This window comes from Chenopodium album, chromosome 16 (assembly GCF_948465745.1).
Source record: "Chenopodium album chromosome 16, dcCheAlbu1.1, whole genome shotgun sequence".
Classification (NCBI taxonomy): Eukaryota; Viridiplantae; Streptophyta; class Magnoliopsida; order Caryophyllales; family Amaranthaceae; genus Chenopodium; species Chenopodium album.
Window position 1 is genome coordinate 40386363 of NC_137849.1, and position 55319 is coordinate 40441681.

General features: G+C 32.7%; 5 protein-coding genes, 1 long non-coding RNA gene and 1 other non-coding gene across 10 annotated transcripts; 6 read left to right on the top strand and 1 right to left on the bottom strand.

The window, feature by feature from the left end:
* Positions 1-432: 432 nt before the first annotated feature.
* LOC145585310 (uncharacterized) lies at positions 433-5344 on the bottom strand. Its single transcript, XM_081642020.1, has 2 exons — positions 5207-5344; positions 433-1188 (listed from the first exon to the last, which is right to left on the bottom strand). The coding sequence occupies exons 1-2, from the start codon at positions 5234-5236 to the stop codon at positions 601-603; spliced, it is 618 nt and encodes a 205-aa protein (XP_081498146.1). The 5' UTR covers positions 5237-5344; the 3' UTR covers positions 433-600.
* A 139-nt stretch (positions 5345-5483) lies between these two features.
* On the top strand, positions 5484-7067 carry LOC145585311 (F-box/FBD/LRR-repeat protein At4g26340-like). The gene is made up of 3 exons (XM_081642021.1): positions 5484-6033; positions 6261-6434; positions 6530-7067. Exons 1-3 carry the CDS (start codon positions 5665-5667, stop codon positions 6827-6829), a joined length of 843 nt encoding a protein of 280 aa, XP_081498147.1. The 5' UTR covers positions 5484-5664; the 3' UTR covers positions 6830-7067.
* Positions 7068-9028: 1961 nt separating this feature from the next.
* Positions 9029-12386, top strand: LOC145585312 (uncharacterized). The gene is made up of 3 exons (XR_014100631.1): positions 9029-10554; positions 11433-11609; positions 11706-12386. It is a non-coding gene; the product is annotated as an uncharacterized LOC145585312 (long non-coding RNA).
* A 12307-nt stretch (positions 12387-24693) lies between these two features.
* LOC145585313 (F-box/FBD/LRR-repeat protein At4g26340-like) lies at positions 24694-28282 on the top strand. Of its 2 annotated transcripts, XM_081642022.1 has the most exons (4): positions 24694-24817; positions 25171-26087; positions 27361-27534; positions 27621-28282. In XM_081642022.1, the coding sequence occupies exons 2-4, from the start codon at positions 25719-25721 to the stop codon at positions 27885-27887; spliced, it is 810 nt and encodes a 269-aa protein (XP_081498148.1). In that variant the 5' UTR covers positions 24694-24817; positions 25171-25718; the 3' UTR covers positions 27888-28282. The 2 variants fall into 2 exon arrangements, with proteins under 2 accessions (XP_081498148.1, XP_081498149.1); XM_081642023.1 differs by lacking the exon at positions 24694-24817 and having other exon boundaries at positions 25140-26087.
* Positions 28283-35865: 7583 nt separating this feature from the next.
* Positions 35866-40852, top strand: LOC145586507 (cryptochrome-1-like). 3 transcript variants are annotated; one of them, XM_081643349.1, is made up of 6 exons: positions 35866-36599; positions 37606-37824; positions 37913-38619; positions 39006-39832; positions 40304-40369; positions 40449-40852. In XM_081643349.1, the coding sequence occupies exons 1-5, from the start codon at positions 36293-36295 to the stop codon at positions 40335-40337; spliced, it is 2094 nt and encodes a 697-aa protein (XP_081499475.1). In that variant the 5' UTR covers positions 35866-36292; the 3' UTR covers positions 40338-40369; positions 40449-40852. The 3 variants fall into 3 exon arrangements, with proteins under 3 accessions (XP_081499475.1, XP_081499476.1, XP_081499478.1); XM_081643350.1 differs by having other exon boundaries at positions 40304-40360; XM_081643352.1 differs by lacking the exon at positions 40304-40369 and having other exon boundaries at positions 35867-36599.
* A 3912-nt stretch (positions 40853-44764) lies between these two features.
* On the top strand, positions 44765-49401 carry LOC145585314 (putative protein phosphatase 2C 10). The gene is made up of 6 exons (XM_081642025.1): positions 44765-45189; positions 45303-45353; positions 46367-46606; positions 47024-47300; positions 48284-48438; positions 48718-49401. The coding sequence occupies exons 2-6, from the start codon at positions 45321-45323 to the stop codon at positions 48853-48855; spliced, it is 843 nt and encodes a 280-aa protein (XP_081498151.1). The 5' UTR covers positions 44765-45189; positions 45303-45320; the 3' UTR covers positions 48856-49401.
* A 3868-nt stretch (positions 49402-53269) lies between these two features.
* LOC145587158 (small nucleolar RNA Z107/R87) lies at positions 53270-53359 on the top strand. Its single transcript, XR_014101184.1, has one exon. It is a non-coding gene; the product is annotated as a small nucleolar RNA Z107/R87 (small nucleolar RNA).
* Positions 53360-55319: the final 1960 nt, after the last annotated feature.

Genomic DNA, 55319 nt, shown 5'->3' on the forward strand with positions numbered 1-55319 from the left:
TTATTTCCCTTGTTTGGATAGAAGAGAAAGGGAAGGGAACTTTGAATCATAGAACTATAAGGAAATATACGATCAACCAACATTTATCGAATTTGAAAAAGAGTCAGAAGAAATGGTTCGATCCTCTTATTTTGAGGGAGGGAAGAATACCTGGTAATAGCGGCTGTAGCAGCAGGAAGAAGATGACATAGCTTCTTTTTTTTTTTTTTCCATTTCCTTTTTTAAATATTTATGAGTATTATTCATATTTTTCATTTTGGAGTACACTTCATTTTTTTTAGAGTAATTTTTTGGAGTATTGTATATAAAAAATTTATTTATTTATTTATTATTTATTTTTTTCATCCTTTATAACATTATACTTGAGTAGTTGAGTTTATATATTATTTTTTTGGAATGCTTTTAAATAATCAATTAAATTTAATAAAATTTGCAATCAAAAGCATAATATTTTATAGTGAAAAAACTAACAATAATCTTGAAAAGTATAGACATTACAATTTATATCACCTAAAATATTCTCATTGATTGGCTATTTCAAAAAAAAAAAATTCTCATTGGAAAATTCTTTGTTATGATCAAGGACTCAAAAGCACACTTCTAATTTTCTTCATCGAGCATCATCTCTAACAAATAGTCCTTTCTTTCCTCCGGTGGACAACCAAAAAGTTCTCGTATCCTTGACTGTTTTGCATTTAAGAACCTATAAGCTTTGCGACGAGTTAATGAGTCAATCTCTATTTTTGACAACTCTTCAAAAACCTCTTGTGGTGAATACACTTGAGCACGACCTCTCTCAACAATTACATTTCCCTCTCGAAGAGCTTGAGCCACATTGTCCAACCCTTCTTTTATGAATAGGAGCTCATTTTGAAACACTTCCTCTGATTTTCTTTTCTTGCCTTTTCGGTTGAATGAATCGGCAGAATCACTTGGTTGGGCTTCTCCAAGGCTTTCATCCTTCATCTCAAAGCTTGATTTATCCATAGCCTTCATTTTCTTTTCCTTTGCAGTTCCAGAAATTTCACCTATTGCTCTATCCTTGGAAAAAAGCTTCAAAAGTACATCATAATGACGAAATGGAGTTGTTTTCCACTTAGGTAATATGACTTGATAAGACATGTTTCGGGGTTTTTTGTGAACTCCTCGGATACTGGTCGCGTTCTTCTGACAATGAGACTTGGACACCTGCAAAACAACGAATATTCCGTTTATCGGAATATTCGCCTCCGACGATCAAGTTAGAGATTGGAAATCGGAAAAGCTAGAGAGAGAAAGTAGAGAGAAGTTGGAGCTTTTTAATGCTCTATATTTATGTTATGTCGTAATCCACCCCTCCCATCATAAATGATTGGGGTATTTATAGGGGTGGGAACATGTGCCCCTCTAGGGTTTATACCCTAGAATTTCGTGACGTGATTGGCTGCGCAATCAGGGGTCGCCACGTGTCATGGGGGGCGCCGTTTTACGACATTCAAGGTTTTTCTCGGGATTTGGGCCTGATGTAATCAAGGCCTTTTTCTCTTTCTGATGTTGTATTGTGTATTTAAAGGTAGCTGACATGTGTCACCCTGTCAGGAGGACACGTGTCACCCTCTCATAATGCCACGTGTCGCCTTCTTATTGGGTCACGTGTCACTATGAGATTGGGCCACGTACTTGGGGTATTTTTACCCTAAACAAGACACATTGCATACACAACATAACCAACAACCTGAATTACAGCTCCACGTCTTGTTCTTTCCCATGTCACTTCCCCATTTTCGACATCCAATTCCTCAAAATCTCCCTCCATATTAAAGGCAATGTGAACGACTATAAAAATATTATTGAACATATCAACAACAAAAGCATAATAATTATAAATATACAAACAGTTTAAATCAAACAGAGTGTTCGCTCAAATTGATCAACAGAGTTCATAAACCATATACTGTTCAATAGAAATTTTACAGCAAATTAACCCAATTAAACCCAATTGCATAAATCAACAGAACTTAACAACAAACACAGATTGAAATTCTCAAAAATAAACAAAGATTGGTTTCAATTTCATAATAAGTTTTTAATTCTGTTCTTGATTTGCACAAGTATTTTGCTTGCCAAATCAATATGCCTCGAGTTACAACAACATTAGAACAGGTTAATTTGATTGTTGTTGCTTTAATTGCCGACATAAACATATATTATAATATGGTTAGCTTATCAATTGGTCAATTTATTAGGGGGGTGGGATCGATTGAATCCAAAAAAATGAAACAGAATTATTATAATACTACTATTCGCATTTATATTTATTGAAAAATTGCGAGTTTGATTACAGAGTAAGTCCTAGCTTGAGTAATTCTTAGCAAAACGCTTAACATTCTCATGAACACGCATCCTAGCTTGAGTAGAAGAACCTATATTACTACAAAATCAAGCTACAATCGATAAACCTAGAGTGATTTCAAGAATGCTAGTCAAAAAAGCGTGATTAAAACAAGATGAATCAACAAAATCGCACTCCACAAAATCGCATTAAAATATTCAATCAACAAAATCAAACTAAAATTTGACACTTACCTTGAAAAAATCAGATAAATCGTGAGAGAGATGACAAGTATGAGTAGATTAGTAGTGAAATCGCACTCCACAAACCCTAGAAATTGGGGGAAAAAAATTGCATTTTTGAACCCTAGAAATTTGGGGATACCGTGAGGAGAGAGAAAAAATTACATGAAAAACTGATGTTCAGATTTTTGTTAGAAAGTAAAGGGTATATTTGTCTTTTTACAATACATCAGTTTTTACAGAATTTTCCTTCCAAATCTTTTCAAAATTGGAATGATTTTACTCCTAAGTAATTAATGAATTATTTTCCACCCATTTCCTTTCCCTTCCTAATTTGCTATCCAAACAAAGGAAATTGTATCCCTCCCTTTCTCTTCTCTTCCTTTCCCCCCAAATCCTTCTATCCAAGCACACCCTAAGGTTCAGGAAAATTACCGTGTTAATTGGTTTTGTGTTCACTTATACTGCCTGAATAAGTTGTCAGTTTGTCACTTGTCATGCTTGTTAAACCCAAGTATGATTCCATTTGATAGATATTGATTATTTTCTTTCTCAAGAAATTTTGTAAAAGGGTCGTCTTTGAGTGTTTTTTTATTCAATGTGTGTTCGTTCACTGATGATTATAAGGACTCAAAACTAGCTGCTTTTAAGGTAAGTAAAATTATATTTTTGCTGAACTGAAATTATTTTTACTGAAACAAAATTATATTTGCTGAACTGAAATTATTTTTACTGAACTTAAATTAATTTTGCTGAACTGAAATTATTTTTGCTGAACTGAAATTATTTTTACTGATTTTCTATTATAATTCTTCTTTAAGAAAACTGAATTTTACTGAACTAAACTTATTTTTACTGAATTGAAATTATTTTTACTGAACTGAAATTAATTTTACTGAACTGAACTTATTTTTACTGAAGTGAAATTATTTTTACTTAATATTATTTTTTTTAAGGTGAAGAGAATAGGGCCTTATTCATTTAACAAATATTGTTATCTGCGTTGAAATTCAGAAGTGCTTTGCAGCTGACACATGTGCCAAAGCTAACTACCAACATGCAAGAAATAGATAAAATATTGAGGATAAATAAATAAATAAACAACTCAAAAAAATTTATTGTAAATTACTGAATTTTACATATTATATCGATTTTTAACAAATTGAGTTTTACAAAATTTGTGTAAGTAATATTTTTTTTTTCGAATCTAGTTCATAATTAATTTTAATCCTTTTGTAAAAAAAAAAAAAATTCAATCAAAAATTTATATTATAGCTAAATTGATTTCAATCTAAAAATAGTATACAAAAATCTATACTACAACCAAATAGTAAGTAAAATTCCATTTGGTGTCAAAAAAAAAATAAAATAAAATAAAATAAAAATCATTTTACAAGCTGAAAGTACTATAAATAACATATTACTCCGTACAAACATATGGTACCATTAGAAGAAAAAAAATAAGTAAAATTTTTAAAACGGAGATAACTAACAATTAAATACAACACCGATTATTATAATAACTTATCTCTTTGGTATTGCTTAGTAACAATATCAAAGAGAGAATGGTTATATATAATAACCAATTTTATTTTTTTTTTTTGGCTGGAGATTCAGGTACACTAGTGTACACATGGATCAAGTTCAGGTTTGATTTTAGGTTGTGCTAAATAATTATCTTGATAAGTTAATATTAATTATAATTAAAAAACAATAAAAGGGACAAATCGGGTTGAATTTGAATTAGGTTAGATTTGAGTTCCCTTTCAGTAATTTCTTGAGAAATTGACAGCTCTACCATCTCTGATCGCTTAAACGGGCCACTGTGGGCATTATAGAACAAAGTCAAAGGACAGACTAAAACGGAGAAAACTATAAATGATCGCGCCGCTCCTTTCTCTCCTGCTCTACTAGTCTGCTTCAACCAATTCGCTTGTAATTCCTTCACTTGGTTTATGCGACATATCCAAATTTCATGCCTTTCTGAATAATTTCTACTGCTAAATCTTGCCCTCAAATCCCTTCTCTTTTAAATTAGGTATATTTTTTTTCTTTATTCCATTCTCAATTTTGATATTATTCCTTACAAATTCTTCCCCAATTTTGACCTAATTCTTTTTCGATGTAAAAAATCTCTGTATTATGCTTTTCAATTATCTTATTCTGTTCAGTTGTACCGCTAAATCCTTATTTTGTTCGAAGATTGTAACTTATTTCAGACAATATAATTTCAAATTAGGTACTACGTATGATTAGTTCATACAAATTCAGTTATAAAATTTTGTTATACGAAATACTATCAATTATACCACTGACTTTGAATTAATTTATTGTTTGATGTAAAACCTCTATTAATTAAGCGTTATAATTTTTTTTATTCTATTCAATCATACCACTAATTTGACCTAATTGTATGTTTAATGCTTTCGAATCAAGCTTTTCATGTTCTTGTTACATTCAATTATACCACTAATTTTAACTTATTAGTTTATTGTTTGATGTAAATACTTTCTTAATTAAGCTTTTCAATTTTGTTATTCTGTTCAATCATACAACTAATTTTGACAGGCTAAACAAAACATGGGATCAACTTCAAATAATAATAAAGCTTCTATGATGAAAAACAATGCAGGAGACAGGTTAAGTGAATTACCTGATGATATTTTGGTGTACATTCTTTCATTTCTGCCAATTTTAGATGATGTTAGAACCGTATCAATTCGAAGATTTGGTAATCTTTGGACTTTGGTTTCCTCTCTTAATTTTAGAGACTCTGAATTTTTAAAACCCGAAAATTGGCCTAGTGGTGCAATAGATTCTGATGAGCAAGTTCCTCGCTTTACTAGATTTGTTCGCAATGTGCTAAAGCTTCACAAAAGGTTCCCTGTTAATAAATTCCTGCTTTATTTCTACGATATAGATGTGGGCGATGATGATAAGGGAATCGTATCATGGATAAGGTTTGCAATCAAAAGACAAGTCAAGGAATTGAATGTTCGATTTGATTATGATTCTTATGATTACATTTTGCCTCGCTGTGTCTTCAAAAGTCCTTTTCTTGTTAAGCTTAAACTTGTTCGCTGTGAAATTGAAGGGCTAAATAAAATCGAAATGGGATCACTAAGAAAATTATCACTGAACTATGTTAAGGTGAGTAATGAGATGTTAAAGAAAGTCATATTTGGATGCCCTTGTTTACAAGAGTTGGTTCTGAGGTATGTAGATGAATTGGAGGAGCTGCAATTTACTGCTCCAAACATTGAAAAGTTAGATCTTGGTTTCTGTGATGTAAGAGTGCTTGATTGCCCCAACCTGAAAATTTTAAATATTTATCTCAGTTATAGCACAGAGCCAAGTCTTCAAGTTGTAAACATTTCATCTGTTCGCGAGGTTCATGTCCAATTTAGTTGGCACTTTGATAAAATTGTGGAGAAGATTTGTAAAGCTGAGGTGGTTAAAGTTTCAGCTGGAGCTTTTTCGGTGAGTTTTCCCTAGAACATCACACTTTGGTTGATTTTTGATACCGTTTTTGGTTCCTGTTTCGGTGATTCCTCTTTTCTTTTTCTTTTTGATAATTAATATGATTGTGGTGCTTGTTGAATGTTGATCATATATTGGTGCTTATTACTTAAATTACCATACAATCATTGGAGAATTTGTACCAGAAATAGAAAGTTGAATTTTCTTATGACATACTTATTATACAGCAATCAATTTTCAAGGAGTTAGATATTCCACAAACTAGATGGAAGCGTTTACATCTCAAGTTACGGCTTAATGAAGATCAGCTCATAGGTATTTGTAGACTCTTGAGAAGTTCACCTCACTTAGAAGAACTCATAGTATGCTCATATTCATGGCAGAATTTGTGGCGAGATTTGGTAGGTGTATTTTGTGCTCCATGTTTACCTGAAATCTATTATTGGCCTGACTTTCATAGTTTCATGTAATAATCTTTTCATCCAATGATGCACAGGATGAAGCACATGACCACCATATGCTCTCCGAAGAGCTCTCTTCCCCTTGTGTGGTGCCACAACTCAAAACTGTCAGTGTCACCAACCGTGGCCACAGGGTACCTTGTCAGGGTCTGCTTCGACTAGCAGAATTTTTGCTTAAAAATTGTGTCAACTTGGAAAGGATGGTAATATCACCCAGTACATATGAATTGGTCGCAGTTGAGGAGCTTAAGTTTGTGAAACAATTATTAACCTTTCCAAGGGCCTCAGCCAATGCTAGGATAATCTGTCAGTCGGAATACTCAGAAATATACTAGTAGCAGACTAGCAGCTGTACCTTTGCACCTCAGTCTTTATTTTGGCATTCATATCAATGATGGCGGCTGGCACAATGCGGCTGTACGGCAGTGTTTGGTGTGGCTAGATAATGGTGTTTGGATTTTAGACATCTGAATTCTGTGTAAGATTGTATTACACACTATATTTGTACAGCTGATACTTTCAATGAGGCGAATTACCAAAATGTGTTCAAGTACGTCTAAAAATCAATTTACATACTTTCAATGAGATGAATTACAAAGTCTTTTGATAGATCTTCTCTGCTTTATGCATATCTATTACATTTGTGTGTGAGTTTCTATATGTTGTGCCTTAGTAATACTCATAACACATTGATGGTACATACATTCAGGGATCATAAAAGTGATCCTATGCTGTACTTAACAGCTTTGGGTTGTACAAAATGGTGGACTTATGTAAGGCAATAAACTTAATTAAGATGATTTATTGCACTACATACTACATCAAATTCAATGGCGGATCCACTAATCCGAAAATAATTTAATCAGATTTTTGTTTATTAAAACTAGTGATCCAATATTCATTTTCTCTCCTGTTGTAGTGTTCTACTTCAACCAACTCCAACTCGCTTGTAATCCCTTCACTTGGTTATTATTGCAACAAATCCAAATATCATGCATTTCTGAAGAATTTCTACTGTTACAGCTTTGTCCTCAAATCCCTTCTCTTTTGTTAATTTTCTTTTCTCCATTCTCAATTATGGTATTATTCGTTACAAGTTCTTCTCTATAATGGGAAAATTCTTTATATTATGCTTTTCAATTTGTTACCCTTGTTTTGTTCAAATTGTATCTGGTCACGAGATTGCCCCATATTATCAGACAAAATTGTAAATAAATCAAATACTTAAGGTCTGTTCACTACAGCTTAATTTTAGTTCAGTTCACCTCCTAATTATCTTCCCTCATAAAATATTCAATTCAATTCAGTTCAGTTCAGCTAGGAATGGCAATGGATCGGATGTGGGTCGGGTGATGCTTCATCCGCCTCCATCCTCCAAAAATCAATCCATCACCCGACCCATCCATTACCTAATTTTCCTTCATCCACATCCGATCCATCCGTCATCCATGAATGAATCGGGTGGATCGGGTGACAATTCGGGTGAAATATATATATAAATACAACTTTGCACATTAATAATTAAAATTGAGATTTGAAAAAAAATGATCAATTAATTAAAACTTTTATACATCCTTCTAATACTCGTTCCTTTTTACTAAATTAAAAACAAATGTCAATTCCTAACACTACAATAGACATTAATTTATTAAAAAAAATATTTATTTTTATTCTTTTATATATAAATTTAACGGGTGGATGGATGGGTCGGGTGATGGATCGGGTGATGGGTTGGATGTATCATCATCCGTATCCGACCCGATCCGTCACCCAACCCATCCATCATCCATCCGTCATCCGCTTAAGTTCGGGTTTTCATCCATATATTTGGATCGGGTGGATGGTTATCCATCGGGTTTGGATGATATTGCCACCCCTAAGTTCAGCTCAATTCAGTAAATACAAACATGCGTTTAGTTAGACTACATTCTAAGACTAAGATCAACAAGTGCATGACTCTTTATTTTTATTATATCCACTTGATTTGTAATTTGACTATTTCATTTATAAAGGTGATAATTGTAATCATGTATCTTATCAAACGAGTAAACAACCTATTAAAGAAAGTGACTAAGTAAAAATTAAAAAGGAAAATAAAGCAAAAGTGGGCGGATAATCTATATACTCTTCTTTCTTTTTTTCTTTTTTTTTTTTTTTTTGCCCTATTGCAAATAACTGTGTCTAATTTTAAAAATTTTGACCATAAATTCTAATTAATCAACCATAGATTATATACTCATGTAAGGTCTTATTAAATTCGTCTCATATGTCAAGTTTTTATAATTTTTAAACGAAGTTATATACTACCTCCGGTTCTTATTAGTGTTATTACTCGCAACAAAAAATATTACTCGCAACAAAGGTGAGACATAAAATATTTTTTGTTGCGAGTAATAAGAACCAGACGTAGAATAAGTACAAGTACATTTTAAAATGTGTATTGAAATTGTGAAAAGTCAAATGGGGTAAATCTAATTAAATAATTGATCCAACTTCATTTGTCACTTCTTTCTCCTGCTCTACTTCAAGTCTTCAACGAACTCTCCTGAAATCCCTTCACTTGTTTTTGCAAAAGTCCATTTTTTTTTAAAGAAGAATTTCAAGTTATAAAGTTTGCCCTCGAATCCTCCTCTATTAATCTGGTATATTTTCTTTTCACCATTCTCAAATTAGATATTCTTTTCATTTTGTTCCCTAATTTTGACCTAATTATAGTTTTCATGTAAATTTGTCTGAATTTAGCTTTTCAAATTTCAATTATGTTATCCTATACAATTCTGCCGCTAAGCCTTTGCTGTGTTCGAATTATTTTGATTTCTTGCAGACATTATAAATTCAAATTAATGAAGATAAGTTCTTAAAAAAAGGTTTTTAATTTTGTTATACTCGTGCTATTCAATAATACCGCTAATTTTAACATAATTCTAGGTTTGATTTAAATACCCTCATAATTAAGCTTTTCAATTTTGTAATTCTATTCAATTATACCAATTATTTTGGCCTAATTTTATGTTTGATATATGTACTATCTGAATTAAGCTTGTAATTAAATTCTTATTTTGTTGTTCCTCAAAAAAAAAAAAAAAAATTCTTATATTGTTGTTCTATTCAATAATATCACTAATTTTATGTTTGATTATGACTACAATAGACATGGGATCTACTTCAAAGAAAAGTAAGGGTTTTATGAGAAACGATGCAAGAGATAGGTTGAGTGAATTGCCTGATGACATTTTGGTGCACATCCTTTCATTTCTGCCCATTTTAGATGCTGTTAGAACCGTATCGATTCGCAGATTTGGTAATCTTTGGACTATGTTACCCTCCCTTCATTTTAAAGTGACTGAAGTTTTCGAAGCAGAAAATTGGCCTAGTGGTGCAATGGATTATGATGAGCAAATTCTTTGTTTTACTAGTTTTGTGCACAATGTGCTAATGCTTCACAAAAGGATCCCCATCAAAAGTTTCGCTTCATTTCCACAACATATATGTGTGTGATGAAACATTAGTCACAGATATAAAATTATGGATAAGATTTGCCATAGGTAGAGAAGTCAAGGAATTAAAAGTTCAGTTTGGAATTGAAGCTTATGAAGTTTATGTTTTGCCTCGCTGTGTTTTCACAAGTCAGTTTCTTGTTGAGCTGAACCTTGATAACTGTAGAATAGAGTTTCTAAGTAGAGTCGAAATGGTATCGCTAAGAAAATTATCACTTATCGAAATTATGGTGTGTAATGAGATGTTCGAGAAAATCATATCTGGATGCCCTTCTTTACAAGAGTTGGTTATGAGGTATGTATATGATGTGAACGAGGTGCGATTTACTGCTCCAAACATTGAGAAGTTAGATATTAGCTCCTTTGACTTATATGAGCTTGATTGCCCCAACGTGAAAGTTCTAAATATTCATCTCAGTTGTAGATAAGGATCACCATATCTCGAAGAGGTTAATATTCCATCTGTTCATGAAGTTCATGTCCGATCTATTGAGCAGTATGATGAAATTGTGAACAAGATTTGTAAAGTTGAGGTTGTCAAATTTTCAGAGGAAGCTTTTCTGGTGAGTTTCTCTGTTTCCATCAGAGCATTACAGTTTTGGCTGATTTTTTATATTGTTTAATCTCTTGTTGGCAAACAAATTTCAATATTGTAGTCATGTAGGGTGTTGTCTTGATGTTAGTGATTAAAATTGAATTATGTTTATTACCTCTTATATAATTGAATTTTGTACTAAGTCAATCTTTACTCTTTAGTGGCATATTACAAAACTTGCCTTCAACTATGTATTAACCATTACAGATTTACAGCATGTAATCTTGTATATCTCAAATGGATGCAAAGCACGGAGCAATATTCATGGGCTTAGATAATTAGTTAAATTGCGATGGTTGGTTCTAAAATCCTATATTGAGTTTAGAGATCAAGTTTCTAGGAACTGACATGGCTTACAACACTAACAATGGCAGAAATTAAGAAGAAAATGATGATTATATTAATAAGATGAGAATTACAGTAAATCAATTGATAATTCCACTTTCGAGAGGTGGATGCTCTCCTAAGTATGAGCTTTTGAGAGGCTCACTCTCTTTCAATGACAAACCACACAATTTTCAACATGTCCTCTTTCCTTATAATGAATCTTATTTATAGGAAATCCCTCCTAACAAACCTCTAGCTTATTCCCCAAGTTACCACTAATAAACTATGATTAACATACCGTTTCCCTAAATACTGATTCCTTGCACAAGTCAAGGTTTTTCCATTTTTTTATTTATTTTCCTTTTTGTAAGTAACATGATTATGGTGTTTTATTGTTGATCACATATTGGCGCTTAGTACTTAATTTATCTTACTTAATTTATCATACAATTATTGGAGAAACTATAGGAGAAAGTAGAAAATTAGATTATTGATGACCAACCTGTCATTCTCATTCAGCATTCAAACTTTGGAGAGTTGGATATTCCACAGATCAGATGGAAGTGTTTACACGTCGAGTTGTCACAGCTTAATGAATATCAGCTCATAGGTATTTGTAGTGTCTTGAGAAGTTCACCTCACTTGGAAGAACTCATAGTGTTCTCAAATTCACAGGGAAACATGCGGCGAGATTTAGTAGGTTTATTTTGAGCATCATACATGTTTACATGAAATCTATTATTGGCCTGACTTTCATGAAATAGTTAAGTCTTTTCATCCAATGATGTACAGGGTATGCTCTCTGAAAAGCTCTCTTCTCCTTTCGTGGTTCCACTGCTCAAAACTATCACCATGCGTGGCTACAAGGTACCTTGTAAGGGTCAGCTTCGACTAGCTGAATGTTTGCTTAAAAGCTGTGTCAACTTGGAAAAGTTGATAATTTTACCCAGTACGTATAAACTGGTAGCAGTTGAGGAGCTTAAGTTTGTGAAGCGACTATGTAGCTTTCCAAGAGCATCAGCCAATGCAAGGGTAATCTGTGGGTCAGAAATATACTAGTAGCCGCTGCACGCCTGCATTTTTGCACCTCAGTCCTTATTTTGGCATTCATACGATTATTAAAGACGGTGGTTATTTAGCTTATTGCAGAAGAAGCGGCCCTAACGAGGTTGTTTGGCGAGACTAGCAGTGATGATAATGGTGGTGGGATTTAACACTTGCTCATTTGAGAAAATGGTCACCTATCTTTTGGTACTTGTTCGTATAGCTGGTGTACTTTTGCTTTGACAGAGAAATCCTCAAGTAAACTCAACCTGTTAGTGTTGATGGTATTAACCGCTCTGATGTTTTTAAGGCTGGATTCCCAAGGTTAATATATATAAGTAATTCTATCGTATTTTCTTTGCTTTTGGTTTTTAATTTGTTCTCGGTTCAAAATTAGTTGTTGCATTATTGGTTCAAATTACATTGTTAACCGGCTTTTTTTTGAAGGAAATAATAATGTACATATACGTAGGATACTATAAAATGTTGCATCATTTTCCACTGGAACTGTAAATTAGTTCCTATATATATGGGAGCGAGCTTACATTTCCTAAGATAATGATGTACTCAATCATATTTTGTTTTTATTTTACAAGGTTTTCATTATACACTAGTATAGAACCTGTGTAATTACACGATTTTAAAAGTTCAAATGCTAAATCTTACAAAAATTAAACTATAGTTCACTTAGTGCACAATAGTGAAGGACTATACAACAATTGATCATCTTGTAACAATATTAATTGCAATTATGTGAACTCATTTATCACGATACTCTTATCACCAACTATCCCAATTCTTGTATTATATTAGAGCAAGTTTAGCCCCAAGTATTAAGACATGGATGTGACATCATTTTTTGTGATCCCTATTGAAAATGATGTCATCAAATTCTTGTTAAGACTCACTAAGTGTAATACCCTGTATTTTTTAAACGTATTTTCTAATTAGTATTTCCTAAAAAGAGTTTTTTAAGTAATTTATTTTACAATTTGAATTTTGGAGCCAAAATGATATTGGAATTTTGGCGCCAAAAGTATTTTGAAACCTAATTAATATTTTTAGATTTTGGATAAGATTTATTATCCATTTATTCTATTTTAAAAACCGGATTATTTATATATGTTTCGGATATTTTAATTAAATAAAATTATATTTTATTATTTATTTAAGATGGCCGAAAATTCCTAATTTAATGACTATGATTTTCGGATTTTCAATGTATAGAAAATCTAATTATTATTAGTTATTTTATTTAGTGAATAATTGGTATTTTATTAATTAATTATTTTGTATAATAAATATTATTTACACAATTATTTTTAAGCCTAAAATCTAGCAAAATAATTTCCTAAACACTACTAATATGGTCCGAAAATTTAGAACTATGGAAGCTCAAAATTTTCGGCCACTTTGGTTGGATTTTGGGTGATTTATTTTGGTAAATTGTATTTTTAATTATCTCCTTAAATCTCTTATTTTCCTTAATTTTATTTTTTCCATCTTCTAAATATTTGATTATCTTATTTTCCTACCTTATATCTTCCTTGATTATTCTCCAATTAATCTCTTTTTTCCATATTATATTTCATAACAACACACCTTCCTTAAATTAATTATTTTTAGTCACCTTAATATTAAACTTTCCATAATTCTTTAACTCTTTTCTACAAGTAATTTCCTTAATTCTTTTTACCATAATTCAATCTACATTCTCCTACCATAATTATTTCATTCATGAGCCTATAAATACCCTCTTCATACCTCTCATATTATTCATACCAAAACTCAATTCTCTTCTTCTTCTTTTCTTTAAAGCTTTTCATACTTTTCTCCTCTTTTTTTACAAATATTATCACATATACCTTTGAAGCCAGTTTCGGGCACTTCTGGTCAGTTTTCGGGGTATTGATATTTCACGTAAGATTGTTTCTCTTGAAAAATACTTGAGGTTAGGCTCAAGAATCACCCAATTCGGAGTTATATTGAAGGAGTTATAGTCTCTGCAAGTTCTGCCTATTCTTTCCAATGAAAATTCAATTCTCTTTAATCCTATTCCTTTATCTTCTTCATGGTTAGTTTTCTAAAATACAAATACCTATTTTAAAGTTATAAATTTATATTAAAGTATTATTTTAAAAGAGTTTTATAGTCCATGCGCATTAGATTTGAGTTTATGTTGTGATAACCTTATGGTTATGTTATTTGCAAGGTATATTCGTGATTAAACTTTGAAAGTGCGAAGTATTGATTGAGATTCGGAATCAAGGTACGTTTAGGTGGCTAGATACTGTAGGAGTTTATAGGTACTACGCAGCGGAAATAACATGAATCATATTCATACAGTACCTAATCCAAGGATCTAATGCATAACACATAAAGCACAAATAATCGTACCTTTGAAGCGTGATTCCACGTGCGATCGAGCAAGAACAAAGGGAGATAAAGAACCCCAAGCGTGATTCCTCTACTTGGTCCACGGGCACAGATTAAGACCTCCACTAATGCTAGTTAGTCGCAATTGAAACCTTCAATTGACCTTCTATGGAGAAGAGCGACATGCTAACCAAGAACCACCACGATAACGACCACGAACCACCAAGGGGTGGCCGGCCGTACGGACGTGAGGGGAGGATGAGGGCCGTGAGTTGGAGAGAGGATTAGGGTTTTGGGATTGGTTGCATTGATGTCAAAATTCACAGTGTGTGAATTATGACTACTTCTTACAAACCCTAGGCATGAATCTTATTTATAGATCTCATCTCTAAATAAGAGCCCATGTCATAAGCCCAAAACCTAATTCCAATCTAACTATGTTAGCCCAATCCAATTCATGATTAGTTAATTGCTCATGAGGTCCATTAATGGGCCTCTTACTTGCTTAACCCAATACCCTTGTGTGTGACCAATATAGGATCCATTCTAAAAGGCTTTGTGCTATTTGACTAGCCCAAAGATCATCTCTCATAGTCTAGCAACAGAGGATGACGCCCCAATAGAATGAACTTATTATCTCCATAATAGTGATCCTTGATATATCTAGTAATTGCACTTATCGAAGACACAATTCCTTCAATCTCCCACTTGTCTGAGACAAGTGCGCAATATTCAAATTCCTTAAGTCATTTTGTGTCAATTTGATAATATGATTGCATCTTATGCGATCTATATTAATCTACAAATCGTTTCTTGAAATCCGAGTTAGAATTACAAAACAAATGGTTACTATATAACACATTTGAGCACGGCCATGCATTTTCTGAATTCTCCCTCTTCAAGAGGCCAAAACATGACACATTCCTAATTTAATAGGAAGACTCTATCCAATCTTGTGGCAACCAAAGCTCCCACTCAACTTCTGAAATAACCAGGAAACACCCTTTATAATCTCCAGTTACGGGAAGACGTTTGAATGTACCACAGTTATATCATCCGTTGAATGAAACCAATGTTCCACTCATGTCAAAGGAATCCACTAATATATCCGGAAGTTCTATACTTGAACTTCAAAGTTGGTCTATAGTTCGATCCTGCATCATTCATGCATATCCATGTGATTGACCGAGCCTTATCACTATGCTCCTATAGCCCATGAAACCGAGCTATCCAATCAATCTTACATGCTAGTCCATTCATTGAAATCATTTATGTCCACTTTAATGATTTCGAACTAGGAACTTAAATAATATGTGGATTTTGTTCACCTGTGGGGTTTCATACACCAGGTCTCTATCTAATAGATAACCTGATGAGCCCATCAATCCATAATTATTTTGGACATTTTATTTAATCTTGAAACCACGATTAAATAAGATTGAAACTTTGTTTCAATTGATAAACATAATTCTGCAAGCTAATGTATTTACTTTTGTAATATGCTTTCTCAAAACATACACAACTAAAATTACATAACTTGCTTCAATCCAAAAACCTTAGTATGACTCTCATACCTTGGTCGTGGAAGGGGTTTAGTAAGTAGAGTTCATGAGACATTCTCATAAACATGAACTTTGCAATTTCTAAATCTTATAATCATTTTCATCTCCATACACTAAGAATTTTCCTTCGCCCTTTCGCAAAGAACTTAGGAATTTATAATTTGTATTCCAACGTCACATTATTGGATTTCGATTGAAATCTATCATTATTTGTTCTTTAAAACACGTGAATCAAAATAGACGAGTATAGTCCATGGCATGCATGATGCATCCTTTGCGAATTGCATAAGGATCACCACTCAAAGTCTTAATTTCATCAACCTTTCTCAAGGTATTGAATCATTAAGCAACGTGCCATGTTACATGGGATTGAAACTCCTTTCAATATAATGTTGAACCCTATAAGAATCTTATCAATATAAGCTTCTTAACCAAAACTCAAACATCCTTCGAGACCTATATATATAGATCTTGAATCCCAAATGTACTCATCTTCTTCTTCAAGATTTTCATACAAAATGCATTAACCATTACTTGACTATTCAAGCAACAAATAATCACTCTTTGTACTAGACCAAGAAGACTTCATAGCTCCCACTAAAACGTCTTGTACACTCAAGACCTTTTCCTTCATTTTACGAGAACATCAAACGATTTGACTAACTCGCAAAATTAAGAACATTAACTCCCTGATGCTAACTTCAATCCATTATGGATCTTCTATGCATCCCTAGGATTATTGGATCTCTAAACTTTTGATTGTATCATATACAAATCTTATTTCATGAACAATTTCAAGAATCAAGAAAGCGTTTTGATATCCATCTACCAAATCTCATAAGGTAGAAATCACTAAAATATCTTTAATAGATCTTTGCAACATGTAAAGGTTTCATCGTAATCATAGTCATACTATGAATTAGTTGAATCCTTTAACAAGTCTTTGCTTTAGTTAGAAAACATTTTTCTTTCTTGTCTGATTTGCTTACAATGGGTTTCACCCAATTTAGGCAAATTATTCAAGTGTCATACACTTGCTTACAGACTTAGAATCTATTTCAGATTTCATGGTTTTAAACCACTTGGAGTTATAACTCGTCAAATCATCTTTATTACTTGCATAATCATCATGTTCCAAAATAAATATTTTAGAACTCTTAGTCAATATGAAATCATATTTCTTTGACTAAGTTTTACATATGCTAGTCATCCTTGTGGGTTTTACGCAACAATTGAAACTCATACAACAATTTTGTTTAGTTTTCGATGAGAAACGACAATAGAGGATGTGCACTTGGAATGTACTACCTTCGACACATGGTTATTAATCCCATTACACATAATGAGACCACGCGTTGTCATTTGTAACATGAGGTGAATCATGCTCATATTGTTGTTTTCATTCGATAACTTCTCGAATTTCTTCAAGATTTTCGAAATCACTTTTCTTGAACTCTTTCAAGGCTCTCGAACTTTTCGAGATTCTTATACTCCCACTTGCCTTTTGAGGAGGCATATTTAGCATAGGGTGAACCAATCATGGTTTGAGCCACGTTTGTTTGTTGCTTTTCTCAAACTCTTTTGAGATTTACACTACTCCCACTTGACCTTTTGGAACAATTTCCATAAGGGCACCTACTTGAGCAACAAACATTTTGTGCTAAGTATGGTTTGTGTAGTAGTACCCCGTGCTCTATATAGGAATCGAACGTGCATCAAACGTTTTAATACATGTTCTTGTTTTGTAGAAAGACTTAATAAGAACTTTTCTTATCCATATCACATATGAAGTCTTTGCTACTTTTGACTTGACGTATGTAGTTTGTTCAGTTTTGTAGTTTTCTTAAAAGTATATCCCTTGAACAATGGTTGGAAGATAGGTAATTTACATCCATTATCGAATTATATCTCATATAGATTGATAACTTCCTGCGTAAACACTTCACAAGGTTTTCTTTCGTAGTTTGTTGTAAAACGATTTCACAACTATTGAATGTTTATCAATGTCTTGGCTTAAATTCTCATTATTACGATCATATCGCAATATTTCGAATGTGTTGCCAAGTACATGTCTTGATTTAAATTTTCACAATTACAATCATATTGTAGTGTAATCATTATCTTGTCAAGTTGATACTGAACTTCATACTGAAAATTTTGAACTTTTCAAAATATTCATTTCCATGGTTCAACTAAGCGTAAATAGTGATCGTATCACAAATGAAGTTTCATTGTATGTCTCTAACCTTAGAACCTTTGGTTTTCTTACATCGATATGTATTCGACCTCGAGTTCACATCGTCATTTCTCTAAATGGTGACTTAGTCAAAATTTCAAATTAGAATGATAATTACATATATCAATGGATTCATAATTCAATGATATTGAAAGTCCATCCCTTTGGATCTTCCGCATGCAATTTTCATTTTTATTTGAATTAATTGACATATTAGAGACAATTTATATATATAGAAATTGTTTAATTATTTCTATCATATAGAATTTTAAACCTATTTAGCAATTCAAAACACATTATGACTCAAAGAAGCATAGAATAACATTTATTCCACGTTTTGAATCTTCGATGTTTAGTCATTACTAATCATTGAATGGTGTTTTGATAATGGCAAGAATGAATAACATTTATTTAATTCTAGCCAATTATTAGTGGTGAAATACTAGTTTCTACTTGTAAAGTTGCAACTTTTGCTTCCAAACTTGTAGATTCTACTTGTGAAGTAGCAACATTTGCTTCTAAAGTTGTAGATTTATTCCTCCTTTAGCTATGACTTCTTCCTTTAGTTCAATCACATTGTGCAATGAATGATTTAAACAAGACATCATATGTCCAAGAATTAGCAATATGCTAAATCAATTTCTATAATATGATTCTTAAATTGGAACATTTCCATTCTTTTACCTTCCAACTATATGAGGTAGTATCTAATCAATTGGAATTGATCCATTTAATTAGAAACATTGTAGTTCTAGGTTTGAGAAGTAGCAACTTGTTTGCAATTCTTGGCCTATAACTTCTTAATGCAATCCTCATATATTCCTAAACCCTTCCATTTGAGCCACTTAGAACATTTCTCTTAGGTTCAAAATGATACCTTGCTCAACTACTTTAAGCACTTTTCATGATTTTGCTAAGTCTATTCTATCATTATTTATATTTGAGTTTAATCAAGTATTAAACTCTATATAAAACAGATGAAGAATATTGTTATTTGATCAACTTTTGATCATAGATATTTCCAATCACTTTCTCATATTCAATCATATTGAAGATAAGAGATTTTATTGGATTTCTATACTTGTCTTTTGGAGGATTTGTACCTCCCATCTCATTATATCCCTTGAAACATTTTTCAAAATGAAGATGTGTTGGTATTTTACTCAAACATTTTGAATAAAACCAACCTTAGACATGTGACATGAATTTCTAAAACTTGCCTTTTAGAACAATCTTAGCAAAATTGGAATATAGGTTTATGGATTATCTTTTAAACTCTTTTGAGAACGTTTCTCAACTTTATTTTCAATCGAGGAGATTATATATAATAATAAAATTAGAACGACATGTTACTAATAAGTAAACGCAAAATTCAATTATGTTTATTAAATTTAAAGTACCATAAGCGAATTAAATTGGTAACTTTAAAACACTCTATTCAATTTAATTGATCCCAATTGAATTAAATGATTCCAAGATCCTTTATTCGTGCAATAATTAACCGGACTGAGGCCCTGCCATCAACCATTACATTTTCAAGGTGAGTAAACTCTTTACTGATTACAACTCTTGTAACTCTTGGTTGAATAATTAACCATCACATGTTTAATTATTACCCTTAGCTTCAAGGTTCTAAACTGATCTTTAGGTAACCTTGTTGAATATAACCAATTAAAAGTGTAGAACGTGATCTACCCCCACTTCCCCAAGATATATTATGATGCTCTGCTAAGGCCGACCCATCACAAACGATCAAGGTTTTCGTCGGGTTTTTAATTGGAAAAGCTGCATCAATATTACTGGGATCTAGATTTATTATGTTGTGATTATATAGTGAACTCTAGCGCATCATCAAGCAACATAAATAAACCCAAACATGCATAAAATACTGAATGCATAAATAAGACATAGCATGGCCCCTAATCCTAAGAAAACTAATAAAGTAAATGCTCCCACTTGAATCATCATGGATCGCATCCATCTTTCTCCTTTGGGCCTTCACTTCATGGGCTTCTTGGATTAACTGCAACCTGTAATTCTACTCTATTCTATCTATTACTTAAATAAAATAAAATAAAATTACAAAATACTTTATCGGTACGTAGACCGTACTAAGATTACAAAAATACATCACGATGCGCATATCGTATTTAGCAATCTACTGGGCCATACTAGTCATTATATAGCAATAAACAATATCATATATTATAAAATTGCCACATAATAAATCACTCATCATGCTTTCCTAAACTATAACATCTGATGATCATAATAAAGGAAACATGGCATCTAAATATCTCATATTTTAATTAAAGCAATTAGATAATATCATATATTATTCATGATCATCAATAAAATATCATATATTCTAAATTAGTCATGAGATAGAATCAAATCTTATTTTAATCTCAAAAGATAAATCATATTTATCCTCAAAGATTATCCTAACAATGTTAGGAAATTCTATCCTAATTACTAGCCAATCACAATATTTTAAATCAATTATATCCAAAATGATTATGGGATAATCACATTATTTAAATCAATCTTTATCTTTTTGAAATATGCTCAGAATATTCTAACAAATCCTATCCAAAATTAACAACCTTAATTAAGGATAATTATCAAAAACCAACTTTTGAAATTTGATTTTATCCCAAAATAAAATCAGATTTTATTTTGAAATATATTTAAAATAAATTAATTTAATAAAACAAATTTTTTTTTTTTTTTTAAATTGAATCTGCTGCCACGTCAGCCAGGGGAAGCCCAGCCAACGCAGCAGCTGGAATCAGCAACCCGCAACCGCAGCCAGGAGCTAAGCCCAGCCACGGCGCAAGCAGCGGCTCTGACCGGAACATTTCCAGTCCACCACCTGCCGGAGCCACCTTCTGCGCCTGAATTTATCGCCGTCGCTCGAGGGTTGCCGTGGCAGCTAGGCCGAAGCCCAGCCACCAGCAGAGCTGTACTAGCAGCAGCAAGCGGCAGTGCAACAGTTGCACTTTCGCTGCTGCCGCCTGTCCACCAGCCGCCGCCCTCTCTGCCCTTCTCTTCGACCACCTGGGCAGCCGCCGTGGCCACCTAACGGTGGTGCATCCACCCAGCCACGGCTGCCCCCTCCCAAAATCAAATCTTTGTTTTTTTTTGAGATTTAATTTAATTAAACAACATTTGTAAAATTAAATTAAATTAGGTCTTTTGAATTAAAACATAACTTTTATGCCTAATTCAATTTTGAAATCAAATTCATAATTCAATTTCAAATCTAGGGTTCTTCATTAATTCAAATTTAATCTAACATTTAGATAAAATTATTGATTATACAAAAAATCATATTTTATGTATAAAATCAATTCAATTAAATCTATGAAGCATAAAATTTTCGAAATTTATCAAAATTAAGCACACAAAATCAAAATTTTAGAGCTTTATTTCAATCATAATTTTCGAAAATACTAGGGCTTATTTGGATTTTGCTAGAACAATTGAGCAATTAAATCATATTTAATCATATCCCAAAAATTAAATCTCCATTTAATATAAAGATTGAACCATAATTAATTATTCTCCCTCCTAATTGAATTAAAATTGTGGATTATCAAAGAATTATTGGCAATATGCGTAAATGCAATAGGCTAACTGATACCACTGTAGGAGTTTATAGGTACTACGCAGCGGAAATAACATGAATCATATTCATACAGTACCTAATCCAAGGATCTAATGCATAACACATAAAGCACAAATAATCGTACCTTTGAAGCGTGATTCCACGTGCGATCGAGCAAGAATAAAGGGAGATAAAGAACCCCAAGCGTGATTCCTCTACTTGGTCCATGGGCACAGATTAAGACCTCCACTAATGCTAGTTAGTCGCAATTGAAACCTTCAATTGACCTTCTATGGAGAAGAGCGACATGCTAACCAAGAACCACCACGATAACGACCACGAACCACCAAGGGGTGGCCGGCCGTACGGACGTGAGGGGAGGATGAGGGCCGTGAGTTGGAGAGAGGATTAGGGTTTTGGGATTGGTTGCATTGATGTCAAAATTCACAGTGTGTGAATTATGACTACTTCTTACAAACCCTAGGCATGAATCTTATTTATAGATCTCATCTCTAAATAAGAGCCCATGTCATAAGCCCAAAACCTAATTCCAATCTAACTATGTTAGCCCAATCCAATTCATGATTAGTTAATTGCTCATGAGGCCCATTAATGGGCCTCTTACTTGCTTAACCCAATACCCTTGTGTGTGACCAATATAGGATCCATTCTAAAAGGCTTTGTGCTATTTGACTAACCCAAAGATCATCTCTCATAGTCTAGCAACAGAGGATGACGCCCCAATAGAATGAACTTATTATCTCCATAATAGTGATCCTTGATATATCTAGTAATTGCACTTATCGAAGACACAATTCCTTCAGATACCTTCAAAAGTTATTGGTTTGAATAACATGTTTCACATGATTTTATTGGTGATTGAATTAAATTGATTTGAATTATGATTTATGAAATAAATTATTTTTGGAGGTATTGATTTTAATATTTGTTTTAATAAAAGTATTTCGAATGATTGATTTTTAAATCATGTTTTGAATGGTTTGAAATTATTTATTATGTTCAAAGGAATTTGGATTTTTAAAAGTATGTTGGATTGATTAAAGAGTTTTTAAAAGGGTTTTTGAAAGCTTGATTGAATTAAATACAAAAGGAGTTTTGATTTAAACTATAATAAAGGTTGATTTTGTTCAAAGAGGAATTTCATAAGAATTATTGAATTATTATAAAAGCTTTACGAGCATGATTATTATATTAATCCCACTATGCGGATTTATTGAAGATTATGGACTTTGTATGACCTAGTCTTTCTTCAAGAATAGCCTTAAAACAGTAGGAGACTAGCTTGGGGGTGTGCACACTTAGAGAAGAAATTGGGTTTTTGAAAAGAATTGATTTTTAATAATCACTATTATTGAATTATTGATTTATTGGTACTATTTTTGAGTATCTTGAGATCATTGGTTTTTAAAAAGAGAAAGTGGTTTTATAAACCATTTCTATTGAGTTATTAGAATTATTTGAGATCATTGAAAATTGGTTTTGAATCACGAGTTTTGGAATTATTGGATTAATCATTGGAATTGGTTTTAAAAGCATGTTTGCAAATGAATTGAGTTTACATTATCTTTCACTTATCGTAGCATATTTTGCTAATCCGTATTTCCTATTTGTTTTGGTTCACCCTGTCTACCGTAATGGTAAGCAGTGTTAACTATTTTCAGGAGGAGTCGTGAATGAGCATATGGGAGTCCCGAGATTTGCTTCACCTAGTTAGGAATGTCGGTCTTGTTTCTATTTTCGAGTACCCATAACAATGTTACTATTTTACAAGTATTAATAAAAGAAAGTTGAGTTTTCGCTGCAAGTTTTGTTATTGAGTTAAGTATTTTGAGTAACCTTGCGTAATCACGCGGCGGTAATACGCCTAAGTCTATCTCTACAGTATAATTATATGTATTATACTAGTATTCTCGTAGAGAGAGATTTGGGGGTGTTACACTAAGACTTGCACAAATTTATCACTTTAGCCCTAAGACTCAAATATATGACATATTATATGTAGAAAAGTGTAAAAAAAAAAAAAAAAAAAAAAAAAAAAAAAAAAAAAAAGATAATAAAAATAAAAGTGAGGTGGGTCCCAATCTCAAGTCTTAAGTTGAGTCTTGAAATTTCAAGACTCAACTTGAGACTTGCTTGAGATCTAAGAAGAAAAATGGAAAAAGTCTTAAGCATAAGTCTTAAAACTCAAAATGATGATGTCACCCCAAGTCTTAAGAGTTGGGGCTAAACTTGCTCTTAAAGTTAATAAAATAACTAAAACTATGTGCTAGTCAAAGTTAAACACTTAGTGTAGAACTAGTGGACGGGGGTTGAAAATCATCTAGGTTCAACTAAGGTACTTGCACAGACAACGCATGTCACTGCCCTTGGGGGTGGTTTCGAGGAGTCCTCTTCAAAAATTAAGTCAACTAGTGTTCATGAGAGAGAAATTAATGGAAACTCAAAATATCCAACACCTTTACCGTTATACGTGATGTACTACGTACTCTTTATACGAGTCAGCTGTAACATGGGCACTGAGATGAACCTCGAAGAACATGGGTATTGAAATGAATCTCAAAACTAAGGGTTTGTTCTCTTCAAATTATTTTCAATTCAGTTCAGTTTAATTCTTTTTCCTTCTCTCATAAAATATTCAGTTCAATTCAGCTCCAATAAGTTCAGTTCAGTTCAGTTCAGTTCAGCTCAATTTAGTCAATCAGAAAAGGCCGTAAGTGAATGACGGAGAAGAGGTTTTTTTTTTTTTTTTTTTTTTTTCTCAATGAGATCAACTGGCCCCAACCAAAGTTTCCTATCATAGAAAACATGGCTAGCAACAGTAGCAATGCATGAGGTAAGGGGGAATTTGTCAGTTATGAGAAATGAACCTTGCACCTCGGCGAGCTCTTAGGCCACCATATAAGTGATCCAATTTCCTTTGTCTCTAGTTCTACTTCAACCAACACCAACTCGCTTGTAATCTCTTTACTTGGTTTGCAACAAATCCAAATTTCATTCCTTTCTGAAGAATTTCTACTTTTACATCTTGCCCTCAAACCCCTTCTCTTTTAATCAGGTAAGTTTGCTTTTCTTTATTCTCAATTTTGAAAATTTTTCTTTACAAATTCTTCCCCAATTTTGACCTAATCCTATTTTCGATGTAATATTCTCTTAATTATGCTTTTCAGTTATGTTATTCTCTTTTAATCAGGTAAGTTTGCTTTTCAGTTGTACCGCTAATCCCTTGTTTTGTTCGAATTTTTAAACTTGTTGAATTATACCTCTAATTTTGGCCTAACTTTATGTTTGATGTAAATACTATCTGAATTAAGCTTTTCAATGTTGTTGTTCTACTCAATTTTACCTCTAATTTATGCTTGCTTGGTAATACTCTCTGAATTAAACCTTTCAATATTGTTTTTCTGCTAGAATTATGATGACCTCAATAAACAAGGGATCTACTTCAAAGCAAAGTAAGGCTTCTATGAGAAATGATGGAAGAGATAGGTTGAGTGAATTGCCTGATGAAATTCTGGTGCACATTCTTTCATTTCTGCCCATTTTAGATGCTGTTAGAACCGTATCGATTCGCAGATTCGGTAATCTTTGGACTTTGATATCCTCCCTTGTTTTTAAAGAGACTGAATTTTTCGTACCAAAGTATTGGCCTGGTGCAATACATATTGATGAGCAAATTCCTCGCTTTGCTAGATTTGTGCGAAATGTGCTAATGCTTCACAAAGGTTACCTGTTAATAAATTCTTGCTTGAAATAGATCCGATTGATGGTCAGGAAATGTTAGATCTTAATGTATGGATAAGATTTGCAATTGATAGACAAGTCAAGGAATTATATGTTCAATTTGGTTCATCTGGTCATTGGTATGATATCAATTTGCCTCGCTCTGCTTCACAAGTCAGTTTCTTGTTATCCTTGAACTTATTGAAGGTAAAATTGAGGGGTTAATTAGTGTCCAAATGGGATCACTAAGAAAATTATCACTTACCTGTGTTAAGGTGAGTAATGAGATGTTAAAGAAAGTCATATTTGGATGCCCTTCTTTACAAGAGTTGGTTCTGTGTCATGCCTATGACTTGGACGAGGTGCGATTTACTGCTCCAAACATTGAAAAGTTACATGTTGATTCCGATCAAATAAGTGTGCTTGATTGCCCCAACCTGAAAATTCTAAACGTTCATCTTAGTTGTAGAACAGGGTCATATCTTCAAGTGATTAATATTCCATCTGTTCGTGAAGTTCGTATTAGTTCTATGCCCCAGTTTGATAAGTTTCTGAACAAGATTTGTAAAGCCGAGGTTGTTAAAATTCAGTATGAAGCTTTTCAGGTGAGTTTCCTGATTCAGTACTTCAATCTCTTGTTGCAAAAGAATTCCAATATTTTAGTCTTCTGGTCGTGTTGTCTTGAATCTTGATGTTAGTCGATGCAATCATATGCGCTTCCATCTTTTATTAAATAATTAAATTTTGGCGAAATTGTCCTTAACAGCACGAACTTTTAACAAGGTACAAATAGCAGCATGAACTTTAAATAGTAGCTATAACAACACAAACTTCTTTATTAGGTGCACAAAATATCATAAATGAAACTTGATACCAAAAAAAAAATGCCAAAGACATGATATCTAATATTATATTATTATAAAAAAATCGTTTAATATTGCGTGCCTTGATTTTTATGTGGGAAAAAATTATCGAATGAAATTTTGGAGGTCAGTTTAGTCAAATTTGAGATCAAATTTAGCAAAATTACAAAAAAAACATCGATTTGCGTGTTATAAAAATGTCTCGGTTAAGGTATTGGGTCAATTTGGACCTTGAGGACTAAATATGATATCAAAATTTGCAAAAAGTAAATAAAATATTAATATTCGATAAAATATCCAATCTTAGGTTTTATTTATGATATTTTGTGCACCTAATGATGAAGTTGGTGTTGTTAAGGCTATTAGTCAAAATTCATGCTGCTATGTTGTTGAGGCTAATTTTGCCTTGAATTTTTGCTAAATCAATTTTGAGTAGCTAGATATTTTGCCCTCTACAGTTCTACCAGTACTTATGATTGACCACTATAATCACATTGGTATCAAGTCAATATAATCTTTGTATATCTCAAATGGATTCAAATCACAGATAATATTTGAGAAATTCCAAGTTTCTCATTTAGAGAAACAAAACTGTTTCTCTAATGGCATATTCATAAATAATTGCATGTTATTTTAGTAAAACCGCTACTTTTTGCCCCATAACCACTACTGGTTGTGCCCCTAAACCGCTACTTCATTTATGTGATTATTATTAATCAAATGTACCCCTTTGAGAAACATATTTTGTCCGGGGCTCCCGCATAATATTTATGTGATTATTATTAATTAAATGTACTACTTAACTTGCGATAATTATTGACCTACTCTGATTCAATAAATCATTTAGAAATCTTGTCAAGGATTTTTCTTTTTTTTTTTTTTCTTTTTGGTAGGTAAATGATTATACTACTTTACTATTGATCATATATTGGTGTTTATTAAATTGGTATATAATCTGGACTAGGAGAAAGTAGAAACATAGATTATTGATGGCATGCCTTTAATTTTCATTCAGCAATCAAACTTCAAGGAGTTAGATATTCCACAAACCAGATGGAAGTGTTTACATATCGAGTCACGGCTTGATGAAGATCAGCTCATAGGTATTTGCAGGGTCTTGAGAAGTTCACCTTACTTGGAAGAACTCATAGTATTCACAACTTCGTGGGGGAATTTGAGACGAAAATCGGTAGGTGTATATTGTGCATCATGTTTATTTGAAATCTATTATTAGCCTGACTTTCATGTAATAGTCTTTTCAACAATGGTGTACAGGATAAAACACATGACCACCACATGCTCTCTTCCCCTTGTGTGATTCCACAACTCAAAACTGTCACCGTGCGTGGCTATGCGGTGCCTTGTCAGGGTCTGCTTCGACTAGCAGAATTTTTGCTTAAAAGTTCTGTCAACTTGGAAAAGCTGTTAATTTTACCCGGTCCATGTAATCTGGTTGAGAAGTTTAAGTTTATGAAGCAATTATGTAGCTTTCCAAGGGCTTCAACAAACGCAAGGGTAATATTTGGTTCAGATATATACTAGTTTCAGACTAGCAGCTGCATCTTTGCTACTCAATCTTGATTTAAGCTTATCAATGATGGTGGTTATTCTACTTGATTGCTGGTAATTGATAATGGCTCGGCTAAAGTACTTCATGCTATGTGTTAAGATTGTATTGTGTGCTGAAGGACATGGCAGTCAGAAGAGTCTTTCTATGTCGCTGACCAGAGTGAAATTATAGTAAAGTTGTATTATACCAAGGTTTTCAAATTCTAGGATCAAATACCTGAGGTGAGTTTCCCTAATCGTTTCTTTTGCTCTACATCAGATTTTCCATGTTTATAGATGTAGATAGTTATGCTGTCTGGAAGATCTATCTTTATCTTTTGACCAACATCATATTTTCAAGTATGTACATATATGTGGGTGATGTATAAGCTACGGCTTTGGCTTATTAATATAAATCTTCATATTTGCATTAAAAAATGGTTTCCTAACGCATACTATAATCTCGAACTTTTTGTATTTTGTTGGTGATAATGTGGTATAATGTTGGAGAAATTATGCTAATGTGAATATGTGGTGTTTGATATCCATTGAAGCTTGGTTATTTTTACATTCACTTTATTCTCTTTGATTTTATACACTATTTTCTTGTTGAGAGCTTAAGTGAGTGAATTTTATGTTTTGCATTCTACTAATTTAACCTTTGACAATATTGCTAATTTTGCTTAAGGATTTACTCGTTTAAGACATTAACATCTACTCCCTCTGTGGCTCTGTGTTCCTTTTTAATTTAAAACGTGAGTTTATCCAAGGGCGTGATGTTCTTCCAACACTCGAATGTAGGATCTAATTTGTATCTCAACTCTGCTAATAACTTGGCCCTAAGGATCTTACTCCGCATACTAATTCACTTAAATTTTAATTCCCCTATAAAATTCAAAGTTACATGCACATTAACATTACAAGGTGTATAAAAACAAATTTCTAATTTCTAATCATTAAATCATATACTGGTAATTTTAAGTGTCATGAGCGGCTTAAAAAAGTTAAGAATATACTTTTTCTTGAATAATTGTTAGATTTGTTACACTGCTCTAACTTCAAAAAAGTAAAGGCCATCCATGTGGTGAGCTAATTTTAGGAAAATACTTTTTATGACAAATTTTTTTTTTTTTTTTTTTGACAAGGACTTTTTAATTAATTTAATTTTAAAATATAATCGAGAATAATAGGGAAAGAAAATTGGAGGGAAGCGAATCGTGATTTGTGAGCCACACAATGTTCTCCTACACTATGTTCTCCTGACCTTGTAGAGTTGTACCCAACAGTGGTTACACGAGTGGGGACTACTCGTATTATCCTTTGAAGGAGAGGGAGTATAATGTTTTTTATACAAACTAAATTTATGAACCCCTAAAAAATTTTACGTCTAACTTCTAAGCTCTAACTAAAAGCGCCAAAGGTACCTAGTGCACTGTAACAAAAGCTTACCTCTTCCATTCTAATAATATTGCAACAAGCTTTGGCGGATTCAGGATTTTATGGGTGCTGGATCACCGTCACCCATTAACCGCATACCCATCGATTATCAAAAGGTGAATTTCAATTTGTGGAGGATGATTTTGTGATAGAGGAGGAGGATGAATTTTGGATTAAAGAAACTTGTCGTTATATCACACTTTTTTTTCTTCCATTATGAAAATTAATTCACAATTTCAATAATAGTTATTGATATTAATTAATTGATATGGCTCATATAATGAATTTAGATTGCCGTTATAGATTGCAATAAATAGCTAGGATTATCTGTCTATTGTGAGTTTGTGACTATTGTAAGTAGTGACAAACCACTGAACCACCAATGCACAAGTATAATTGTATGCTTTCATTTTCTTTTATACCTTAGTGTTTTTTTTTTTAATTTTATTTTTCCGTTGACCTAGCGTGATCATAGCTGGGTCCGCCACTGGCAATAAGGATGAAATTATGCATCTCAAAACATATATATTTTATATGTTAAATATCTATAATTGTATAAGAATAAAAAAATTAGAAAAAGTTGATATTGTAAAAGTATTTTATAAGACAAATCTAACAAGTTCCTGCATGACTATATTTTGCTTAACGTATAGATTATGTTATAAGGTCAAACAAGAGTGATGAATAATGCAAAAGTTTAGTTGTTGCAATAATATTGAAATACGGAGGAAGTATTAGGGAATAAAATTTCTATTAGACTCTAAGGGTTAAGGCACGAACTAGTATATGTTGTTGTGACTTAAAATACCTTCCATCTAGGATTGGTCACGAGCCGAATTTGTGACTTAAAATACCTTCCATCTAGGATTGGTCACGAGCCGAATTGAACTCCGTCTAATACAAAGTATGACTATTGATTCAATCAAGTTCTGTTAATTGGCTTTAGGCCCTGTTCTTTTCAGCTGCTGTGTCCTGCTCTGCTTGAAATCTACTCTGTCTACTCTGCATTGTGTGAAATCCATGTCCTACTCTGCTGTGCTCAAAAGAACCGGGCCTTAGTGCAGTACCCTGATGAATGTTGGATTGATAAGAATAATTCAAGTCTGAGGAACTCAAGATTAACTTCATTTCTAGACCATAATTCAACATTAGCCTACATATATTGTAGATAATCGGCTCAATAATAGCATTAGATTAGATCATGATTTAACTTGTTGGTTTATTAAAAAATCAGAAATTATAATTTTAAGTTTGGTTGCTCAACTCGAAATTTGAACAAATCAATTCCAAACTGTTTACAAGCCACTTTATTCGTGTATGCCCACACATACTTCTATTCCTCTTGTCAATATTAACAAATTATTCAGGTTATATTTCGTTGATGAGTTATTTATATCGACCTAGTAGAATTATTTCACATCTTTAACCATTTAGTCCATCATATAAGATGTTAAGATAATTCACATATAATGGAACAAGTTGTTCTACATTGAAGAAGAGACAGTATGACTAAATTAACACGCACAATAGTCTCTCTTGTAGGTCCTATCCTCACATAGTGCTCAATAATAAACCTAAGCTACTAGATTAATCTTCTAATCTAAAGACAAAAACTTCTAAATCAGTCCAATATTGAATTTTCTACCTATATATCCCTATAAAGTGATAAAAGTTAATTATTGCCAGTTTAATTTGTACTGTAAAGCACTTATTGTAGGCTAGTTGAGTAGGTTGACTACGATCAGCATTGGCTCTTTTCTCTGTGCATGATTATCTAAAACAAAACACAAATTATAATAATACTGATATTTATTGTTTCTTTAAATGAATTAAATAAACTAGTTTTTAGCTCGTGCGCCAATTTACAGGCGGTCTAAAAAAATTGTGGAAATGTTGGCTTAATTCAAGCTTGTCCCAATTTCTCAACGTGAGAAAGTAAAATTGGTAAATAATGGAGTAGCAAATTTATCAATATTATATTATATTTTGTGACTGACTCAAACTCTTCCTCTTCATTTTTCAACCTTTCTCGTCTTCTTAAACCTTTCCCATCATCAGTGGCTGACAAACTCCAACACCGTAACAAACATCATGAACAACACCACTTACACCATAACAAACCCCAGCACCAACACGACCATCTCTGGCGGTTTTGCCGTCAAATTTAACGAAAAACCCTAAGATATATATATAAAGTGTTTCGGGTAAAAACAACGGGACATTCGGTAAGGTCCTTTCCTGGGGCTGAAGAATGATCTTGGTCCAATTGATGGCTGGGCTGAGGATTTCTTGCACAACAAACACACATAAATTGGCCTCGGGGGTGTTGTCGAGGAAGACCCCTCCGATGCCTAAGTCAGTAAAGTGTTTAGAGAGAGAAAGCTATACAAGAATATTAATTGCTTGAGGCTTAATGTGAATGAATGTAGAAAGAGGAGATTGAATGTTTTTCTACCTTTGCTTAATAGATAGATGGGCCGTGAAGGTGGGCTCGCCACGTGATTGGGCTTTCACTGACTTGACATAGTTTGGGAGAGTTGAACCTTGCCCTTGGGCTTTGTAATTGAATCATTTGTAGACCGACCCAATTGGAGTGCAATTGGAGTAAATTGGACCCAAACATAAAGTTATGGCATGGTTAACCCCAAATGGTAGATGTTTTGTCGTGTTTGTGAGTTTTCCCTCCCTTGTTGAAGAATTCCTCGACTTTCAATCATCCATTGCTGAAGTATTTTCAACTTTCATGGTTGAGGAGAGAGAGCAGTGAGTATGTGGGTTATCAATTTTGCTGAAATGACACAACTAACCTTGCTAATTTACATAAAATACGAAAATACCCCTTTCAGAAACTTGTATTTTCTCTCTTAATTCTCCATTTTTCGAACTAATAATGACAATCATTATAAGATGAAATGATGTACGTGAAAAATGATGTACGTGAAAGTAGGTGATTGCGTATATTGTTACTATATTAACTCGTTATGAAGTAATATAAACGAGATAAAATCTCAAGTCTTAGACACCATTTATTAATCTTTAGCCAATTAAAATCCAAGAATAATTTTAAGTATTATTGTATTATATAGTTAAAGTCAAAATAAAACAACTACGAAATACTCAAAATAGAGTTACCACAATAGAAGTAGGTAATTAGGTATGGCCCGTGTCGAATCTCAAGAGATTTAAGAATAAAAATACGGACTAATAATTAGCCTAATTCATTATTTTTAAGGGTAAGAAAAAAGAAAATATTAGGAACCCCTCCTCACGAGGAGAATTCCTAATGCATCTGAGGAAATAATAGGGTACGAAGATGAGGAAATACAAAGAGTAATATCCATGTTATCACTAACAAGATGACCTACATTTGCGATCCAGTTTGCTGGTCTGTTTGCTTCTCTGTAAACATGGTTAATATCTCATTGCCGAAACCTTTGAAGAAGATTGAGGATGGCGGCGATGATGTGATTGATTTGCCATGGAACAGACCAAACTCCTTTGACTGCGTTGATTACTAGGAGATTATCCCCTTCAATGACTAAATGTTGGATCCCATGTTGAAGAGTGAGAAGGATGCTTTTTTTGAAGAGCAGTAGTTTCTGCAACAAAAATTGTGGTGTGGCCAAGGTTGAAGGTCCGAGCTGCAATAAGGAAACCGATGTTATCTCTAGACTCTAATAATAACATGTGCTGGTACCGAGTTATTTTTTAGTGAAGCGTTGAATTTGAGGTTGAAAGAGTTAAAGGGGGTATTTGCCAGAAACCTGTTAGCGCGGAATGGAATGGATGGGTACATTTAGACATACACAAAACGCCCAATAGTTATTGTACTTTGTACCTATTTGTGACTTGGGATTAAGGAGCGAGTGGAGTGGATGAGTCATGAATCTCATGAAGTCATGATGTTTTATACTCCGTAAGTAGTATGAGCAATTGAGTTTATCCAAAACTTGCGTTTACGACTTGTCTAGTTGTCTCTTGTCCGTGACTTTCGTTTAGGATTAGGAATATTTAGGAAATTCCCGTAAAAAAAAGGAATATTTAGGAAATTACTCCTGCGAATTTACGAGTATAGGTTTTATTTACATTTTCTTCGCTAATATAATATACTTCCTCCGTTTTTTAATAGTTACGAAACACATTTTTTCACGCTATTTAAGAAAAGTACGGTTTACATGATATACACTTTTTTAAAATGGAGTGAGAGGTTTTTTGAATTATAATTTAGTGGGCCATGTGATTTTAAATAAGAGAAATGGTACAACTTTTTCCCAAAAAACTTTCCATTTATAGTGTGTTGTAAATATTGTAATATTTCCATTTTAGAAAAGTGTTGTAAGTATTAAAAAACGGAAGACGTACTATTTATCACGTTTATTTTCATGGATGATAACTTTAATAAGGGCTTATGTTTCTTTACACGTTTCCCCTCCAATTATGAGTCTAATTACTACGAAGCATTAATAAAACAACTAAACAAGCATATATAATTGAGATTTCATGCATATCTCTGTAATTAATTTTACTCCCTACACTCCCTTATCTATATATACCATACCCCTTAAACACCAAAAAAAACTATATACCATACTCCGTACTAAAGTAATCCTCAAAAATATTTTTCAATACACGAGTCATCGACTCATAAAAAAATTTCCCATCCAATTAAAAAAAAAAGCCTTGAAGTTATTTTAAAACACAAAGATTTGTTAATTTTAATAAAATTCAATTGTTAATCGACTAAGTAAATCATCATACATCATTCAAAAAAAAAAAAAAAAAAAAAAGTAAATCATCAAACAAAATTAGTTTTCTGCATAACTCAAACATTAACTAGTTCATAATATGCTTTCAAAAAAAAAATAAATAAATAAATAAAACCTTGTTCATAATATAAGGTTCACACCTTTTTGAATTTTCAATGGATCAATGATAGATCTCTAATTAGTCGTATCTCTAAAATTATACCGATAGATCCATTAAAAAAACTCATCACTCTATAATGTTACAATTGTTACAAGTATTGTTTTTGTCAAATTTAAGTATCACATCAAATATCTAAAGTGCCATATATTATTAATCATAGGAAGTTTGAGTGAGACATAGAGATTACAAAGTTTTTATATTTAAAAAATATCGTTATCTTTCTCCATTTTGGCAATTTTTGCAGATAATAAAATAATAATCTATCTATAGTAATTGTTGATCTTGCCTTTAATGAATTGATATTTAGGCCCTGTTTACTTCACCTTAAAAAAAAATATTCAGTAAAAATAATTTCAGTTCAGTAAAATTAATTTTATTTCAGTAAAATTAATTTTATTTTAGTAAAAATAATTTCAGTTCAGTAAAATTAATTTCATTTCAGTAAAAATAATTTTTGTTCAGTAAAAATAATTTCATTTCAGTAAAAATTTGTAAACTTAAAGAAGAAATATAATAGTATATCAGTAAAAATAATTTCAGTTCAGTAAAAATAAGGTGAAGTGAACGGGACCTTATACGTGTAGTTCTTAACTTGAAAGAATTTAACCGGTTTGCGAAGTTATAATTGGTTAAATGAACATAATTTAACATTTCTCCGTACGTTGTCAATAAAAAATTCAAAATATTGTCTCTATAAGGCAATTATATTTGAGGAAAGTGTAAAAAAAGGTTTTTTGGTCAACAATTACTTCACCCACCTTTTCAATATGGTAATTGGTGACTAAATGTTTTCAAAAAATTACATAGAGTAATTTCATGTTTTCATATATTAACCTAACAAGTTTTCCACTCCTTATAAATAACTCAAAACCATTGGCATCAATTTTAATTACCTTTTGCTTTCAAAAAAAAAAAAAAAATTTACTTTTGTGTGTAAAATATATACAGTATCAATCTAAATTTTACATACTAAATTACGTTGGATATGTAACAAGGACATACAAAGCCCAACATGTTTAGACCTACCATAACAAAAACCCATACAATTATGCAACGTAGTTTCTAGTTTGAACCTAATCTGATTTCATAATCATTAACCAACATGCATGTAAACAATGTAACCCATCATGTAATAGCTTATAAATTTATCATATAAGCATATTCTAATAACACATTCATTATACAAACCAATGTAAAGTGTAAATCATAGTTCTCACAATTTTCATGTGAGCACATGAGAGCAAGAACGTGAAAAAATATAATTTTACACCCGTATGTATAACAAAAATTATGCAAACTTAAGCAATTTAGATCCTTGAACTCCATAAATTCACAACACATATTCAATATGCACTTGTAAAAAGCTCCAATCTATAAACTCACAAAAACAAGTTTAGAAAGAAGCAACTCAATAGAAAATAAATTTAAAGAAGATTTTGTTCTATTGGAATTGCAACTGGGATAAGAAAGAAATGGAGACAAAAGGGAGAAGAATATAATTGAACTATTAGTAAAAAAAAAACAAAAAAAAAAAAAACAATAATAAAAATAGAAATCTAGAAAAAATAAAAAGTTGTGGCTGAAAATTGTCTATCAATTTATAATTTTATTTTTGTATGCCCACTCAAGTAGTACTAACCACCTATCCTCTTTCTTCTTCTTCAACCTTGCTCTGAACAACCAACATTTTCTCTCTCCTCCCATGTGGAATGACCTGTGACTCTATTGCTTTCCATGTTTTTATACCCTAAAATCATGGAACCATAATTTCACCTTCCCCAAAATTATCTTGATTGAGAAATTATTCAATCATTAAACCCACAAAAAAAAAAAAAAAAAAATTTAAAAAAACACCCACATAATTTAATGCCCTTTTACACTAACCATAAATACCAAAGATCTTCAAATTTGCTGATTGATTAATTGCTCCATATCCCCACTTCCTTTCCTTTTTTAGAGGATAAAAAAATAGTGGATATTATTTTGTTTATGCTTATTAATTGAAGAAAAATTGCCGAAAAAATAAAGATAAAATAATGGATGGGTGTAGTATAGTTTGGTTTAGAAGGGATCTGAGGGTAGAAGATAATCCAGCCCTAGCAGCAGGAGTAAGAGCAGGTGCAGTAATTTGTGTGTTCATCTGGGCACCTGAAGAAGAAGGTCATTATTATCCAGGAAGAGTTTCAAGGTGGTGGCTTAAACATAGTTTAGCTCAGCTTGATTCTTCATTAAGAAGTCTTGGTACTTGTCTTATTACCAAGAGATCTACTGATAGTGTTTCCTCTCTCCTTGAGATTCTTAAGTCTACTGGTGCATCACAGCTATTCTTCAATCATTTATATGGTAAACTTTTTTGAAATTATAAAATTATTAGTTTTTGATTTGTTTTTGGTTGATTCTGGCATGTGGGTTTTGTTGGGTTTTTTTTATTTTTTGATGTTGTTTTATCATTGTTTATTTTGGATTATCAATGTTTTTAGATTTGTTAATTGATTTTGGTACTTGGGTTTTGTCTACTTTACTGTAGTTTATGATGCTGTAAAAAAAATAAAAAAAAATAAAAATTATCTGTGTGAGTATGTAAAATTGGTAATTTTTTTTAATTTTTAATTTTTATTTTTTTTCTGAAGTGGGGTTATGTATTTTAGTGATTACTTTTTTTGTGGATTGTGATGATGCATCATTTACTCCATCTGGGTAAGACTATGACTTTAGAGAAATTATTTTGATGCTAAAGGAGGAAAGCCTGTCTAGTTGTACCTTACATACTAATCTTAGTAAGTACCTGAAGGTTGGAGGGAATGAAATCCGAAAATAGAAAGCAATCGCGTCGCTTAGGTTCAGGGATGATGAATTTATCCCTAGCGAATGTAGTGTGTCATATATGTGAATGATGTAAATGCTTGCTTGCTTAAGCTTCTGCTGCCTCAATTGTGGTAGCTGAGTTTACAGTTGCCCTTTATGGTGGCTTTCTGAATTACATCAGGAACCAATTAAAAGAATTAATAGAACTTTTTTGAAGCTATCTTGTGTGTGATTGGATAATCGATCAAAAAAATTTGTTTTAGTATTTCTTATATTTTGATTGAAATATGTATGTTTTGTAAAGGATTACAACTTTATCAAGGTTAACTTGGAGGTGAGTATACTTCCACATCACCTCTACCAATCTCCTTTTCAGCAGCTTACTCAGTTCAGTATATTAACTGAAGTTAGCAACTTCACATAATCATATTTGTTTGAGTTTGACTGTGACCTTGTGATGTAATGATGTATTGTTGTTGCTCCTTTATTTTGTAGTCTGATTCCTCTGACTGGTTCAACTAATAATTTTTGTCTGAAATTTCAGATCCTCTGTCACTTGTTAGAGATCACCGTGCAAAGGAAGTTTTAACAGCACATGGTATATCTGTACGGTCCTTCAACGCAGATTTGCTGTATGAACCATGGGAAGTTGTCGACGAGAGGGGCCAGCCATTTAATACCTTTACTTCTTTCTGGGAAAGATGCCTTAGCATGCCTTTTGATCCTGAGGCTCCACTGCTTCCACCTAAAAGGATAATCTCTGGTTAGTAGTCCTTAGAGAACATCCCACTTTTTGGAATAATCATTTTTGAAAGGTGAATTTTTGTAATAATTTCATGCCTGCCTTTCAGGAGATGTGTCAAAGTGCCCATCAGACACACTGGTGTTTGAAGATGATTCAGAGAGGGGAAGTAATGCCTTACTTGCTAGAGCATGGTCACCTGGCTGGAGCAATGCTGATAAGGCTCTAACTACTTTTGTCAATGGACCTTTAATTGAATACTCGAAGAATCGAAGAAAGGCTGATAGTGCTACAACCTCCTTTCTCTCTCCTCACTTGCATTTTGGAGAGGTCAGTGTACGAAAGGTCTTCCACCTTGTCCGCATCAAGCAAGTCTCATGGGCAAATGAAGGGAATACAGCAGGTGATGAAAGTTGCAATGTGTTTCTCAAATCTATTGGTTTGAGGGAATATTCAAGATATATGAGCTTTAACCATCCATATAGCCACGAGAGGCCTTTACTTGGGCACCTCAAGTTTTTCCCTTGGGTGGTGGACGAAGGCTATTTTAAGGCATGGAGACAAGGTAGAACAGGTTATCCTTTGGTTGATGCTGGCATGAGAGAACTATGGGCTACTGGTTGGCTACATGATAGAATAAGGGTTGTTGTCTCTAGTTTCTTTGTGAAGGTTCTGCAACTTCCATGGAGGTGGGGCATGAAATACTTTTGGGATACCCTATTGGATGCAGACCTTGAAAGCGATGCCCTTGGCTGGCAATATATAACGGGTACTCTCCCTGATGGACGTGAGGTTGACAGAATAGATAATCCTCAGGTATTTGTTATACCACCAATTTGATCGCATAGCTATGATTCAGACATATAATGTTAAGAAGGGAAATCATGTTACTTTCATTTGATTCATCTCGAATACAAAGTAAATGGTTGAAAGATAAGTATTTTTCTGATGACTAAAGTAAGAGAAATGACCACCCTTCTTTTTGCTGACAAATTTCATCTAGCATGGAAGACAATATTGCTAAGAAGGATGTGCTCTCTCTCTTTGTTCCCATGAATTTTACATGTGTTGTTTATGCTAAAAAATTTTAAGCATTACGAAAGTTTCTAGCAGACTAAGAGCTTGCAAAAAACAAGCCAAGAAATGTTCTGTGCTTCTTCTCTGTATTGATCTCTCTCTCTCTCTTCTTTTTTTCCTTCCAGTTTGAAGGCTACAAATTTGATCCTAATGGAGAATATGTAAGACGGTGGCTCCCTGAACTTGCAAGGCTGCCAACTGAATGGATTCATCACCCTTGGAATGCTCCAGAATCTGTACTACAAGCTGCAGGGGTAGAGTTGGGATCAAATTATCCTCTTCCCATTGTAGGAATAGATGCTGCAAAAGTAAGACTCGAAGAAGCACTTACAAGTATGTGGGAGCAAGAAGCTGCTTACAGGGCTGCTATTGAGAACGGGACAGAAGAAGGGCTTGGTGATTCTGAATATGCTCCTATTGAATTTCCTCAAGATTTACGAATGGATATTGATCGCGAACCTGTTAGGAATAATAACCAAATTGACATTAACCGACGTCATGAGGACCAGATGGTCCCTAGCATCACCTCGACCTTGTTCAGGGTTGATGATTATGAAACTTCTTCAGATGTTCAGCAACATTCAGTGGGAGATGGGAGGGCAGAGGTTCCAAGAAATGTGAATGCAAATCAAGTGCAAGTGAGAGAGCCACCAAACCAAGGAGTTACTCCAGGGTCTCCAGCTCCTAGAAGAAATAATGTCACTCCACAACGTCAGGTAAACATCACATTTGGACTGCAGAATATAGAAATAGAACAGTCTACAGCTGAATCATCAAGTACTACTGGTGGTAGTCGAAGTAGTGGGGTGGTTCCTGTTTGGTCTCCCTCAAGCTCTACATTTGCTGATCAATATATTAATGATGATGCGACAATGGGACCTGGCTCCTCATTCCTGCAGAGGCATCCACAATCTCATGAACTGGTGAATTGGAGACGGCTTTCTCAAACTGGGTAAGGCCTTAACTTTGAATTCTAGGATATTGTCACAACCACTGTAAATGTTGGTGGTGTGTCCTATTCTGGACTTTCTGGTGTTTTGATCACTAATATGACCTTTCAGTAGAATCCTTTTTCTTTAAGTCGATCATTAATTTGAAAATTAAGGCATGGCCAAATTTTTGAAATGAAGTAACAATATGCTACATTTGTATGAATTCTATCCTCATACATTGATTTAATCCTATGTAAAATGTATCAAACCATCTCCATCTATTCCAGACTATGATTATTGCCATGTGAGAAATGAGACCGCATCTGTGTAGCATGTTTATATGCTAATTTATTGCCGATGATTTTTCAAATACCAATCTGGCAACAGGGACTAACTTTTTATACGAATTGAAGTAGGTGATCAATGTTCATTCATTCAAACCTGGTGGACAGATCGTTAATAAATCATGCTTTTGCCTTATCTGTATATAGGACAATGCCGGAAAACAAACATGGAAAACAGTAATGGAAAATAGAGATTAGGAGAAGGTTGTTGAGGTTGTAGTTAATTTGAATTATTGCATTTGATTACTAATTTACTGTATAAAACTCTTCTGAAATACTCTGTTATTGACAGTTGAGATGATTTTGGGGAGAGCGTCCGAAGGTAAGAACATTGTATATCCTGATACCAAGGCAAGTCATATGGGAGCAAGGACTTGTTATATTTATGTACATCCCGTGTATTTGCTGAAAGTGGACATCATTGTCCTGGTGCCGTGACATTCAAAAGTTCGATTGATTTCAGTAGCTCTGCTTATGCCATTTTGGCTAATTAATACCAGCAGCTCTGCTTGTGCCATTCTGGCTTGTACCATTATAGTGTGTAGTTTTGCTGTATAGTTGTAGTGTTCTCACAGGGGAAAGAGAAGAGTTGTCGTAGGGATTTGTAGCCTCGAATAATCCCAGGCTTGTCCATTTTCTTTCTGTGAAATATACTCCTATTTGCTACTATTGTCAATAATAGTTCTTGGTTCTGCATCTCGCTCGATCTTGTGCAGCATCACTTCAGAAGCTCAGATGCTGGGTTTTCCAATTGCTCTCAAAGACATTAACAAAACATGGCAATGATAGAAGCTTTAACATGCTTGTATGCTTTTCACACCTTTACACTCTGAGTGATAAAAACACGTACATTTGCTAAATTGCTAGGAAGTCGATGACTGTCTATGATGATGCAACTCTATCTCAAGTGTCACCCAAGTATATGAAAAATTATACGGGACATAGTTGACATGCAAATATTGTGTCGAACTCATTACCATTACCACTTTTTATTACTTTCTACATAATGGGCCTGAAGTGTTGATGAAGTGAATTAGCTCTAATGAAAAAAAGAGGAAAACCTTTTTAAGTTCTTAACGTGTCTTTACCTACCTTAAAATTTATCTACAAGATATAATTATAGCTCCCCATATACATAAAAAGAAGTGTAAAGGAAAGTTTTTGACAGGAAGAAAAGGAATTTCATAAAATATAGCCAAACGACACTTACATATAATTCCTAAAAAATCAAGAATTTCAACATAAGTACACACCTTAAAACTAAATATGTCGTAGATTTGATTAACAATCGCCTTAATAAAAAAACTTCATCTGAAGCAATATAATTTGTGAGTTCGCACTAATTCGGCTTGAAATTCACTGATGCGTGGTCATTTGAGTGAAAATACTCATGTGGTCCTTCAGTAGAGATTATGAAACCCTAAATCTTCAATTTTCACCAAACAAACACAAAAAGAAAATAAACTCAATAGAAAAATCATCATCACAAGGATGAGATCTATTTATTGAAAGAAATTGAAAGGTTTTTGGGGCTTACCACTGGCAAAATACCAGTGGAAGCCCTTACAAAGATTTACAACTAAGACCAAGAGGAAAAGAGATGGTAGAAATGGAGAGAAAAGGGAGAAGATAGAAGGAAAACCTTTAAAAAAAAAAAAACCCTAGCAATAGAGGCTAGGAAAACGCTCTAAAGGGAAAAACCCTAAAGGAAATCAAAAAAACCCTCCCAAGAAAAAATCCTAGAGGAAACGAAATTATATATTCATCAATCCCACTGAAATTGAGTTATGAAGAAAGAGTGAAAAAGGAAATAAAGGAAAGTTTTATTTCACAAAGACTCGATCAACATAATCTCTTAATGACATGCTCTATGTTTAATAAACTTGAAACTTTAAAATTTTGGACAAATTTAGGAGAATCCAGTTTTAATACTTTTAAATTTTAATGAGTACAATAGTTTATTTTCAGTTCTTCCTTATGGATCTTCAAACTTTTAAAATGACATAATTTTTTCAATAGTCTCGCTAAATAAAATCTTAAATCATATGAATTAAAATTATTGATATTGACTAACATAAAAGAACGAAAATAGTATGTTTCCTGGGTTATTTGAATCTATTTTATGTTTCTATCCCGTGCAACATATATAAAGAGATTAGTACCAATAAGACCATAGTTGTGCTTTGACCAACTTGAGATAGGGTTTGTACTTGCAGAAGTTTCAGGGAAGCATCATTGATTGGCTATTCAGAATAAATTCTGGATAACTTTAGCACTTGTGAACCAATACCACTGCTTTCTCACTAAGCAATGTAATTCATCCTTGCTATTTTTAGAATGAGGATATTGACCCAAGTGGTATGACAATGAAAATGATGCAAAAATGCATGTATTACGTTACCTCTTATTTATGCAACTTCCAAGCTAACACAAAATATCTTACACGGAGTTGATTTCTTTTTATTTGTTTTATTTTGATTTTTGACATTATTTATCTAATTTACTTTGATCATAGCTATTTATACATGTTGAATCTTGTTAGATTTACATCGATTTTTTTTTCAATTACAAATTGATTAAATTTAGGATCAAAGTTGCACATCAACAAACGTGATAAGCATAAAACATGTCAGATCAAAATAGAACAAATAAAAAACACGAGGCGAGTAAAATGATCTGATTGACATTGGATAGTTTGTTTAGCGTGGACGGTCGACAACTTGAGCCGCCTAAGAAAAGCTAACCTTAGTCTTACAAATTGTTAAGTTGTCTTCAAAGACTTTTCTAATGTTTGATATGAGCACTCCAAAAGCAATCTTTTAATATCTGCTGTTTTTAGGGTACCATGTTTGATAATTGATAATGATTGCAAATCTACATTTCGTCTATAAGTTTCATGGTCGGTTGGTCAATATGAATCTATAATATGTGATTATTTATGAAAAACAAACTTATAATCCGTAGTCCGTACTTACTTTTGCTCTATGTCGACTATAATGATGTTAGATTATTTGTACAATATCACTATTGAAGAAAATAGTGGATGAAAATTATTCGGAACGGGTGATGTGATATTGTCGTGGAAATAAAAACTTAAAAAGACACATAGAAATGTGTGATGTTTAGTCTGGGATGGAGAATAAATTTATTTTCATTTTACTTAAGATGAAAGATAAAAAAAATAATGTCATGTACTATCTCCGTTTCTTTTAGTTGTCACGAGATATATTTTTAAAATATTGACATTTTATAATTTTTGCTAATTTGGGACTTTAATTGAGAGAAAAGGAATAGTCTTAGATACACTGTACACTCATATGTATAATGAAAATTGTCTGACAGGACAATATGAAGTGGGTTTGGGTAATCCGAATAAGGAGGAGGAGAGTTTGGTCTACAAACAAGGTTTAGGAGCTTCCATACTGAAACTAATTGGCAATAATAGAAGTAACTCCTCCACCTTATAAAGTGAAACTAACTCTTCTCTTTCTCCAATGTAGAACACTCACAAGTGGGCTATAATGGATTTCAACACTAATGATAGAATATATAACATTGTGATGACAATGTTATATGCAATAGAATATATACCTGCAAATGCTTATTGATTTTGAAACGTATTCTTTAAGGTGACAAGAACAAGGCTAATCATGCTTACTACTAATAATTAATAACATTTCAATGATGAAGCATGAATATGTTAAATTGAGAGTTGAGAACTATAGCTAAGAAGCATAAATATGTGAAATTTAGAGCCTGTTCCGATAAAAACAATTAAACTGATTGAGGCTGAAATGAACTAAATAGAGTTTAAATGAATTATTTATGAGAGGCGAAAATTAAAAACTGAAATTAAGTTGAACAGAACAGATGCTTAGTATTAAGAACAATAATAAAGAACCATTTACATGTGTAAAATTGAGAGTTGAGAAACGCTCGATTTAGTTACCTAGATCATCATGTTATCAAGCATTATTTTCAATCTAACGACACCTTTTTTTTTTTTTTTAAAGTTATAAAACCTTAAAAAAAAAAAGTAAACCAAATATAATATTCAATTTTAAAATTTAAATTATATCCTAACTTTACAAACTAAATTAGGAATGGTAATAAGGTTGCGAATAGGTTAAGGCCTATTCACATTTACTGAACTGAACTGATTGGAGCTGAACTGAACTGATTGGAGTTGAACTGAATTGAACTGAACTGAGCTGAAATGAATATTGTATGAGGGAGGGAAATTAGGAGCTGGACTGAAGTGAACTGAACTGATTGGAGCTGAACTGAACTAAACTGAAATTAAGTAAATGTGAACAGGCCCTTAGTCAACCTTGAAATTGTTCGTGAAGATAGGCTCGCTTATAAGGGACTTTCTTCGGGAGGACGTTGTTAGTGTTACTACTCCTCGACTTATGCATAAAATAAAAATAAAAATAAAAATTAATTGACATATACACCATCACTACGTCACACAATACATCCGCTACGAGCCATGGCTCGGCATACAAACTCGAAAGACAAGTTTCCTTTAAAACGGGTAATCCCGGGGAAAGGATATATGCAAGTAATAAAAAATAAAACGATATGCGTAGAAGAGTCAAAAAAAACACAGTCATCTCATAGTTGTGTTGGTATAGCAAATATAGGATAGCCAAAAAAAAAAAAAAAAAGATAGCAGACCAAAAAGTCAACACGGAATAAGTCGTAGTACTTCCTTTCCTCCCTTGAATACTACTACTCCGCACCTTCCCATTTTCCATTTCCTTTTCAATTTTTACATTTTCTGTTTTCTTCTTCTTCAATCCCTAAAACCTTTCAATTATAAAATATTATTTTCATCATTTATAAATTCCTTGTCAAAATAATAAAATTATTAAATATAAATTCCTTGTTTTCCTTCTCTTTCTTTCTCTTAAGGCGGTTATAAAGTTGAGCACACGCTTAAAAACAACTCCTCTCCGTCATCATCATCGCCGCCGTCTCCGCCGCCGCTTCCGCCGCCGTTCATATTTTTGCTTGCTTTTATTTTTCCGGTAATACTTATTTTCCTTTTTTATTTTACAAAAATTTGCTCAAATTTGATGAATAATTGGTTGACTTTGATTTTTGATTTTTTTTTTTTTTTTTTTTTTTTTTTTTTTGTTAGGATCGTCAAATATTTTCCATGGACCGGCTTTGTTGTTTTAATTCTTCTGAGGTAATTATATTTTTCTGGTTGTTAATTAATTTTTTTTCATGTTGATAGCGATTGATTAATTTGAATTCTACTGGTAATTTGTTTGCTTTTTGATTAATTTTGTGTTGATAGATTATTTAAAGCTGAAATTTGATGATAATTAGTGTTTTAGGGCTTAGGTTTAATTGGAATGCAGCAGAAGTGTTATTCTGGTAAAGCGATAGAGCTGATTTTTGAGTTTGAATAATGGTGTCACTTTTTTTATTGGTCCTTATAATTTGGAAACCAGCTAAATTGAAAAAAGTTCGAAAAAAAAGTTGAGTTTATACTAATTTTCTGCTATTATTGGGCGCCTTTTACGTTGGAGTACTGAAAAATATCTGGTTTACTTTCTTTTGATTTTGATATGGAAATTATGTTTGCTAGAAAGTTTGCGCATAAAAATACAAGTACTACTCTGTATTTTCTTCGTCTCTTTATACTTGACAGTTGATACTGTGTCTTTCAATATGTCAATGCACAAAATTGACCATCATTCCTCGTTTTTGTTTTTTTATCGTGCTATTTAGAATGATCCATATGCAAAGGAAATTTAATAATTCCTCGATAAATAGTAAAAACATACTCGAGTGAGATTTTGTTTGGTTCGTTCTAAAGTAGATTCACAATAACAATGTTTTATAATATGTATTTAAATATGAATTGAAGTGTTTTGAAAAATGGAAAAAAAATTATAATAGAAAAGAAACAAAGGGATTAGTATAAAGTTGTTATATTGAAAAAAACTTTGACACTAAAACAATGTGGTCATGTACTCATGTATGAATTAGATTGAATAGTACAAAAGTCTAGTGTTCCAAGTATTAAGAGACAAATAAAGTAAATTATGTACACCATAATTACATATATATTTTGACAGGAAGCGATTTATGATTAAAATCAGCTACATGACATCTACTGTGATAATTGTTGCATATATTGCTTGTGTTCAGTGATAGTGATACAAATATATTCTTGGCTTTGCCTTTTTTTAGATCAGTGGGCAACAGATTTCATGCACTTCAGGAAAAGGAAGAAGTACTCAAGGTCAAGTTACATTCGGATACAGTCTAGTTAAGGGAAAAGCTGACCATCCTATGGAAGATTATCATGTTGCAAAGTTTGTAACAATGCAAGAACATGAGGTTGGACTGTTTGCTATATTTGATGGCCATTTGGGAGATGCTGTACCTGCCTACCTCCAGAAAAATCTGTTTCGCAATATCTTCAAGGAGGTTTGTTGGTTGGTTTTTTTTTTTTTTTTTTTTTTTTTTTTTTTTTTTTTTTTTTTTTTTTTTTTTTTTACTCTGTATTAAACTTGAATAAGTTATACTCCCTACATTCATAAATAATAGGCCACATTTGACTTAAATTATCATAATGTACTTGCCTTGGTGGTATATCTGTTAATATTTAGACTGAGATATGATGTGAAAATCATAATATTAGATTTATCTAAAGACAATTTATTGATATTGTATAGATTAGTATAATGGTAAAAAGTTTGCTGTGATAGTCAAATTTGATATGACTTCAAAAATTATATGTGGCCTATTTTGTCGAGGATGGAGCTAATATTGTTTAATTCTTCCAATTTCTTGCAAAGATGATCGCATTTATCTTGACAATGTTTCCTACTCATTGTTTCTTAGGAAGAGTTTTGGGTTGACCCTGGAAGATCAATACCAAAGGCCTATGAGAAAACTGACGAAGATATTCTGTCTCAAACTACTGACATTGCCCGAGGCGGTTCCACAGCTGTTACTGCTATTCTTATTAATGGTAAAAGGTTATGGGTTGCTAATTTGGGAGATTCCAGAGCTGTTATCTCAAGAGGTGGTCAGGCTCTGCAAATGACGGTTGATCATGAGCCTAACACAGACAGAGCGACCATTGAGGGCAAAGGAGGATTTGTCTCAAATATGCCAGGTTACTTGACCTTCCTTTGTTTTTTTCCCAATTTCTTTGCCATCAATAATTATTTCCAATTGATAATCGATACACCATAACTCCATAAGGCTCTTAGCTAAAAAATAAACAATAAGCTTTTGCAACGCGGTGAAACCAAGTCAGAAGTGCACATATTTCCAGTGTTTTCTGCTAAACAAAAATTACCATCATAAGTAGAAAACTATGGAAAACTTAATTTTTGTGTGTCTTATCTCTTATAGAGAGATCACTTATCTTCATTGTATAATTTTTTATTTATACGTAGAAATTTACCTCCTTTTGGTGGCATTTTGTATTCTTCCTGTTAGATCTTCTTTCTCCCATTTTCAGAAGTTGGTTGAGATGAAGATAAGATAGACATGTACAATAGAAGTTTGAAAGGTTCAAATAACATAATTATATTCTTGGAGAGTGTAAGAATGAAAGCATGATACTTAACAAGGCAGGTCATTAACACTAATACTACGCTGTCATTGGGGACTCTGTAGCTCATGGAACTTAGCTTGTTTGTTTCCTTAAAATGGATTACTGCCTTGGTAAACTCTGCAATCTTCCTGCTTCCAAATTTCTGTTGTCTACTTCTCTAGTATTCTCTTTCATCCTGTTTGAGTTGATCCACCACAGTATTAAGTAATTGGGTTGTAAATAGCTAGTTTGTATTATCTTTGTATCATTCAAAAGTCCTGATATATGCTCGATGAATTCCTAACTAGGTTTAGCTTCTTATGACCAATTGATGTGCTATAAACTGTACATTTGTCACTTATTGAATGCTCTTAATCTTATATGTTTGTTTTATTTCAGTTCTTGGTAGAAAATCTTCCTCATAAATTATTAAATAGTGAAAAAGACTGGTGTATATGAGTTAATAAGGGATCTTTTGAGTACAATTACATCCTTCAGAGATGCTTCGTATATCAATTACTTGGCTTGATGTTTTTCTTTTTTTGCTTGTTTATTAGGAGATGTTCCTAGAGTAAATGGTCAGCTAGCAGTTTCTCGTGCTTTTGGGGACAAGAGCCTTAAGTCGCATCTCCGTTCAGACCCAGATGTACAAGATATAACTATTGATATCAATGCTGATCTCCTAATTCTTGCCAGTGATGGTCTATGGAAGGTGATTTCTAGATTTCAGTACTGTCATTTGCTTTGTACTTGTTTTAGTAAAAAAAATCCGTAGCCAGGCCTCTTTGGAATTTGACTTATTTCAGTTCGAGCCAAATTTGATCCAGTTGTGGGGAAAAGAGCTTTCCTTTTAATGATGTTTGCATTCCTAGACATCCTAATCTCAATGTTGAGACCTTTGGATTAACTGGAACATCTCCAATGGTGCATTTTGTTAATTACTGTTGTTCCGTTCTTGAGAAAATTATTGTAACTGCTATATTTCATGCAGGTAATGTCTAATCAAGAGGCTGTAGACATAGCAAAAAAGATAAAAGATCCACAAAAGGCGGCAAAACAGTTAGCATCTGAAGCATTGAAGAGAGATAGCAAAGATGACATATCTTGTATCGTAGTAAGATTTCGGTGATAGAATCCTCTCTCAAGGTCCTTTAGTAAGCTGAATTACGGGTGCTAGCTGCTATATTGCACACAGCTTTGATTGATATCTGCAAAGATCGGGGGAACGCTTACTTGTTTGTAGACATTGATTTTTGGTGAAAAAAATTACCCTTTCCCCTGGAAGGAAAAAAAAAAAGTTTGAGATTGATGCGTATAAATTTATTCTTTTGCCAGAATGTGTTATTCTGTCATGTATAATTTGATTTATTAATAACTGGAGGAATGTGGGTGTTAGGTACTGTTCTGTGTGGTTTTAAAAATATGGAGCAATTTCTTTCTTTCTTTGTTAAAGATGATTATTAAGTGGATTAATGCTGTCATTGTCCAATTAGAGAGATATTGCACTGTACAGATGTAATGGTGATTTGATTTCTATTAGTGATAATCTATGTTGACTATGTATATTGAACATCAACTTCCTTTGCCAATTGCCTCTTGTCTCTATTGATTTGAGTGAGGATTGGGGTAGGCTTCTTTTGCATTATATCCAATCAATTGGGATTTTCTCCAATAACTAGACGTTTTGTTTGTATAGGGATTATGAAATTATTTTTCGCTGTCAATCCAAAAACTAAATATAGGCAAGGAGATAGACTTTTTTTTTTTTTTTTTTTTTCGGTGCAAACCGGGTTAAAGGCAGTAGATTGCCTGGTTCATCGACTAACCAACATAAAAATAGGGTGGGGTATCAATGTACTACAATGGCCGGTGTAGTATCGCCCACATATTTGGACATTGTGGTGAGTGGCCTTAAATGTCATAAGTTGAAAGGTGGAAAAACAAGTATGGGGAAGTTGGCAGCAGTAGCTTTTGACAAATTTTTTTTTTTTTTTTTTTTTTTTGAGTAATAGCTTTTGACAATTTGTTTTCATGGAGTTCTACAAATGTTAGGACAAGTATTGGGTTATGCAGTGTGCAAGCAATCTTGTCTAAGTTTGTGTATAATTTGAAAATGTTTGGATGAAAGAGTGTACGAGGTTCATAGACAAAAGAGTGTAATACACAAAACTTCAAGAGTTCACAGTTTCATTTAGGCTCTGTTTGGTTGGGTGTAAAATGTTTTTAATGGAAAGTGATTTTACATGAAAAACCTGTTCCATTAGAAAATGTAATTTCCTACCCATTTTCTCTTGTTTGATTACTGTAAATTGATTTTCCTTTTTAAGCATATTCAAAAAAATTTAAACAAAATAAAACTAATATTAGGTGAGGCATTTTATCAAACACTTTGTGCGCATGATAAAAAGCATGTAAAATATATGAATCATCTTTAGAAAATTCAATCACATTAGAAAAAACAATTTCAAATTGAATTAACAAATTTAATGCAAAAATATCCTAAAAAAATCAAAATATGTACAAAATATACCCCCAAAAAAATAAATTTTAAATCAAATTAAACCATAGATTAATAATCAAGTCAAGAAGAGAGATTATTACCAATTTGCAGCAAGAGATCGAGTGAGGAAGTACCTGAGTTTGCAACAATTCAGCGTAAGGAGAAGGGGGGAGATGGAAGAAGAGTGGAAAACATGGCTTCCCTTCTAATTTGGGAAAAAACGTTTTCTTGTATAACGGAAAATAGTTTTTCAGCCCAAATTTTCCTTTTCATATCCGGCCCAAACCAAACAATGTAAAATAAGGAAAATACTTTTCCTGGAAAAGGTTTTCAGCCTTACCAAACAAGGCCTTAAAGAAAAACATTTTTGTTGGATTTGCTAAAATGATCTGTTAAAAAAAATGAATTATTAATTCATAATGTGATAGGTTTAAGTAGATTGATCTTACGTTCTTCTTCACTCATGGATTGGAGAAAGAAGAACAAATCGATGTCACATTGATCAAGTTGTGTGACAATCCATGTGGTAGCTAATCTATATAATCACAAAACACACTACTACCCAAAAATTATGAAGAGCTTGTACACTTGATCGGCATGCATCATCTTTGAGATCTATGCTAAGCTTATGGGGATTTACTTTCTTCAAATTTAATCTATATAGTTTTATCTAGGAAAGTCAATGGGTTGAGCAGGGCGGATGTTGGCCTTCCCATCCCCATCCTCATCTAAAATTTTCACCCCCATCCCCATCCCCGCGGCGAGTCCAGAATTCAACCCCATCTCTGCCCTGGTGGGTACAACTCCAAAACCATCCCCGCCCCGCCCCCCACTTGGATATCCACCCCTACCTAATTTCCACCAAAAACCCGTCTAATCCCCACCCAAGACCCGCCTTTCAAATACACAATCCAACATAATTAATACGGATTACAATAAATAAAAAAAAAAAATTGATCTTAATATTATACACGTTTTTGTTTATAATATAAGTGTAGTACAAAGTATTATAATTAATATTTTATTTCACATAATTATTTTATGAAGTAGTATAAAAGTATATAATTTTGTTTATAAAAATATATAAATGTGGGTATTAGGTGGGGATGGGACGCGTACGAAGTGAGGCGGGTGGGGTGGGGCGGGTACAACTTAAAATCCACCCTCATCCCATCACCCATGGTGGGTATGATTTTTATCCCCATCCTCGCCCCATCACCCGCCAAATCAAGACTCATCCCTACCCCAATGGGGTGGTGATAGGGCGGGTCTCCTACTTGATCCGCCCCAATGACATCCCTAGTTTTATCTTGTTATGATTTTGTCATTTTGATGAGGCAAAAGTCATACGAGTGTAACAAACTAACGATATCTTTATTGATTGTTATCTCATTAGGCCATTAAGATGATTCTTCAGAAATTGGAATGTCATTTAATGTGACAAGAGTCACCCCCATTGTCTACATAGTTGAATTTGTTCAAAAGGGAGTCTAAAATCTTAATGCAAGCAATGTGTGTTTCAAATTTTAAAAAATATAGTAGGCAAAGAGTATTTTAGTGGACAACGTACTTCTTTAGGTGGCTTGTATAACAGAGATTTCACCCTATTATTGCAATGAACAAATTACAGTAATTTTATACCCAAAACTCATTTGATGTACCATACAAGTACATTATGTATTGAGATGAATTATTCAATTCATCCATCTCTACATAAACTACACTTTAATAAAGATACAAGTGAAATTTGCATCACAAAAGCAGTGGTTTATCTATGTTGAAAGACTCTATATCACAATATACCTCCACAATTTTTAACACTTAGGGCCTGTTCTCATTGACTGAAATGAGCTGAACTGAACTTATTAGAGTTGAAGTGAACTGAACTGAAATAAATATTTTATAAGAGAAGGAAATTAGGAGCTGAACTGAACTGAACTGAACTTATTGGAGTTGAACTGAAAATAATCTGATGAGAACAGGGCCTTATAATGATTTAACTTTGATTAACATAGGGTGTGTTTTATTCACCTGATGTTTACTTATCTGAACTTACTAGATCTTATTAAAACTTATTTTAATTGTAATTTGAACTTGGCAACCCTTATTAGAACTTATTTCTCCTGAACTGAACTTATTAGACCCGAAATAAGTGAAATAAGGTGAGCAGAACAGACCCTTAATTTGATTGTAAATTTTAACTAAGGGTCTGTTCTAATTTACTGTACTGAACTGAATATTTTATGAGAGAAGGAAATTAGAAACTGAAGTAAAATTAAAATAAGATGAAGAGAACAGACCCTAATACAAGTATACCATAAACAAACATCATTATGTATGAAATTATTGAATTAATCCATATATATTTATAAGAATTAACTTTTACTCGTAAAATTTTATTACTAATACATTAATTAGCTATATCGATGTCCAAAGTTAATTTATTAACAACATAAAAATCAAATTGTTATAGAGTACAAATATTAAGAAAATGATGAAACTATATTTTGGACCATCTTCCTCTACTTGACCCCTTAAAAACATAATTAATGAGCTGGGCCTCTGAAGAAATGAGCCAAGCCTGTGAATGCAACAAAAAGGGGCTAATTGAGTTTAAAAGGTGGGCTTTATCGTTCATAAACCCTAAACTATTTAGGGTTTAAGCTGGCAAATATTTGAAAGTAGTATATAATACAACAATCATATGAATCTTCACTGCATTGAGCAGCTCAACACAATTTGGTTAGTCAAATTTTCTTTTGTTCCCAACTTTAATAAATCATCAATTTCTTTGATATTAGTATAAGAATTTAAAATTAGAAGAAATGCCTTCCCTTTCGGCTGCAAGTTGTGAGATCTTCGGATCGATTTCTTGTAATGCTTTGTTCTGGAGGCATATATTTAATTTCTCCAATTTTTGAGGGTTTTATTTGTCCTAATTTGAATTATTTTACTTCAAATTTGGACTCCCTCTTTTTGGTATATTGTATCAAATTCCTGATTTTATTAATTTGATTATGAATATTTAGATTAAGGATGGTCTGATCGCATTGATGACTATTGAAAAATCAAGCTCAACAGACCGGAAAACAGGTTTATCCTGTGTGTGTCGATTTTACTCTACTGAGCGATCTTACCCCCTTTTTTTTTTTTTTTTTTTTTTTTTTTTTTTTTTTTTTTTTAGTATTTTGGGATTGAGCTCTGGTTTTTTGGGAGTTCTGTTTTAATTTAGAACTTTGGTATTTAATGTATTGAGTGAAAAAATTTAATTTCTAATTTTAAATTATAAATCGAGCACCTGTGAACTTTATATAGAACCAAATTCCTTGTAATGTAGTTGTGGAACTCTGAGAAAAGACCAAATGAGAAATTCTGGCCACTCTTTTAAGATAAGCCGATAAGACTTCGCTTGCTTAGTTGCACCTTAAAAAAAAATTAAGTACTTGTAATATTCGCATACGAAGAGGGTTTTCTAATGTTTTTAGTGGACGATGAATATCTAACCCAAAATCATTGAATGAAATTAATGTTAACTCTAGTCATGAACTCATGAGTAGTCACTACTCGTTAGTCGTGACTTGTGAGCTAACCTCTTTGGATGTTATTTGACTTGTGAGCTAACCTCTTTACTGATATGGCCTGCACCCAAGCACAATCATTTCTAACCCAACCAACAACTTTAGGGATGTTTTCAAAACGGTTGAAATTTTTGATAACTATGGGCCTATTAGGTTTTTACAAATGGAAGGCAACGACTCAATGAGAATAGCTCTGCACATGTATTGCTATGGAAATCAAAGGTTCGTTTTTACAGTTTATCCCTTGTTGCGATTGACAAATTTTCTCAACTATTACCATTAGAAGGGCGTTAATGTGGTATTGGATGATAATGAGTTCAGAAAAACACAAACTTGGGATTTTACCAAAGACATTATGAGATACTTTACTAGTGAAATAACAGTTAATTCCATTATCATTATCACTGCTCATAATTAGCTATATAGTGGGCCGATACAAGAAAACTTAATAATTACTCCATATGACTTAATATTGATCAATAAAATTAAATTTAGATCATATCAAATTAAAAAAATAAATTCTGATTAGATCAAATAAGTAAGGTACTCTAAAACTATTCTTTTTTACAGTACAAGAGTGCATTCCTAGTTTATTTTTTTACTCCCCGTTATCCTGTCTCCAAATCCCAATCGCTGCTTTCGTATGAGCAAACATAAGCAGAGTAGTCGTATATAACAAGGTGGCAAGGTCCAAGTGGTTTCCAGAACCTTTACTTCTTCTCAAATCTTCTAGACTTTGCCTTTTTATATGGAAATTGAAAAAAGAGATTAGGTGCTAAGAAAATCTTTATCATACTTTGAAAATGACTATATGCTCTTTCAAGGATTTGCATTAATGTATTCTTTAAATGTGTTCTTTACATCTGACTTTCATCTATCAGATTCTTTTTTTTTTTAAATCATCACTTGTCAGACTTTAGTGTGTTATTTGCATTTGACTTTCACCTATTAGAAGTTAATTTATCTTATCTAAATATAATTTTATCAATTAGATTTTCTTAGAATTATTTAAGTTGTAATTTGACTTTAACTAATATTAAGTAGATAATACAAAAACCCTTATTATAAGAAATAATTAAGTAGTATTAATCATGATGCATAATTTTGTTAGCATGTTTCAAATTTCTTAGTGGCTAGAAGCCTATAACTAGAATGAATAAGCCATAGAGACAAAGGTAATACAGATGACATGCCATGTACTCTACCATAGATAATATTCTTAGAAAGTTGAAAATAGGTTGAATCTGATCTCTAATGTTACAACCATGTTATATAGATGACACTTAGGGCCTATTCTGATTAATTGAGTTGAAATGAACTGAACTGATTGAAGCTGAATTGAACTGAATATTTTATGAGAGAAGGAAATTGGGAACTGAACTGATTAGAGCTGAAATGAACTGAACTGAAATTAAGTTGAAGAGAACAGACCCTTAGATGTGGCTTTTATTCAAATTATATATTCATATTATAAGAACCCTTTCAATTCATTATTACGGCGTATTCAGATCAAGT

Bases quoted from the DNA above. Each gene is read 5' to 3' on its own strand.
- LOC145585313 (XM_081642022.1), top strand. From the start codon at position 25,719: ATGGGATCACTAAGAAAATTATCACTTACCTGTGTTAAGGTGAGTAAT. The intron at 26,088-27,360 runs GTGAGTTTCCTG...ATTTTCATTCAG, and splicing joins TTCAGTATGAAGCTTTTCAG to CAATCAAACTTCAAGGAGTT. The intron at 27,535-27,620 runs GTAGGTGTATAT...AATGGTGTACAG, and splicing joins GGAATTTGAGACGAAAATCG to GATAAAACACATGACCACCA.
- LOC145585314 (XM_081642025.1), top strand. From the start codon at position 45,321: ATGGACCGGCTTTGTTGTTTTAATTCTTCTGAG. The intron at 45,354-46,366 runs GTAATTATATTT...GCCTTTTTTTAG, and splicing joins GTTGTTTTAATTCTTCTGAG to ATCAGTGGGCAACAGATTTC. The intron at 47,301-48,283 runs GTTACTTGACCT...CTTGTTTATTAG, and splicing joins ATTTGTCTCAAATATGCCAG to GAGATGTTCCTAGAGTAAAT.
- LOC145585311 (XM_081642021.1), top strand. From the start codon at position 5,665: ATGGGATCACTAAGAAAATTATCACTGAACTATGTTAAGGTGAGTAAT. The intron at 6,034-6,260 runs GTGAGTTTTCCC...CTTATTATACAG, and splicing joins TTTCAGCTGGAGCTTTTTCG to CAATCAATTTTCAAGGAGTT. The intron at 6,435-6,529 runs GTAGGTGTATTT...AATGATGCACAG, and splicing joins AGAATTTGTGGCGAGATTTG to GATGAAGCACATGACCACCA.
- LOC145586507 (XM_081643349.1), top strand. From the start codon at position 36,293: ATGGATGGGTGTAGTATAGTTTGGTTTAGAAGGGATCTGAGGGTAGAA. The intron at 37,825-37,912 runs GTTAGTAGTCCT...CCTGCCTTTCAG, and splicing joins ACCTAAAAGGATAATCTCTG to GAGATGTGTCAAAGTGCCCA. The intron at 38,620-39,005 runs GTATTTGTTATA...TTTTCCTTCCAG, and splicing joins ACAGAATAGATAATCCTCAG to TTTGAAGGCTACAAATTTGA.
- LOC145585310 (XM_081642020.1), bottom strand. From the start codon at position 5,236: ATGAAAGAATGTACACCAAAATATCATCAG. The intron at 1,189-5,206 runs GTAATTCACTTA...GTTGTTTTGCAG, and splicing joins GTACACCAAAATATCATCAG to GTGTCCAAGTCTCATTGTCA.